This window comes from Patagioenas fasciata, chromosome 2 (genome assembly GCF_037038585.1).
Source record: "Patagioenas fasciata isolate bPatFas1 chromosome 2, bPatFas1.hap1, whole genome shotgun sequence".
Taxonomy (NCBI): Eukaryota; Metazoa; Chordata; class Aves; order Columbiformes; family Columbidae; genus Patagioenas; species Patagioenas fasciata.
Window position 1 is genome coordinate 16,339,120 of NC_092521.1, and position 72,089 is coordinate 16,411,208.

The following is a 72,089-nucleotide window of genomic DNA, read 5'->3' on the forward strand; positions in this document are numbered from 1 at the left end:
CTGGTGTGTGGTAAGGAGAGGCAGCACATCATGGCAGAGCATGGGGCAGGTAGTGAGCCCTGCTGTCAGAGAAGAGTGCAAGCCATGGGTTAAAAGGCTTCTGATGCTACCAGGAATATTTCACAATGCAAACTTTCTAACTTCATTCATTTATTTTCATCCTTTTTTTTTTTTTTTTTAAATTAAAAGTCAAGCCCCAAGATTTTAGTGAAAAGCAGACATGTTTCACATCAACATAAAACCTGGGATGGAAAATTCTGAACATGCACCGGTAACCATGCGAAAAAAACCTCTGTTGTGCTTCCATTCCAGCCACTGTTGTGGCTGGGCTGCTCCCCAAAGCTTCCTCTGCAGTGCATTCCTGCTGGACACTGACGGTCTGACACTAAGTCCAAGCAGAGAGAAGTTAAAGGAGGCAGTTAAGCAACCAGATGTCTCTAATTCCTTGCTTGCTTAAACTGTGTATACTCAGGTGGGAAAGGATTTTATTTTTCTTAGCTGAAAGAGATTATCAGCAGGCTTGAGAACATGAAAGAGTACCTTAAGCTGGAGCTAGCTCAGATAATTTTTTGGCTGTGAAAGTTCTAAATAACTTCAATACAAAGTAAATATATAGTAGTGTTTGACATGGACCAATATGTGATGTTTGGAATGGCCGTTTTTTTTTTTTGTTAAGTCCCTGTTATTATTGTAGAGTCAAATGAAAAAGATGGTTCATTATATCATGTTTTCAACAAACATGGAGCAAAAGGCAGTTTATTTCTGAGGAGCTTTTATCTAACCACCCAGGCTGAAGGAGAATGGGAAGGGCTGTAAGCAGAAAGGATATGTGATAAATATCATGCTGGCATTGAAATTTGAATAGGCAGCCAGTTGAGGCATTGCTGAAAAAAAGACAAATGGGGAAAAATAGGAGAGCAGAGACTAGAAGGGAAAAATAGTCAAAGGGGATGAAAAAGCTACAGCTGAGGGAAAGGCACTGAGGAAGCTGGCTTTTACAATAGAGGAGAAAACAGAGCCAAAATTGTTTGATACAACCTCATGACACTGTTAAAAATGATATTGTAGGCCTACACAGTCCTTGTTGCTTAGGCTACTGTTTGCTGCCATGGACAGGACTGGGACACCTTGCTTGGCCTTCCTCTGGAGATGCTGAATTACTGTCCTGATGTTTCACAGTAAGTGGGTAATATAATCCTCATTCTCATAATCACTTCCCATTTCAGACAGGAGAACATAGGATGATGTCTACAACCGTAGTTACATTGAGGGATTATTCTGTTGATGTAATGACATATTTGTGCCTTAACTGTTTCTAGTTTGGATAATTATAAATATTTCTGTCATTGTTTGACGGTCATCTCAGCATAATATTGGCACTTAGGCTCTTAGTGCTGAATGAGGAAAGTCTGACTTTGCATTTACCTTTTTAATGGTTTCTACTCCAAAGGTCTTGAGCTTCTACAAACTCCTTATCCTCAGACTCTGATCAATGTGTTAGATTTTGTGTGGAAAGTGAAAAAGAGAGAGTGCTTTTCGGGAAATGGAGAACCATATAATTTACAAGCTGCATAATGGCTACATTAAAATTTAGAGGAACATGAATATACTTATGTACATAAAATTCCAGTGTTAGCCAGTAAACCCATGTGAACTGAACTCCAGCGAAAAATGGTCAGATGTGGAAAACAGGTCAGACGTGGAAAACTGACCACTTATGTGACAAATATTTTTCTGTTTCACAGTAGTTTCGAGACTGATTTAGAGATGATAGCAATTTTTTTGTCAATGTTCTTATAGTTATTCTGCAGAAAATCAAAAAGATGTAAAGTTAATAAACACAGAGAGTTCTAGAAGTTGCCTCTGAGTTTCTCAGCTCTGGCGTCTGTATATTGCAGTAGCATTTCTGCAGAAATCCTCACCAGCCAGTCAGATAGTATTCTGAAAACAACCTCATACCAAGATAATATCCCTGAAAATCAGACTAGATGGGGATGAAAAACAAATATACATTTTACATTCATATACGTTGTGGAAGCATTAAAGATTCAGCTCCTTATAGCAATATTCGTAACTGCAGGTAAATATTTGCTCTAAATTAATCTTCAATTTGTCTTATTTAGGTAAAATTCCCCTAGGTTTTCATAAGCCATTGCAGCGTTTTTGCTAAAGTGGCCTGCTAGAGTAAATTCCATGACAGAAAGTAGAAACACCTGCATGGTCTCTAGCTTTTGCTAAAGATACATGGTTAAATTCTTTCACCTGAAATCCAAGGTCGACTGCTTCTAACAAACCCAAACTTCTCCCCTTCCTCCTCATTCCTGCTCTGACCTCTACTGCTTACATACCCAAGCTACTTTTCTGAGGGTCTCGTGGATGATTTGGATTACTGTGGATGGCAGCTGCTACCCCACTTCCTTCTTAAATCTTCTTTTCTTTACAACATTCCCTCCCTCCCTTTCATTAAGAAACATTATTTTGGATTCACTCCTTCTTTTCTCATGTCTCTATATTTCACTGTTCCTTTTTCCAAAACGGAACGAAAGACTTCCCCATCCTTTCAATTAATTTGGACAACAGCCTTATCAGTCCCGGTCATGGTTGCTGAATCTTCTTTTTTCCAGCCCCTCTTGTGTTGTTCTTTCCATCCAGCTTTTTCACACTCTGCTACTCAGCATAGATTTCTTGGTGGACCATGTCACTTTTCTGTTTAAATTTCTTCCACGATCAATACTTACTCTAAATTTCTGGTCTTCAGAACGGTCTCAGAACGGAATCTGTGTTCTATATGGATGCTTCTGTTACCCACTCATTATCTTTTAAATTGTCCTTGACAGTAAAACTGTCCCCCAAAATGCCCTATTATATCCAGGTCTATGTCCTCATTGAAAACACTTTGAAACACTGTTTTTTCATATGAGGGCCATGCTATCAATTTGTCCTCTAACTAATGAAAAGGACGCTCAGGTTACCTAACAAGTACAGCTGAATTACTTTTGGTAGAGTGCAACTGTGCTAAATTATACCATTAGAGAAACTGGCCAAAATGCAAGTTAATTTCTTCATTTAAGGTTTCTTACAGTGCTTTGATTTATTGGTGTCTTGTCTTCTGGAGTTTCTGCTGTAAAGGGCAAGAATTGTGTTTATTACTGTACTGAATACCACTGCTATGTTCTCAGTTCTTTCAAGCCAGTAAATAATGAGGTACTCATGAAATTCTTAGCGGGTGTTGTGTTTTAATACCTTATCTGATTTCAGTGGGAGGTTTACCTGACTAAGATCTTCTGGGATGCCTTCACAAGGCAGAATAATTTCTTGTTCCCTCTACCAGGTAACAAATGCCAGCTTAATACATTAATCTATCATCGCATAGTTGTGTATTATCCATAGCCAAAAGCCCCTAATATAATAATAAATTCTAATCTCCTTAGGATGATAAAGTAGAAAACTAATGTGAACCTATTGCAAATAAAACTGAATTCCCTAAAAAGCAAGTCCTCTTTATAACCCTAATAACACAATGCTCTTTCCAGCTGTCAGCCTAGAAACTCAGTACCGCTCGGTATCACATACTTTATTCTGTTCTAACAAACCTGTTAATAAAATATGCCCTACAGCTGTGGGAGTGAGGAGAGTGGAGTGGGAAAACATTACATCTAGTTCTGCATGGAAAGTGAAGCTGCACTATTATGGCCAAGGGCAGAACTGAAGCTGTTTTGTGCAGAAGCAGTCAAGCACGCATTTTGAAGTGCAACCCTTGGTTTTGTGGACAGGTGAGAGTTTAATTCTGTTGATTGGGCAAAAATAGACACACTGCAGCAAGACCTGACTCTTTGTTCCCAGTGCTGCAGTAACCATTGCCAGGTATGCAGAAGAGAAAGATTTAAATCATCCTATTAATGAATCTGGGAATTAGCTGGCTGAAGGAGAGGCATGTCCCTTCCCTGTACAGTGAATGACTGTGTGATATGTCAATGGGTTTTTTAACTATCTGATATAACTCCAGAGATGTAGCATTACTGGGTTACAGTCCACAAGCCATACTACAAAGGACACTAGATGTGATGTCCACAATGGCCCACAGTCTTTCCTTGTCCTATTTTGTGTTGTTTTTTTTTTTTTTTTTTCCTTTTCTAGGAGTATCTGATCTATTTTGTCAGGACCCAGTGTTACTTTGTGACACAGAGACCCAAAAATCCACTAGAAATATTCCATCACAACTTATCATGCAGTGTGATATGATTTATGGGTTGTCTTGATAGTGGAGAGTACTGCCCGTGTCTGGTAGAAAAGGGTTTGGCTGAGGGCTAGCTGAAAAACAGATGGGGCTAGGTAAAAACCAAAGACCTATTTGCCAGATGTGAAGGGAGCAAAACCTTTTGTGATTCACACAGCAGAATACGGTGCACATTGGATATTTCCTTTAATATGCAGGAGGAGGACTGTCTGCCAAAGGTAGGGAAAGCACAGGCCACCATCTCTTTCTTTCCCAGATCCCTTCATCCCTTGAGCTAATTTAAATTTTCTTTTATCCTGAGTAAATGTTGAGCTTTGCTAACAACTAACTTACATTTCATTACATTTTGTGATAATTGGTCTGCTGGTAATTTGAAGGTTGATTAGTTTTTTGTTACCTGTGATTACAAACAGGCACTCTCAAATGTTGCTTTAGTGCCAATCTGCTGCTCTAGTCAAGAATAATTCGATACTTTCTCTTGTAATTGAAAGTAACTGTTGATGGACAGGTAATCTAGCTAATGGATGGGCCTAATATGTGTTCTTTCCTGGTAGATGGTTCCAACAAATAAAGGTCCATGCACTGCTCGCAGGGGCAAGGCCTTTTAGTTCAGTTAATTACCATTTGTTGTTAATCAATTACATACAACCAACTTGTACAGTCTCCATTGACCTGTAAGAGGGGTGATCGTTATTTGGCACAGCAAACTGCTCCCTTTAATCCCTGGGTTCTTGGCAGAAGACACAGTCTTGTTTTTGATCCTCTCCAGATTCAATCTGAATGGTGATGGAGTGGAAGCTGTAGTGCTCAAACAGGGCTTGAGTAATGTCTCTTAAAATCTTCTGGCTGTCCGCTGTGTTAGCTATAGATAGCAAGCAGAAAATAATCAAAATGCATATGATATAATACAATATTTTATAGAATAGTAAGTGTTTACTGGCAGAAATTATTTGTAAACTTCAAACAAGACGTTTCTTTGGAGAAGTGTTTCTTGTCCTTTTTTTCTTCCTTTCAGGAACCTGCACGTCAGCGAAAGTTCGTTCATTCAAATGTGGTTGGAATATACAATTTTGGCAAGAGCTGAGCTAAGATCAGTCACCAAATAAGTGCAGTTTGGCAGAAGACTGGAGGAAAACTATAATACTTAATGGAGATTAGTTCATCCAGTCAGGTAGTAACAATGCCAAGCGTTTAGCAGGGCCGACAGACCCACTGTATTTGGGAAGCAGGAGCTCCATGAAGGACTTGGCCTCTGAATCTGTTCTTGGCCAAGTACAGGTGGATTTTTTTCCTTCAAAAAACCTAACATGTACAAAGAAAACAGATAAGAAAACTGATTCGAGTAGTGGACAATTTGTCAACAGGGATACGGACTAAATTAAAAAAAAACCCGAAGATGAGCTGTTCCCCTGGAGTTACCTCTACCCTCCACGCTATGCTTTAAAGATTGTTTTTCAGCTAGAGATGCAACAGAAATGAAGATTTTTCCTGCAAGGTTTTCTCATATGGGTCAACAGTTTTCAAGTCTGACAAATCCGCTCCCAGATTTATTTGATAGCATGAGAAAAGTCCAGACTGTGTCTAATTCTTCTAATATATTTAAAATATCTTGTAGTTGACTTCCTTGCTTCACAACATCTACAGTTTTCAAGTTTGGGGCTAAGTAGAGGTCTCTGTTTTGTTGGCAAGATTTCTGAGAGGAGGATTTGAGAGATGTTGTTGTTTATATTGTTCCAACAAAATGATGACATTTGTTTTAACAAGCAACAAATATACAGGCAGTTGTATCCCAGTCAGGAGAGACTGACCTTTACTCGGCAGCAGCTGAATACTTACTCCCTATTCACAGAAATTTACTGACCTGTGGCAACATGAGCAGATAGAATAGTTTGATTCATTGTCAGAGACCAAAGATGAAGGTTGTGAACAGACTCCACCTTCTCAACTGCTAAAATTCTTGCTTTCACTGCATCATAAGCAAATCCTTTTGATGTTCCTTAGAAGGAGAAATTGGTGGAAAAAATATTTTAAAGATATAAGAATTATGACCATTAGAGTAAAATGCATAATGAACCTTTATTTGGTTATAGGTACAATTCTTATAAAAATACTCAGTGCTTTGGAAACCCTCTCTATTTCAGAATTCACTGTGAAAATTAAACTTATCCCTTGTTTAATACTCCTCCATGGAAGAATGAGACTCATGCATGTCTTAGGATATACTCTGAAGCTTCAGTTTACACAGGCAGGTGAGCTGTTTAGCCAGATCATGTCCTAGTTTTGCACCAACATCTTTTGTGAGTGCAGATTTTGTAGCATCACCTGAGCACCTCTGAGAGATTATCCTCAAAACATTTACACAATACAGAAGCACCTGTTTAGCAGAGGGAAAGACAAACATAAAGATTAAAATTATTTGACTCAGGAATCTTAGATGAGATCAGATCCCAGATCTAGTTATTGAGTAGATCGGTGAATGTTTTCCTAGGTAAACCTTCTTACAAAAAAATGATGATGGTAATGACCCTTATTCAGATTGAGGACAATTGCAATAGGGTGAGCTGCAAAGTGAAATTCAGAGTTTAATCTAAATGCAAATTTGAGCCGGGAGTGGGATGTGGGAGTTTGGAAATGCACCTCTAAGCCCACCTGAACAGCTATCGTCATCATACTTCACTAGGATCAGTAAACCAAAAAATAATTTTAATACCACCATTTATGAAGTATAATAATGATAAGCACAGTATTGGTTAATTTCATCTTTGATATCATAACTGATAATTATTTGTAATCGTTAATGACCTCAGTGTTGTATGCTTTGTCCTATCCATTTATTACAAGAATTATATGCTATATGGAGTACTGACTTAGTAGAATGTGTTGCTGACATGCACACGCTCTTCAGAGAAAACCATGGACAGTCAGTGCCTGTGTGACACAGTCTGCCATAGGGGCAGTGGGGCTGACACCCCGGGACAGACGGGATGCATGGGGTGACAGCCACCTCCAACACCTGCTCCAACATCCAATTTCTCTTTAGAAAATCCTGGGCAGAATATGCTACCTGGGAGGCAGGAGACTCATTTCAGAGACCTCCCCAGCAGGACAGCGTGGCACGGCTTGCTGCAGAGGGGAACAGAGCATTCCAGATTTTGGCACGTCAGCACCGCCTACAGAATTTGGGAATCACCACTCTGAGAAAGAGACCCCTGAGTGTCAGAGGCTGCCAGGCCTTCCTGGTAGTCTGATGTTTTTCAGTAATCAAGAGATCTTATTTTTTTAGCAGCCGAGATACAGTCGGTTGCTGTGCTCTGTCTAGGTACACTTCTACACAAATGTGTCTCTGTCTCACAATCACTGAAAGCAAACCAACTCTAGAATGAAGCTTTACTGTAAAACAAAACCGGAAATTTTCTTTCTTGAAACAGAAGTAGGTGCAAAGAGAAAGAGAGAAGTAATTAGCCATGCAGTTTTGCTGTATAACCTGCAACTATTCTAAACCTACACTCCTAGAGCTACTTTTCATTTTAATCCTTACATCTTCATAGCTCAGAAAGAGGTTGCACTATATTATTCAGTGTAAGGAAGGCAAGAACATGCATCTGTGATTGTTCAAGTCATTTGGCCTCGCAAATCAAATGTTCAGGCCCGCAGCTGACAGGATTAAATATTCCTAAGCCCAGTTCTTCTTGCTGCTGGTGTGCTGAGAATTGTTTATTCCCTCACACCTGAACACAACTGGAAAGCTCCATTGGTTTGTTTTTCTGGATTGGCGTAACTAAAAATCTTTTAAACTTCTGCTTCTTGCACTCAGCCTATTTCACAGATACAGTTCAAAGCACAATTTTTTCCTTTTCTTTTTTCTTTTTTCTTTTACTTTTTTCTTTTTTTTTTTTTTTTGGCAAAGGCTGGTATTTCAAATGGGTAAAGGAATTACACAATGAACAGAGTCAGTAGACTTCTTATATGTGAAAGGGGTGATAAAAAGCAATGCTACACAGACAAAAAACAAAAGCAACTCAGTTTTAGTTAACACAGTACATAGATTTTTATGAAAGCTGGCATATGTATAAATCTCTTACTGCAATGGTAGAAAAGAGTATTCATTAAAAGTGTGATTAGGATTAAAGTATGATCAGAATTATGAAAATATTGGAAACTGATACAGAAGTGTGCTATTATACTTTTGTCATTGACGATAAGCATTATAGAATAAGACAGAGATAAAAAACAAAATATAGCTGTACTGATTCTGGAATCAGGTCCTACCTTCCATTAACACAATCAAAATATCCCTTAAAATGGTGATGGTGGTTGCCAAAACAAAGATGGAAAACACAAATGTGCAGATTGGGTCAGCTATTTTGTATTCTGGCTAGAAAAATATGAACACATCACTTTGTTAATTTCAGTATTGTTGGTTATTGCCATTTGTAATTAGTTAATCTCAAAGAATAACATATTCCATTCCTGTAGTACAGAATGAGCACTGACCTCCTTTGCCAGTGAGGGAGCCTCAGCACAGGGAATGAAGGGGTTACAGACAAATAAATGGAGACACACCAAAGTATCCTCCTTGCCGTTGAAACACCAAGAGGCAAGTGTTACATTCCCACCAGTCATTTCAGCTCCCAAGAATAAGTATAATTGTCTTTGACTAAATTATAATGTTTATCATTAAGACAGAGAAAATATTTACGTGGTACATAGTGTCACAATGCTATGAAAATAACTGCTATCCTTAATTGCAAGGAAGGTGAGTAAACTAATAAAACTAACCTTAAAGAAGATGATAAGTGCGCTAATTAGCACACTAATACTCTGGAACAGATCTCCGATGGCGTGCACAAAGGCTGCCCGCAGACTGGCATTGCTCAGAGCTGCCTTTTCCAAAGGCGCCATCACGTGTTCCCTGGCTTGTGCCGCATGGCTGTGCCCATGGCTGGTCTGGTGCAGAATCAGGCTTAGGCTGCAAGAGATGAAAAGCTGGAAATATCAGTGGGGTTATTGCATTCCTGAAAGCAGTGGTGTTGCATGCATCGCCAATCCTCTCACTTCTGAATGCTAAGCAGTATAATCAGAAACATTAGGTAAAAATACAGAGTGACTAAGCAGATAATTCCTAGGTGATTTAGTGTTTTTTATACAAACAAAAAGGTCTGTGAAGTGGGAAATGAATGAGGCCTCATTTTCTATAGAGTTTTTGAATGTTCGGACACGTGCTAAAAAGTGAGATGGAGATTAATCTTCCTGGAGTTTGTGCATTTATAATTTCCCTTCTCAGTGTGGCAGCTAACAGAAAGGAAGAGAGCAACGGCAGCCTTGAGTGAGAAGCAGAATCTCTCTTCTTTACCCCTTTCCGTATTCTCATGAAGCTCATAAATACTTAATATTTTTGAGGTCAATATCTCTCTATTGTATCTTATTGAAATGCAGCAACCGGTTCAAGGTTCAAAAGTTATATGGAGAGGAAAACAAAGTAACTTACAGGATGTTGGCGAGCACGGCACAAGCAGAGGTAATGAGCATCACTGTAGCATCAATATCGTAATCAGGATGTAGCAGCCTCATGCTGGCCAAATATGTCAACACACCAGTCACCATCCAGATGATTATCATAGATATCAAAGCTCCAAGAATTTCTAGAAATTACAAAATCTGATTTCAACAGGAGAATGCAGAAATGCAAGAAATATTAAGGGATTGATGCTAATGGTTCCGGCTTCATGAGCTTTACAGCCAGCAGAATTACTTCTTGCATATTGGCAACCTTGATGCTTACAAAGAATGGTCAAAAAACCTTTCTGGTCATAGGAAATCCAGTGGCTGCCCAGGGCAGCCCTATGCATGTGGTGGCCTAACCCTGTTCTACCTGCTCCTACTTTTGTGCCCATTCCAGTTTTGAGTTCATGCAGCATTTGGAGAAATTCGAGAGATGAAAAAGATCATTTGGGGAGTTTTGGGAGGAACAAAAGGAGTTGTAAAGGTAAGGGAGGATAAAAAAGCAATTGTTTTATATCTTACATAGTTGCCTGGCCCTGTCAGTGTGGTTTGAAGGGCCAGGAACCACCCTCCTCCCCCAACAAGATTATTTTGGTCACGGGAGCAGAGGTTGGAGGGAAGGAGAGAGGCACAGCTCACCCAAACCCACTGGCAGACATAATCCCTCTCCAATTGCCCCCTTCGTTTATGCACATCTCTCATCCCATCACACTTCGTAAGGGTAGTGACAGCCCTTGATGAGGTCCTGCCAGCAAAACCTCTCCTTCCTCACCCCTGGGACTCATCCTGCTAGTGCCACAAAATATTTTTTGTGCCACCAGCAGCACTGAGGAGAAAAGAAGATGTCTTTTCCTGGGGCGGCAAAATCTAATTTTGTCTCTGTTGGCTCTGAGTTGGGCTCAAATAAATCCAGTCCCCAAGGCCACCTTTTATTGCACTGCCATAGGCAAGGTCCGGGAATGTTCGTATGAATGTGCAGCATGTTTTTAATAGGATGTGGGACTAGTAATTGTTATGTGACTTGAATGGGTAAATGTGGCACTTTATGAGTATGACTGAGACAATACCAAGGAAAATGATAGGTCACAGTAATGTGAAAGGCAGTAGATAGCCTGAAAGAGCAAAGCACTTGCACAGACCTCCACTGTCACTTCGTGAAAGCAGCTGAAACTCAGCTTGTTATTTTGAATATCTTTTTATGTGTGCCACACATTTAGCTGCAGCCCAGGATCCAGATGCTTACCAAAGTAACTATTTTGCCTAAAACTGACAAATAATGAATGAAAGTGCACTGACAGGGAAATCCAGTTTGGCTTGAAAGTAGATAGAAGCTAACCATGGTGTTTACATTTTCAGATGAACCTGGTGTTTATGTTTTCTGCAAGTTACAGGTCAAAACCCTGTAAACCTGGCCCAGCTGAAGGTGTTGATGGCTGTGCTGTCATTGCTATGACGGGAGCAAACAGACTTTGGCACAGCTGCATGAATGTCTGTGTGAGTGAGTGCATATACTCCACAGCTGAAAATGTTTGACATCTTCTTTACCTACATAGGTGAAAATGCATATTGCTTTTCAATGCAGTATATTTGCAAAAGTTTAGCTAAGCTTACAGACCAGTTCAGCAGTAGTACTAAATGTTTTACTCAAGATGCTCTCAGCTTCATGTCTTCGGAACCACTAACACGAACAGCACAGCAACCAATAGTATAGGATTGATTGGGAAACTCTGAATCATATCAAAGATAAACAAATTGAGGTTGAAGAGACCTCTCCTACCTGGAAGTAGGTCTGACTCATACTATCAGTCTCCTTCAACATTATGTTTCTAGCCATGTTGCTGAAAGTAGCTGCACATCCAAAGGATTGTGTTGAACTGCTGTCCTGACTGATTCCGCTGCCTGGTTCTGGCTTAGGAGACAAGAGGCATTCAAATGGCTCCTGCTAAACCTGAACCTGTCACACACAGGCTTTGTATGAGAAACCCTATCTATCAGTCTGAGAAAAGCAGGGAAAAACAGTTTCCAGTGTCATGGAGGGCTGCAGCAGCAAGACTTCGGTAGTCAGCACACGATGACTCTGCCACCCACCTGACTGCCCTCGGCTACTTTGTTAAGGCACCCACCTGCCTATTAAACTGGAAATACAGCTGGAGAAAAAACAAAACAATACAATACAATACAAAACAAGCGCACAGCCAACCACCACCAAAACCCAAGAAACTAGATAACTGTCATGGAATGCAATTAAATAGCCACTGACCATTGATGCATGGCTCTCCTTGCTATCAGGATAAAAAAGCCTTTAAAGATTGGGTTTGAAGTTTTGCATTGCAATGGCAAAAAAATAAAAAACCGAACACAGAAAGAGGGTGAAATTACATGAGGTACCCTAACCTGCCTACTATCTTGTCAGTAAGAGTCTCTCTTTCACTCTCATTTATTCCCAGACTAAGAAAGCATAAACACAAAAAGTAATTATGCATCAACTGATGGTAAGTAGTAGTTTGCTAAGGCTGCAAAATTCAGCTGTGTGTTGACAACATAATGCCAGCCACACTTCAGTCATAATAAACCTCCCCCTCATCCAGCAGCCTGTTCCCAGCTGAGCTGGTAGAATATATTCAGGGAGCAAAATAAAGATGGGATGAGGTTGGCAAATGTCTTCTCTGGTACATTCTGCAGCTACAGGCAACCTTGGCCTGCAGACATACCAAGTCAGAAGCTGCTTCTGGACATTCGTGCTGAACATCCTTGAAGCTTTTATCATTTGAGTCCTCAATTCAGGTGGTAGGTGATTAGAGCCATCTGACATACATTGACAACTCCATGTACGACTTGACACAAGATGCATAGATGACTCATAGACTTCTAAAGTGGCAGTTGGAGACTTTGCAGAATACATTAGGACATTTGAAATAGCACCGATTCCTTACATATGAGCAAATAAATTGAGCCTGAAGATATGCAGTGTGGGATTTGTTTCCAGACAGAGGCAACTAAATTAAAATGTCTACATGTAGGCGTGAGCTAGGTGTCTAAGCTCCCCTTGTGAACAGTGGACATCAAATTAATGGTGATTCATACAGCTCCCTCCTTCATTGAGTGACTGGAAACACATCTTAGTTTCTTAAGTACGAGTGTCTGGTGGCATTTGAGATGCTCTGATCTTGTGCTGGGCATTCTGTGTGGTTTCCTGTGGGTCTTGTGCCATAGCTGCCGTTCCCATGCATAAGTGTCAGGCACCCTCGCGTTGTAGCACTAGACCTCTGTTTAGATAGCTGAACATAGCCTAGATTTCTGTTGAAAGTATCAGAAACTTGGACCCTGTGTTTACATGTGCTCACTTATGTGTAGGCATTGATATTTATATTATGTCGAAATCTTCAACAGAATCGTACCCCCAGAATGTTTTTCCCATAATCTTTTGCTGATGTCTTGTCTTTTGTAAAAGCACTTGTGTTTGATTTTAAGGCTTTTGGTATTAGGTGTCATCTGTAAATATATGGATTTTGGTTGAGGACAAAGAACTTTCAAAACCTACTAGGGCTTCCATCTGATAAAAACTAACGTTGATAAAGAAATATATAGGAAGAGGATTTAGAACAGGGTGAATCTTAAAGGATCTCATTTTTCTGCAAATATAACATGGCTGTCTTTTAAAAATAATTTAATTATTTAGTTTATCATTCTATAAATGGAGTACATCCTCATTTTCATGGGTATTGCTGCTTTTATATAAACTTATATTTCATAGTAGATTGAGGACTCAGTACTCCTCATGCTCAGGTGACTGAGGGACATTGCTGTCATCTATTTCAACCAAAGCTAGCACCAGTCCTAAACCATATTAGCTGATTAACTGTAAGACATGTTTGTAGCTCAGAGATGACTGTGATTTTTATTTCTTTGAAGCTCAATGGCTTGATCTGTTTGTCCTGTGTCCTGGGGGCTTTGACAGCATTAGTAAACTGTCTCTGAACTTCTGTGAAATATATTCGACATTGGCATGTTTTCCAGTTCCTGTCTATGATGACTCCCCTTTCCCCTTCCACGTCTTCATACTGTGACATGTTTGCTACCTGCTCGGTGCCACCCAAAAGTGAGCTGCTTGGTGGGAGGTTTGGAGGCAAGCCACAGTGAGAAGAGGCTGATCAGGAAGCTGGTCAGGTCCACCAGGATGTGTGCTGCGTCGGTGATCACCGCCAGGCTCCCAGCGATCTGCCCACCTGTGTGAAACATGTGTCCACATCATGGCTCTGTTCGGAAGTTTGAGCTGATCAAATCAAACTCAAGACTTGCTTTGCTGTGAATCAAAGGGAACATTCAGTTTTCAGTGATAATATACGATTCAAAACTCTTCAAAGTTAGTTTCATTAGTACCTCACTCATGCAGTGAAAGGTATGAATTAATAGAACGAAACAAGCTAAACTTTGTCAGACAGAGCCGTAAGGACAATAAGTCTTGTGATATATTAGTCCTGTGGTTATACTGCTTTTGGACTGTTTTATTTGAACTATTTTAATATCAGATTTCTTGATATAAAGCACTATTAGTGATCACATTTCAGGTATCCTCCCACTATTTCTTCATGGATCACTAATATTTTAATGTATGTACAAATACTCAGACTCTTAGTTTATGGGATTCATTTCCTATTTATAAAAAAATATGCATGCTCTTCCTGAGTTTTAGGTGGCTGGATGCCCAACTTTTTATTTGTCACAGGCAACACTAAAACAGGAGTAAAAGGAAAGGTCCCAGTAGAAGAGCTGTGATAAACAACCAGCCATTTTTGTGAAGGCATAGAGAAAAATGTGCTGTTTGCAGCACTAATCTATCATTTTGCATCTGTAATGCATGATTTAATTTTGTTCCTAGAGCAGGAAAAATGTGACTGAATATCATTCTACTTTGGAGGGTTTTGGCTTTATGTAAAATCTAGGAAAAAAATAAAAAGCACACCATTTTAGACCATCTGAAACCACAATATCATTATTTTGCCAAATTCTTGTAACCATGTCTCAGGGCTAAAGGCAAATCCAAAGAAACTTAAAGATTGCTCTAAACTACTCCAGCTGCTGATGGCTGCAGGAAAAGGCAAGGATCACAGGCAGGAAGATGTCCTGCCAACTTCTTATAGCAGTGGAATCCTTTCATCAGAGTGGAAATGTAGAAAAATGGAGATTTGAAATAATAGAGCCAAAACATCAAGCTTCTGTGTTTAGCAATATATTTCCCTCCTTCTTCAGTAATTAAATTATTTCAGCTCACCTGTTTCTTCTGATCACAACCCATGTGAGAATGAATGAATCCTGGAAAACATCGTAAATGTCTCATTAAAGCCTTTGGCAAAATACCACTGCCAAAGGGAAATGTAGACACATCTTTTGTTTCCCTTTAGATGGAAAGTCTTCATGCCAGCAGGATGGACTGTTTGTTTAATTTCCTCCCATATGTAGATTTTACATTGGAATACCTAATACTGCATGATTTGTCACTGCAGGAAAATGCATATTGCACATTTAGGACATATATTATTTTTTTTCTGTTGCCATCCCATTTACAGCTGCCTGAAAGTTACTTCCCAAAAGGGAGCAGGCGTGACTGCGTAATTTGGAGGCATCTCATTCCTTACAGTAGAATGAAAAATTCAACAGAATGGGGATTTTCCAGAACATGAGCGAGTGTAAATGCACATACACTTTTTGGTCATAACATAGCTTCTAGACCTTCACTGTTTGCAGGGTAGCTGTTTCCCAAGTGGGAAGCGATTTTGCACAGCAGAGGGAAGCAGGCTTGTCTGGCAATGCACAGATGTTAACAGCCAAGGTATCAGCAGTCTTTCAGCAAACAAATATGCAGAGCACAAGCTGCCTACAAAAGTCTATTGCATTTTAGATACTGTGTTTCCATGTTCTGTAGGACAGCATTACAAAAGCTTGCTTCTAGCCTGCTCACCTTGAAAACTTTGACAAATTAATACATATTGCTGGCATAACTAATGCCTTGGGTGAGTTTCTGAGACCTCAGTCTGCTTATCTTAGCAACCTGGTCAAGTTTCAGCCTGAAGAAGGCTCTGGGGAGGCCTTATTGTGGCCTTTCAGTACTTAAAAGGGGCTTGTGAGAAAGACAGGGACAGACTTTCTAGCAGGGTCTGTTACAACAGGACAAGAGATAATGGTTTTAAACTAAAGGAGGGGAGATTCAGGCTAGACATGAGGAAATTTTTTACAATGAAGGTGGTGAAACACTGGCCCAGGTTGCCCAGAGAAGTGGTAGATGCCCCATCCCCGGAGACATTCAAGGCCAGGCTGGACGGGGCTCTGAGCAACCTGATCTGGTTGAAGATGTCCCTGCTCATCGCAGGTGGATTGAACTAGAAGACCTTGGAAGGTCCCTTCCAACCCAAACTGTTCTATGATACTATGTCTTCATATTCCCTTTGACATGATGACACATGCTGGGTTTGTCTCTCTTTCTAGTGCCCAAATGAAAATGAAGTACTTTGAAATTCACATTTGGTCCTTAGCCACTAGAAATCCTTGGGAAGCACTTTATATCAGGGCTGTACATAGGGTATCATCTGTTTGACTGATATCTCCAAATCTATGGAGATTGTGATGGATCTGCATTAGAAAAGCAGAAGATCGGAGACAGTTGGTGTATCAGACTCAGCCAACAGTACCCCTTTTGGGAAAGCACTAAGGGCCAGCACAGATGGTTTGAGCAAAAATATCACAGGAAAGATGTACAGATGCAAAGAAGCACAACTTTTCAACTGCTTTGAGAGCGATGCTGCTTGGTTTCTTCTGTTTAGCATAATAATGCCCATGGAAGCTGTTTGCCCTTAAGAGGAGAAGGAAAGAGAACATGTTCTTTATTTGCAAGAATAAAGCCTCTGTAGCAGTTATAGGCTTTTATTGCTCCGTATCAATACTCTCAACAAGTGGCCTTTATGACTTACCATTACCCACAATGGATGTCTATAGCTTTGCATACCACAAAGCAGCAGAAACTGTCAGTCACTCAATGGTCAATCATCAGGCACAGTCTGTCTAGCCTGATGATTAAAAAAATTAAATGTATGGTTCATAATTACAAAAATCTCCATAGACTGCTGTCTGTAACTGCAGTTAATAACTGGTTTGTCAAAGTTTAATGGTCTGAAGCAAAATGGTCCTCAAGCCTGTTACTTAAGCTGTCACTGCAAAAAAGCTGTATGATTCATTAAGCAAAATGAAACATTTAGTTAACATATCATCTGTCCTTCCAATTATCCTCTAGCACTGCTGCATTCACCGGACTTAAGCCTACTGATTATACGGTTTTGTTAATAATGCATTACTTCTGGCTCTGGAAATCACTGCATGGAGATTAGTGATTTGCACCGATTTTCATGGGGGATGTGCACATGACCTACAAACAATGGGGCTTCACACAGATAAAGTAGTCAGGAGGAAAGAGATGGAGAAGTCCCTGCTGGGTTTGGCAGCCAGGAGAGAAGGCAGAAATGCAGCGGCTCTTTCATTGCCTCCACTTGTCACCTGTGGGGAAGACAAAGCCTTTCTATTTCATTTTCATGGGGTTCCAGAGATGCCAAAACAGGGAAAACATGGGTTTCAGAGGCCTTCTAGGCTAATTTTTGTTACGTCCCCTGGGGCATATGTGGCAAAAGCTTGTGGAGTTCATCATGCCTTACCTCACCTCACCGTAGAGAAAGGGAAATTAAAGAGCCAGGAACTATCAGGTGGGTACAAATACCATAGAAGCCATGCAGATAGCAGATTGGTAGGGCAGAACAAAAGCCAATGCTCTATGAGCGAGCCAAAAACTGATATTGGATGTTGTAGGATGGTTCCAGAAGTGAAGGCTAATTAGGCAGGGGAATAATCTTCCATTGATCCAGAGACACACCAGCAGACCAGCTTAAAAGATAAACGTGCCCTGGTATAAATACATCGACTTAACTGAAGAAAAGCAGATGGTGATGCTGGCAATGAATTTTCCTGGATTTTGTAAATGCCATTGCATTTAATATCAGATCTTGCTGCTAGCAGCCTTCACCAGGGCTGAGGTCTCACCAGCCTGGATAAACACGTAAAATCTTTTAATCTTTTCCAAAAAATGTAACATGGTTTATTAGAAACTTTTTGTGACATGATGCTAAGACATGCTAGCCACTTTTAGCCAAGCTTAAAGACCTGGTAGAACAGATTAGACTATTAAATGATCCTTGTATTCCTACTCAGATGCAATCCATAAATGAATATATGAAAATATTTTTATTATTTCACTTAAAAAAACCCCCACAATTCTTTTAAGGATTGCAGAGAGAATTATTTTATCTCAGGTGGGTTCACCTCTGTGTGTCATGGGTCACTGCACTCAGAGCAGGTGCAAAAGGACATGAATACGGCTGTGCTGGGTACCAAACTGAGATGTCTGAGCAAACATACTCCCCTGTAATCTCAGCAGTCATGAAGAAGATGCAAATTACTGAAGCTACACAGAGCTTCCTCCTGGCTTGATGCTGCTCCCTTTTTCTGTCCTCGTAGGCCTGTGAGTAGCCGTGACAGTGATACGCTGGATTAGCTTCAGTATCTTCTACTTCCTGCTGCTGCCTCACTTCATTTAAATTCTTCTGATGTCGGCTCATCCTTCGGGATTGAAAGAAACAGAAGGTCAAAAAAGAAAAACCCTGGTTATTTGGGAGTCTAGCCCTGCAGCCCCAGAAAGTATGTAATTAATGTTTTCAAAGGATAAAAGCAGCATTGGGAGCAGTGGAGCAGGTCGTAGAAGAGGTTTGCAGTCACAAGCAGGGCTCTGCAGGAGGGAGCTGCAGATGAAATGACTGCTCTGGCTGTGTTTCCCAACTCTTTGGGCTCTCCTACATTATTTAGCAGTTCATGAAGTACAGGGAGACTTTCTTGGGCTGTGTATATTATCTACACTGTATGATTTTCAAAAAGTCATAGCTCATGCAAATAGTAACAAAGTTCAGCATAGCATGGACACAATTCTATAGAAAATTTCAGTTTTTCATTCCCAGCAGCTTTATCAGAAACACTATTTAAAAAATCTTATTTTTCTTCAATATAATTAACTAAAGATTTTTCTGTCGTCTCTTTGCATGCATATGTGCAAAAACTATTAATCTTCCAACAAGGCCTGAGCATAGAAGATATTAGCCCTGAAGTTTCAAAGGCACTTAAAAAAATCAAAGAAATAGGTTTTCCATAGTATTCTGACCGATTACATTAAAAGGTGAGAAGTTCGTCAGAAGGGGCTCTTTGAGCACTGCTCCATCACAAGATTATTTCCCAGCCAAATCTGCTGTGTCACAAAACCTCAGTGCTCTCCTTCTTAGGGTTGCTGCGTAGACAACGTGGGATGGGGGTAGAGAGGTCCAGGACTGAGCACATTGCATTGTAAGTGTGGGAGCTCCTGGATGACCATGACACGTGGTGCTTTCACTAGAGAAGCCAAGAGACTCCCCGAGTGGAGACCTCAAGGTGGTTTGGTAAGAAACAACATTCCCTCCTCCTTCCCTCTCAACTGAGAAGAGACCAAATGGCAAAAATAACCCCTAAACCCTGTCACAGGAGACTCAACCTAAAACCATTATGTCTCTCCAGACACATTTGTTGCCACAACTGCTCCTGATGTGTTATCCCCGTTAGTAAAACATCCCCTGCCAGGTACCGAGACTTGTGGGAGCACATTGTGACATCAAAAGGCAAATTCTTCCCAGGTGCACGTGCGTAACATCCGTATAAACGCATTACAATTATTTGATGGCTGTATGTGCAGGGCTATAGTCTGCAAGCCTGTATGGGAAAGCAGCAAACCCCACTGCTGTTTCCAAATCTGAAGTCAGTCTGAGGGCAAGATGTGGGGTTAGTTATCCCCAATAATAACAGCCTCTTTTCCTCACTCTGGCTAAGGACTTTCGTTTTGGACCAGGAAGAGTTGTTTATTCAGTTGCATGAAGGAGAGCTGTGCCTGGGGAGGTACATGTATCTTGGAGTAGGATTTGTGCACTGTTTATGGAAGTGTCAAGATGCTTAAAACTTTGCTGGAAAGAAATCATGCCAGTGGCTGCCAGCCTGCAGCAGTTCGTGTCCAGAAAAAAAATTGCGCTGAAGACAGAAGCTTTTTCCAGCTGCCTTTTTGGGCAGCCCGAGGGGGCTGCAGCTGCCCAGCGAGTCCCAAGCCCTGCCAGGTGCCCTGTTCCCCACTGATGGGAGAGATACCTCAGCCCCTCGTTGTGCTCATCAGCACCACAGAGGCAATGGCGAAAGGAGAAGGGCTGACCCAGCTTGGCAGTCAAGCCTTGCAACTGTAGATAATCAGTGTATAAATATTATTGAGATGTTCCAGGGATGCAACGTGTTCCCCTGAGTCAGCTTGTTTCCCAGCCAGGTGAGCATGTGGTCTTTGTGTGCTCAACGGTTCCTCCTGTACGTGAGGAGCTTGCTTGAAAGAGCAACTGGTCAGATTGAATAGCTGATGCCTGGAGACAGTGAGTTTTCTAAGTCCTTTTGTCAGTGTTTTATTTTCATCACAACTACAAATAAATGGGAGCTGGACCACCTGGGGAATGGGCTGCCCATCTGCCAGCCAGGGTACCTGCTAGCCAGTCCTTCTCCAGTCCTTTAGTTTTACATTCATCAGGCTCCTCATGTGCACTGTGTCACTTAGGTACAATATTTTTCTGATGAATTAGACTCAGAAGGTACCACAAATTGATTCCTTCCAGATGGCTGAATAAAATACTGAAGTTCTCTCGCTCTGCCCTGGACATGAGGGCATGCAAGTTTTTCTTCCTTGTGTTCCCTCTCCGGAGTTAACATCTGATGCTTTTCTACAGTTTGCATGTAAAATTAATTTCCCTTTAACTCAATTTTCATCAGCTGGCATTGAATGTTAAAATCATCTTAACAACATGAGTCATGATCAGCTCAACAGCCTGTCAGGGCAGGGATACCAAAATTATCCCTGCAGATTTCTGAGCCACCAAATCCTTTCCTTGCTGTTAACAAAATAGGTTGCTTTGTGACCCCCCTCCATTTTTTAATCTCAAAGTCTCTCCATCAGCTAACAAAACCTCAGAGTACCGCTGAGGGATACGAAAGCACTGTCCACAGATCTCATAGAACAGATGCAAAAGCAAACGGAGACAATGTAAACCCACAAATGTCACATTTTTCTGTCTAAAGGGTATCTAAATAAAAGTGGCCTGGTTGTCAGAGGTGGTGAGCATTCACTACTCCCTTTGAACTCGCAAAGCAGCATCTGCCCCAATCGGTGAGGAAGACTCCTGCCAGCTCCTGTGCGTAACCATTATTTTTTTTCTTCCAAGAGCAGCCTGCCACTAATTAAAAGAATCTAAGAGACAGTTTTATAAATGTGTGAATCAAAAGCTTAAGGTGCAGAGATCAGCTCTGTCAAACCATAAACCCCTTCTGAGTGTGTTAGAGCAAGATGTAGCCTTTGAGCATCAGATGTCTGCACCAGCACACTGCAAGCAGAGTCCCAGATTAAAAAATAATCTTTTCTCCATTTCAAATTCTCTTTCCTTTCTAAAAAGATAGTCAGGGGAACGTCACAGAAAGGCTCCTACTGACTCATGCCCGGAAGGGGGGAAGGAGAAAATATTAATATATATTGCAGATTCCACACAAATCATTAGCAAAAGCTTTTGATTGCAACTTCCTTTTGTTTGTTTTCACTTGATCTGTTGGATGCCTTGATCTGCAGGCTGATGGGAATAATTGCCATCCTCCTAGACCATTATGAGATCCCCAGTCAAAAGAGCAAAATGCGGAATCACTGCACTTCCCACAGGAGATCATCTCCTTCACAAGGGAAAATAGTAATTTTTCTTGTGCCTGAAAGGATAATGGAACTGCTTTCAGAGAAAAAAATTATCAAAGCCATAGTCACATCCCTTATGTTGGCACCACTCCGATTTCAACTGATGTACCAATCTTGAATATTTCCAAGCTGTTTAAGACCCTGTTTATAGCCTGGCTGTCCAGATTCCCCTTGTCCTTATTGTCGGCACAAACCAAAGGCAAATATTTATATATTTGCCAACATTTAGAGGTTTAGTAGATTAAAATTTGTCCTATGGTTATTTTATTTAGTCTCATTTTGAGGGCCTGGCCGTGTATGCATAACTGTATAGTCAATAAATTTCCTTCTGCATAACAGTATAACAATAGCTATGTGGAGTTAGACCAAAGTTGCATGTAGTGAAGTATCCAAACTTCATCATGAGCACAAGGGAATACATTAAAACATGGTACCAAAAAGGAACATGTCCACTGAGGTATTGCTCCCCAATTGCACAAGTCTGGGGGCTTGGATGTGGCTGAACCAGAGTTTGTTTCTAATAACCATTTACAGATCCTTCTTCTGCAAACCTGGCTGATGTGAAAGTGTTGAGCTCCAAAGTTTAATTATGATTTGTGTAAAAATAATGCATCCTTTGTTACTCTTAAGCTGTCTGCCTGATAAGTTAATTAGTTCTTTTACTGTTAGAAATAATGAATGACCATTCCCTGTTTACCTTCATCACATCATTCGCGATTTTATGTATCATTGTTATATCCCTGAACCATAAATTCCCTGTGCTGATGTCCTAGTTATTCAATTTGTGTTTCAGACATCTTACTATCTTGGTTCTATTTTCTTTTGGTGATGAAGTGGGTATTACTGAAGTGGGCATCATGGAGATGAGGTATGGCCAGTGCTGGGCAGACACAGTCCTTTCTACAGGGTCCTCATGTCACCTAACATGAGAGCAAAAGCAATGGGATGGGTTTTGCTCAGTCTCTGAAGATACTGTGTGCTCCTGGGACAGCTGGCAAAATGGCAAAAAGGAGACATAACCACAGGCCCCACAGCTAAAACCCTTTGGAAGCCAGAAGAAACACCTGAAGTTTTCCTGAGTATTGACTTCTACAAAGCACAGTGAGTGGTTTTCACCTTTATTTGATCAGGACTCTGATCCCATCAGAGTTTTCATATCACCTGCAAGAGGGCAGAAAAAGAAGAAAGTATTCCCTACATGCTTGTTATAGAAAATCAATCTCCAGCTCAAGAAGTCATCTCCCAGGCTCATTTCAAACTTTTTGTCTGCTGCTATGAGCCTGTCAGACAGGAATCAATTACAAGCCTAAGGCTTCACTGATAGATAGAAGTAACTACAGGTCACATTAATGCTCCACGTTAAAAACTTTTACATGAAGACAAGCACTACGGTCTTAACACATCTTTCTTGCTTTCAGCATTGCCCCCCCCCCCCTTTTTTTCTTTCTCTTGTCTCAGAGACAAAACAAAACCAAAAACCTCAAGACTAGAAGCCATCACTTGTGTGATGGTATTCAACATCCCACTATAGTGACACACAAAGAACATGTTCAGAAATCCAGAAATCCATGCTGGATCAAGCAAAAATCTAGTTCACAGTGTAGCTGGTACAATCTGATACAAATCTACTAATTTATGAAGTGAGTTGTTGAATATTTCTAGTCAATCTTACTCTGATCTACTGTCAGCAAGAAGTCAAATCATCTGGCCTGTCTTCATTGGTGACAACTTCAGCAATCTGTTTAGGATACTCCTTAGTCTTTGATCAATGATTATCTCATTCACTAAACAGGTGACAACAAATAAAAAAATAACATAACAAATGATTGATCATCTGAAGAATTTATCCTCTCCTACCACCACTGTTGACTGTAAAAAGACCATATAAAACTATCTTAGACACTTAATTCAGACCTAAGACAAAGAGAGGTGTTATGAATCACACTTGATATGCCTTACAGACAACATTTTTGCATAAGGCAGGAGGTTCTGTGTGCTCAGCTCATACTGTTACGATTATGATTCATACCCTTCCTGGAGGCTGGTGAGAAGCGATGTCCTATCATGGGACCAGCCCTGTGTAGTATCTTTGCCCATTACCTGGAGGAGGAGGTGGTGGAGTGCACCCTGATCAAGTTGGCAGATGATGCCAAGCTGAGGGTGCAGCTGATATATTGGAGGGCAAGGCTGCAACAGGCAGGCTGAAGGAAGGGGCCAACAAGGACCTAATGAAATTCAACAAGGAATGCAAAGTCCCACACCTGAGACAGACTTCTGAGACCACATCTATAATATAGTGTCCAGTTTTAGAGCCCCCAGCAGATGAGAGATCAATAAACTGGCACAGGTTCAGCAGAGGGCCACCAGGATGGTTGAAGGCTGGAGCCCTGAGGGAGCTTCAGGGGTAGTTTCAGGGGTACTAAACAGCAACCTGCCAATATTTTTTAGGAGGTTATTGTGAAGATGGAGCATTCTTGCTGTGCATGGAGGAAGGATAAAGACAATGGTAATAAATTGAAACTAGAAAAGTTCAGCTTTAATACAAGAAGAAAAAGATCGACTGTGAGAATAATTCAGTATTGAAGCAGTTTGCCCAGATATGTAGTTCAGTCTCCATCCTGAGAGATTTTTTTCGAAACTAAACCAGACAAAGATCTGAGTAACCTTGTTTGATCTCTTGGCTGACCCCACTTTGAGCAGGAGGTTGGACCAGAGACCTCCTGAGGTCCCTTCCAACCTGAATTATCCTACAAGCCTACAGCTGACCTGATTTTCGGAGAGCTCAGCTAAAGCCGACCCCCTTGTAAGCATTTCAAGTTTGGCATGGGAGACCTCAGTGCATCTAAACCTGCCGGTGACTACAGACCAACTTGGCATGATCAAAACACTCTCCCCCACAGCCTTGTGTGCAGGGAACGGGGCCTCTATTCAGACTTGCTACTCACATGGTGAAGATAAAACCAGTTTTGTTCCCTGTGTATTGTAATAATGGCGTTTATTAAAAAGAAAGAGGCTGGGGGATGGCAAAGAAATAGGCAATCTGTGTGCATAATAAATTCTGTTGAAAGCATTAGAGCTGTTCATTAAGCCTACACACAGGGAATGGAAAAATGTGGTAATTTATACCAAAGGCTAAGATGAGCTTATTGCTACTGATCGGCTTAAGACACCTGAAGCTGTGCACGCAGCTGGTCTGTGCAAGCCCAAGCCCAGCAGGCAGCGTCCCCACTGCCACGCTGGCTCTGGTCCCCATGCTGGCTCTGGTCCCCAGGCTGGCACCCCGGGTCGCGGGGCTGGCTCTGGTCCCCGGGCTGGGGGTTGCTGGCAGCAGGGTGAGGTCTCCCCTCGAGCTGCCAGATGTTCTGAATGGAGGAGAGACCCCAGCTCTCGAACCCCATTTCTGGTCATTGCAAGGATGGAGTAAGTAGATCGAGCAGTTAATAAAACTTCAGGAAAAGCTGAGAGGAGGGGCAGCACAAATGCTACATGCCTGGAAGACAAGTCCTCCTCCTCCCGGTGAGCTGTGTTACCACTGCCATAACTCAGCCATCTCAGGACCTGGCCTTCAAGCTCTGGGGCTGCTGGGTATATCTGCAGCTATCAGCCCAACAATTGCATTTGTTGCAGTGATTCACCCCAAACAACTTTGGTCCTAATTCAGACTTTTTAGCAGGGCCGGTTGTGATAGAATAAGGGGTAATAGTTTTAAACTAAAGGAGGGGAGATTTGGGCTAGACATGAGGAAGAAATTTTTTACAATGGGGGTGGTGAAACACTGGCCCAGGTTGCCTAGAGACGTGGTAGATGCCCCGTCCCTGGAAACACTCAAGGCCAGGCTGGACGGGGCTCTGAGCAACCTGATCTGGTTGAAGATGTCCCTGCTCATTGCAGGGGGTTGGACTGGATGAGCTTTGAAGGTCCCTTCCAACCCAAACTGTTGTATGATTCTAAATTAAGAAATAATTATTGGAAAGAAATTGACTCCTCTAGGAGATGAGTCAGCTCTTAGATGGGAGGATCAACTGCTGGGGATTCTTGCCCCCAAGGTGCATCCTACCTCTCTTCTCATGGGGAATATTCCCTGTTCCCGGTGATCCAGGGAAAACGAGGGCTTCCTCACAAGGCAGCCTAACAACCATCCCTGTCTCAGGGCACCCCTTCCCGCAACGTGTAAAGGGTTTGTCCAGAAATGTTTTTGTGTCCATAGGTGGCAAGGGGCCAAAAGACCTCAGCCACAGAAGCTGTGCCCACAAAATTGCAAACTGTCAAAAAAGCTGTGAGTTCTTCAGTAACTAAAGTAATTGTAGAATCAGATGGGATCATTTTAAAATATAAATATTACCACAAAAGTCATTTTGGTCAGTGTCATGTGTATTTATGGAGCCATGTAATAATATTTAAATAATAACCCAGACACTCAGATGACTAAAATATGATGGCAATGACCCCAGTATAAGAACATGGAGAGACAGATTTCCATTTGAACTGACAGTGTTTATGCCAAGTTTCTGTCCAACATGTTTTAAGAGAGCCAAGCAATAAATAACCTGAAAACCAATGAGATAATGGAAATGTCAAGAGGTGCTAAGCTGTAACTGCGCAGCTATTTTCTTTTAAAAATGCTTGCTGGTCTGAGTCAAGAGGAAGAATGAAAATAAGTTCAACTGCAAAACTATTTTGTGATGGACTTTTATATTCATTTTTTAACCCAAGCTACAGCACATCATATGTTTTCAGAGGGTCTTTCCTCACTCAGGCAAGCATCTATTCTCAGGACCTCTGGCACACAAGAGGTAGATCAGCTTCCAGTCTGATAGGCTATCTACTTGAATAGTTTTGCAGGATCAAGTACTTAACAGCATCACATTTCTTTCACAGCAAATAGATTATTTAGACATTCAAGCATGAAGGAGCCTTGAATTAAACATGGTATCAATAGAGCTATTATAATTCAGCCTAAAATTGCAGCATAATCCATGAGGTTTTGCATCCTACAATAAATCTGCAAAGCTTATAAAATACATAGCGGGAGACACTTGCTTCAACAGTAGATTGGTTCAATCTATCACAGATGCAGACATATGAGGCTGCTGTCTAGTAAATGCATCAAACATTTAATAAGAAAGTTTGGAAAGGAAAAAAATAAAACAAAACATTGAAAGTAGTGAAATATGTCCCCAGTGAAACTCTCTGTGCTTTGACTCCAGCAGCCCGGCAGCGCATCAGGGATCTCATATTGCTCTCAAAGAAGACAAAGCAATGGAAGTGAAGGAAATAGAGTTGTTTTACCTGTTCAGAGCCAAGGAGTACTTCTTGGTGTCCCTCTCACTCACAAGGCAAGCTCTTTCAAGACCCTTTTTGGCAGCCATGAGGAAAGTTGGTGGGGTTTTGCCTGGGTTTTTGCCCTGTTAAACCTTCCTTTCTCTGTTGGAACCAGATGCATGCAAGTGTGTCCTCCCAACTTAGGCAGAAGCTTATGCCAAATATTTTTAAATGAAAAGGTTTTAATAATCTTCTCAATAAGCCCGCTGGGTGAGAAAGCTGCTTTCCTGGTGCTGGTGGCGTCACTAACATGCCGAACAGCAACTTGCTGAGCATGTCAGGTTGGGGGTTTGGGGCCTCCCTCTGTTTTTTTCTTTTCCCCCTCCATGTTTGATGCTGTGATATACTCTTTGGAAGGTGATTAAAACAGCCTGAATTGCCTGGAAACAGTCACACCCCTGTTTGCCTTTCTGCTTGCTGGGCTTGAGAAGACAGCACACCTCCCTCATTCATGCTCAGCACAAGCCTCTTTAATCTAAGCAATGGCTGTAAAGACTTATTTCTACCCCTGGCACGTTTGCTCCTGACGGTTCAAAACAGAAGAGATTGCTTACTATTGCCATTTGCAACACAGGTTATTGAAATCTTCATTCCACCAGGAAGGACTGCAGGTGACTGCAGGTTGTTATTTCTGCTTTATTCAGTTTGTTAGTTGTGTGGACAGCCGTGGTCCCTGGAGGGGAGGAGAAGACCTCCAGCCTCACCTCTTTCACAGCCTGGCCTCAGACACACTCTTGGTCACTAATGGGAAATTTTGCACCGGGACTGTATGTGTTTTACTGTATTGGCAGAAAAAGACTGTGACTGAGATCCCTATCCATGCACTGCCTTTGCAGGAGAGGTTAGAAATAGGCAGGGAAGGAATACTGGGTGCTGCATTTAAATTCTGAAGCTTTTTTAACCATGAGTAGGCTAATATGTATATGACAAGCTGCAATCTCCCGTCCCTTCCCCGAGCTTGCAGAACATGTGCCCTGTCTAAGATTCATGGGGGTGGGAGGGCATGTTTGTACACCATATAAATGCAAAAAATTGGTTTTATGCCATCAGAGATCCACATGTTGCCTCCCACATGTCAGTTGTGCAAACACTTCCCTGGAGCCTGTGAGCCGAGCAGCCGATGCTATCTCAAATGTATTTCCGAACAGCCACCAGCAAGCAGCAGAAATTCATGGTTTTTCCACAATATGTTGTTATTTTTACACCTCTAATGTCCTTTTCTCAAGAGCCTTTTCCCAGGTGCTTATACCCAGCTATGCACCTTTATAAACTCCTTGGGTGGAACAGACTGATTTTCTGACTCATTCCTGAGACTTTCTAGCTTATTCTGGACATTAAAAGTTGTTCTTCAATGTGCTTTTGAAGTTGCAACCACTTACTGGGACCTGACACTTAATGTGGATGGCTGCCTTTGAGAAGAGACTCGGGTCTGAGGGCGAGTAGTGTGGACCCAGGGCATTGGCAGAAATCTCACAAAACAGAAGTACCACATCACTTACCATCCCAGAAGTGCCATTAAGTAGCAATTTTATTCTGCAGCCAAGAAGGAGGAAGGAAAGACAAAGAAGGCAGCCTTTTCAGATGTACTCCCTGGAACCTGACGCAGGCTTATAATTCGTACTCAACAAGGGCTTCTGCTGGCTCCCCATCCCATAAATATCATCATTATTATAGTGTCCTTGTGTGTTTCTCAACCCATCTTTCCTTTAGAAATTACCCAACACCAACATCCTGTCACAGATCAGGGATACCTGAAGAAATGAACCTGCCCTGGGACCTGATTTACAGTGGGTCTTATCTTTTCTAAGACGCTAAGCCAAAGTATCAAGTCTAAGCACCCTTAATTTAAGGAAAATTTAAAATCCACCTCAGGAGACTACAGGTTAAGTCTGTTTCTGTTTCAAATCACTGGAAGCATCTAACTTTTGTTAGTGAGATAGATGAGTTTCCATCATTTTGCAAAAGGTTCTTGAGCTTCAGGTGCATACCAGCAAACAAAGCCGTAGATCATTCTCAGCAGTTAATCTAGACCTTTGTTTTGTGTTTATTGTTGTCAGTGTTGACGGTTGTGCTTCTCAGCAGACAGGCTGTGAGGCAGGTTAGAAAGAAATCTCTTCAGAGCTTACCACAAAGACTTGGATTTCCTCTTTATACAGACTCTGAAACTCATTAAGGGAGAGACAGCAGCTGTCTGTGGAATTTCTGCTTCAGAGAAATTATTCAGACCATCTTGATAAATTAATCTTCAGCTTTCAATAATAATGCAGTTTATTTCTGAGTCTACATTAAAAATGCCCTACATCCAATCATACTGGTTCTAATGTCCCTAGTCAAGGACATTTCTCAAAATTTGCATCCCATGCAGACATGTGAGACATCACACTGGCTTTCACAAATGAAAGTCCCTCGTTATTATTATCCAAAATCTCACTCAGTGAAAAAGCATATCCTTGATCCCATTTCAACCTTAATCAGCCACACTTTAAAAATGAAAAAATAAAAACTCTCATCCTGACAGCTTAAATGTACAGAGGGAAATTCAGTACATCTACTAATTGAAAATGTCAGTGAAGTCAGTCAGATTTACCAGGCATGAGACATCTTAGAGATCATCTGCAAAGTTCTTCTCCACCTTTCTCTGGCATCAGCTCTGGTAGCTCTATGCTGCACTGCCTGCAACCTGGGGATCCAGACCCCTGTGATTGCTGGGGCTTGATTATTACAGTTCTTGCATTGATAGTGAGAATATGCTTTTTCACCCAATGGAGCTGCAGTGCCTTTGACTGGAACTTCTCCAGACATCTGTCATTTGGGGATCCAAGGCTGGAAGCAAGAAAATTGAGAGAAAAAGCACTTCTCTCTTCTTGTGAAACTAGTAATGCAGTAACCTTTTACAAGTTACTGTCAAAAGGAAAATATCTGCTCTGATTTAGAGCCAGTTTAAAAATCATTAAAAGGATGTTAATGTTCAATATTTTAAAATACTGAATTTTTAAACTTCAATATTTTTACCTTGGGTTTGATGCCAATATTTCAAAAGAACAGAGACTTTTGATAGCCACTGACTATCTCTTTACTGAGGTGTAGAAGTCTTCTGCAATATCTTAGATGGGTATTTCAAATTACCCAAAGTAGTTGAGGAGAAAAAGACTTTACTTTTAGGGCCTTTGGCAAAGAAATTTGACTTTGCATTGGGAGTGAGGATGCAGCAGGAACATATCATGGTACCATTTTGTGAAGCCAATGGTGTGAGACAGCCCTTCCCAAGACAGGTGGCTCTGAAGGACCTCAGGACCTTGTGAGAGAACCCAGGGTGTCCAGGCTGGTCAGGGACCACACTGGTGAGGACATCAAGAGATGTAGGATGAATCTAGACCACAGCATGCGAGTCCTGAAGGACACCACAGACATGACCCTTGTACAGCTACAAACTTCATATGGCCTCTTGAAGGTTTTGTTTCTTCGAGGTGTGAATGAATATGGGTCTAATTTGTATGGTCACAGAAAAAGTGAAGTTTAGCACTTTTTCTCCTTTTTTATTTTATTTATTCAAACTTTTCTTTTTTCCTTTTCTTTTTTTTTTTTTTTTTAAATCTTATTTTCTTAGGGCAAACATTTTGGAAGTACTCTGAACCAGCTTCCCAGTGTCTCAGCTGTCATGGTTGAATCCACATTGTCCGAATAACCCAACTCTCATTAAGTTCCTTGGAGGCACCAGACCTTCAAGAGTAAGCAATGCCAAGAAATGTTATTTTGATACAGCTGCTTTGCTTTTCTGAGAGTCTGGCAAGCTACACTGGTGTCTGAGTGTCCCAAAAGTCCCGTTCAGGAGTAGCACAGAGTCTACCCTTAGCAGAGGTTTTTCATTATGTGCTGTAGCTTCAAAAGAAAAGACAGTACAGTTGAAAAACAAATGCTAATGACTTCTCAAATGTTATTGTCAAAGAGTGTGTCAGCTTTTGTTATAAAAATATATTATTATCTTCCGCTGAACACTTAGTGTTTTTCTGTCTCTCTTCTATTGCAATTGCAAAGGGCTTCTGCTTGTTTTTGTTTTTATGATGTCTGAAGTTGGTTTGGGAATTAAGCCTGTAATTGCATTGCTAACAAGTGTTTCTTAGATACACTTATTTTTCCTTTGGGAAAGAGACTGTTAGGAAGAGAGTACACATATTTTGGCAGCAAAAGAGACAGCTATGACATTTGGTTCCTAAATTACTACCTGGATATCATTTTAATTGTTCTCTTCTACTAATAAAATATAGTAACTTTACTGCATTAGTTCCTTTATTATACTTCCAACATACATTTCATTGTCATACTCTTCCTAAGTATATTTGGGTCATGAAGATAAATTACAATATATATTGAGAGCCAGTTTGTTAAAGACACAAGGAGTTCTGCATTATTTCTCACCATTGCAAAACTAATTGTTTTTTTCCCAGCTACTGCGTATATATTTCTTTTCCATTTTATCATCCCTAGAATTGCAGTTTGAATTAGGAAAAGGACAGAGCAACCTGGTAAAAGCATTTGCAGGGGCACCCTGCGTAAAGGCTTCCCAGCAACCAGGATTTCTCAAGCCTGTCAAATTACAGTCGGTGTTTAAACAGCGCTCACGTCCTTCTTGCCTGTGCCATGCAAGCACTGGCCACTGCTCAAGTACTTTTTCTTTCCTCCAGGACTTCTAAACTTTTCTTTGCACTAGTAAGTAGTATTATGGGAGGTAGGAAACCAGGGCTCACCAACCAAATGTTCAAGAACTGTGAGACTTAGAAAAGGTGAGCAGGTTTTGTTTACTCCCTTTTCAGTTTCTGAGTACATACAACGTGCTAAGGCATCAACCAGGTGCAACCCAGTCGCAGCACAGGGGTTCCCCAGCCACACCAGCACCCTTGTGTCATTGCACAGGGAAGGCATGCCCAAAAGTTATGGGTGAAACACAGCCCACACTGCTCTGTCTCCTGAAAACTATTACCTGGGTAAGATTTTCTCTGCAGCCATATATTTTCCCTCTGTTTTTCTGCTAAAGAAAAGCTGGAAAGTTCAGTATAAGCCCAGGGCCGGGACTTCAAAGATTGCCACTCTTGCACTGTACTCTGGCACGCAGCAATTCACCCCTGTAAGGAATCCAAACGGGTCTCACCAGCTGTGTTTTGAGGCAAGCAACACCACGGGATCCTGGATATGGCATCTCAGAGGTGCTGCACATGTGTGATCCCCAGGCAGTGCCCACCTGGGCTCCCAGCCACCTAATCAGGATGAAGGGACATCAACCTTGCAGCCCAAAGTTCTCAACCTGCAGAAATGTTTGAAAGGCTGCTGGTTTAGAGAAGTAAAACACACTAGATAAGCTATCATTTTAATGGCATTTTCCACACATGATCTGAGCTGCCTACCATAAGCTTGTTTCCTGCCTGAGTTCTCTGGATACCTTTTATATGGTGCATATACAGCATCTGGAAATTAAATGAAGAGTTAAATAATGTCTCTCTCGTGTACAGGGCACAGTAAAAATTGCATAGTGAGTTTTTATAACTTTTTTAATATAATAAAGTTAAAGAGACTGAATGCTGGTTTTATGACATGAGAATTCCAGATTGCTCCCAAGTCAGCAACAAGGTATTAATAATCTTTTATTATAGCATTGTCATGGTGACTGTAATCAAATCCCTGAGCTACCTGATGATACCAGGGGTAATGTGAAGCTAGTAAATACTGATAAGTTTGCATTTAATATGACATTTAAGGAGTCTGGCTCTTGCTTTTTCTAATATTAAAAGCCTACTGATAAATTTGGATCTACTTTCCACTTTAAAAAGTATCTGGGTTTTGGAGGTGTATTTAGGTATCTTTCAGGTATTTTTTTAGACATCTTTTTTTAGGTATCTTTTTTTTAGATATTTGTAGGTGTCTTTAGGATACCAACATGGTTTTAAACTAAAGGATAGGAGATTCAGGCTAGACACAGGAAGAAATTTTTTACCATGAGGGTGGTTGTCCAGAGAGCTGGTAGGTGCCCCATCCCTGTGAGACATTCCAGACCAGGCTGGACGGGGCTCTGAGCAACCTGATCTAACTGAAGATGTCCCTGTTCATGTCAGGAGGCTGGACTAGGTGTCCTTGGAAGGTTCCTTCCAACCAAAACTATTCTATGATTCTATATGAGCTGATTTGGAAAAACATGAGTTAGGGTTCCTACTATAAAAACTTTGCCAGCCTCTCACTTCACTCCACAATTGTCTAGAGTTTTCAAACACTAACTAAAAATTTGATCTAAGCAAAATCTGGCAGGAAGACATCCAAGTAAGATCATGCTGGTTATTACAAAGGTTGGTTGCACTCTCCTGCTAGGCTTTTTCCTGAATATAAATACCAGTACATCTCAATGTCATCTGGATTCCAATTCCTACAGAGCATCTAGGCTAACTTCATACCAAGGGGTGAATCAGAGGGTTTGCTTTGATGCCCTTTTACATGTGTTCCTAATATTTAGAGATACTATCTGTATAAATAGGCCTTCTATTGGGGTTTGCACACATCAATAAATGAAGTACTTACTCCAAGTCACCTGTGTGCTAGTGCTACACAGACAACACCATGCCACAGCCATGAGGTTTGCATTTAGAAAGTGTAAATCTTCTCCACTTGCTAGCACCAAAATCAGAACAGGTCTTACCCCTTTTCAGCTTCATGGCTGGACTGCCCATTCCTGTACAGTTCACACACACTTTTCTAGCCTCTACTTATAAGCCTTCAATGATGGATATTCCTCATGCAGTCTATTTCTGTGCTTAATTACCTTTGCTATTAGAAAGCTTTTCCTAATGCCTAACTTAAACCTCTCTGTAATTTAAAACATTATTTCATAATGGAGAATTAATTCCTTCCCTCTCTACAGCTGACTTTTATGTGTTAGAAGCCGCAGCCGTGCCTCTCTGTTCTTTTCCTGTTAGCAAATGGCTCCAGTTTCTTCGGGCTGTGGTTTTGGACCGTTCTCCCCTGGACACTCACCAGCAGTGGTGGCCGGGTGCATGCTCCAGTTGGGACCATGCCAATGCTGAAAGGAGAAAGATTTCCACTACGTGTCACACAGACAAAATCCAGTTTATATATCTCATGGCGATAGATACTTCTCTGGAAACAGTATAATATTACTGACTTTGGTTCACCTTGGGATTTACTAAGTGCCCTCCCAGCCAGATCTTCTCCTGTAATTCTGGTACTTCCCTGACTTTGGCTATTGCCTATTGAGTAGATGATTATCACTACCTGTGTATATAAACCTTTCATTAGGTCTGATTGAATTGCATCTCCTTTTTTTTTCTGTTTTCATCCTTTATTCAATTTGTCAAAAGTATTCAGAATTCTAATCCTATTTTTCAGTCCTCCAGGTAACCCTTTCCAGATTGGGGTAATGTGAAAAATTAATAAACATTCTATATGCTTCTGTCCATAGCAATAATGAAAATACAGAATAATGCTGGTGAAGGACAGACCACAGTGAAATCCTGACTTGATGAATTAAAGTGCATTAAAGTACACAATTTGCAATTGATTTAGCAGAGATGTGGGTGTCTACCTGCATTTTCTGTGATCACTATAGCGATGTTGTAATATGGTAACATAGAGCCGCAGCTCTGGCAGAAGCAATGATAGTACAGTGAAAAACTTTGGAAGTTATCCTTATTTTCTATCAGGAGTATAAATTATTTCTGGAACCTCTCTTTAACCACAATATTAGATGGTGTAATGGAAAAAGTATTCAGGATTTTCTTTAACTCCTGTGTCCAAGAACATGGGAAAATGTTAGTCTGTATCTGATATTTTTCTGAAACTTTGCCCTTCACATTTGCCACATGGAAATGACCTGGGTCAAGGCCTCAAGAGTGGATTAACTGTGGGGATTTGGTGGCTGCAGGTCCCCACCGAAAGCCTCCTCAGTAGTGAACACACATTCCTGCTCTCATGCCCCTGCAGAGTCCCCACTTATATCAGGCTTCCCTCTGCCCTGAAACTCACAGGATCCTTCACCTTTTCTACAGGCTCTGCAGGGAGGTTCATTTGTTTCAAAAGAATTACACTTTAAAACAACACTAAAATGCATTTTTTATTTTTATATATCATGAATTATGTTAAATGACGAAAAAATTATCACTGAAGAAGAACTTTTTCTGTTGAAATGAATGAAAGAGGAGAAAAAAAAATTGTTATGAAAACCACTTCTATTTTTGTTGCAAGGCTTTTTTTTTTTAACAGAAGTTTCAGAAAAAATTTCAAGCGGTTCTATGCAATGTCATGTCATCCACCTCTGAAATCCCTGTAATGACCTTTGCTGTGGCAGGTCTTGATTAGTCGACAGCATCTAATGGCTTAACTCGAACTGAAACAGTATTGAAATCAAGGTGCAATCATCTTTGGAAGGCAAAATGTCACAAGGAAGGCATCAACCAGTGGGAACGAGTTCAGCTGAGGATCAGTCTGATGCCCAGGGTGGGAGCACTTGCCCTGTGAGCAAGGGCTGAGGGGCTGGTTCACCCTGGAGAAGGGATGGCGTGGGGGGATCTAATCGCAGCCCCGCGGCCTACGAGTTGGTCATCAAGGAGATGGAGCCAGGGTCTTCACAGCTGTGCCTGGTGGGACGATGAGAGATGATGGGCCTACAATGAACACGAGAAATTTAGGCTGGATAGAAGGATAGGCTTTTTCCCCATGAGGACAGCTGGGCACTGGAGCAGGTTGCCCAGTGAGGCTGGACCATCTCCACTGGGGAAGTGTTTCAAACCCTGACTAGATATAGCTCTGAGCAACGTGGTCTGAGCTCAGAGCTGACCCTGCTTTGTACAGCAGATTGGGCTACAGACCTCCTGAGGTCCCTTCCAGAGTGAATTTTCCATGCCCCTATGACTTGTACACTGAGCAGGACAAGCCACAGCAGTAATTTTAACTTCAGCTTTGAATCTACTCGTGCCTTTACCTCTGGATCACACACATAGTCACGTATGTTATTTAGTGCTTCTCATGCTGTAAATAAACTGAGCAGCACCTTTGTCACCCAGTGAGGAGACACTGGTTATAATGTAGAAGTAAACAGCCCACTTTAAGAAAGAGAAATATATCATGCTGTCTGAGGAAACATCTGCAATTAAAATAATTGCTGTGCTGGAATATGGCTTTTATTCAGGAAGAGCCATATGTAGGTAGAAATGGTCATAATGTATCATTCTCCTAGCACCAAATCTACTGTAGTTTTACACTGCAGATTTGCAGTTTAAAACTTTCAAGTGCAATGTAAGAAGATTTATCTGATCTATATGGCACAGTTCAAATGTTCTGTGATAAAAATGAGCTATTGATCTCAGGAGATTCTAATTTAGATCAGTTCACTTGAAAAGAGTAATAAACTGAAACAGTTCAGGAAGCTTATGTTTCGAATGACGTATCAAGGAGTTAAAAAATTTAGTAACCTGAGCCAGCAATAACTTTAACAGTAGCCAGAGCCCCAGATTTTACTGAGCCAAACTTTTTTGAACTATTCACACAAGTATATAGTGAACAGCTATTTATATTATGCTGATACCCAGAGAGATGCTGATTTGTAGCATCTTATAAAAATAGATAAAAAGTAGGAGACATTCTGGAAAGCTCAAAGCATAACCTTAGCGGTGATACTGATTAATGGCTTTTTGGGCATAACATCTTTTAAGTAAAGTACGAGGAGATCAGTCCTATTTTCCCATAGATTTTCTATTGATTTTCCATCACTGAAACTTGAACTTTTGCCAAAGATTTGGGGAGATTTCTAGAAAAAGCTTGGTTAATGTTTTATTGCTGAAAATCTGACTAAATGGATACTTTGGCAGTCCAGTTCCTCACAATCACAATTTGGTTTTAACGGCCTAGCCTGTGCAGCCCTATTGTGGTTTTTTTGCTTTGTTTTGATTTGTTAATGAACTTTACAAAATAAGCATGAATTGGGTGGATTAAAACACTATAAAGATGAATGCACAAATTGCTGTAAGATTACACTCAGTTAACAATAACTCAGAATAGGCTGTGTCCCACACAATTAGGTACACTGTTCAATAGCCCCATTAATGAACTGTATAACAGGAAAGCACGAGCATCCTCAAATGTGAAAATGACCAGCAAAGGAGGACTGAAAGTACTTGAGAGAACTAGAATTTAAAACAGTACGTTGGAGAAGTGACCTGAAGTCAGGAAGACGAAGCGCAGCACAAATAAGTGCAAAATGTGCTACACTTGGAAAGAGGAATAAATTGAAAAAAAGCAAAAGAACTGCATAGCAGCACAGGAGAAAAGATGGTTTTAGGGAATCATAATCTAAATGTGATGTAACTGATGTCATGGTGTAGCCAGAAAGGCAGCTTCTATCCTGCAAAATCGGCAGTAGTTGTCCTCTCATCATTTCTGAAGCCTGGTGATGGGTGTCATGTCCTGGTTTAGTTGTTACTTATCCACAGAGATGAAGAGCCTCTGCTTGGTTAATAAAAGTGGCACTTAGACCACCAGAAGTAGGTAAGGGGAGTCCCAGGCAAGATGACAGAGGAGATGATTGCAAAATCTTGATAGATTGCAAAATCATGATAGCATCCTGGGAAATGAAGGAACAATGTTTAATTATCCATGAAAATATTTGATTCAATTTTCCCTGTCAGGAACCTGTCTAATCACCACATAACACCTACAAGATGGCAGATCTTTGTTAAAGGCATATCGTTTTCAGTAAAATAATAAAACATGCATTAGCACAAGAGCTGAAGTGCAAACCAGGACATTCAGAAGTAAGATAGAGGCTACATTTGCTTTCTACACCAAAGGAGGGCTGCTCCAATGGAGGTGAAATCATGTTACTCTATTCTGTGTGTTGTGTGGTTGGGAACTGCTGCAATGCACATTTTCTGAGTACCCCAGGAGCATTGCACCACTAGTACACTTCTTGCATGCACACTCACAGACAGCACATTTGATAAAAATAAATAGAACTGGGGGTTTGTTTCCACAGGGTGATGCTCCGGTCCTTCAAACAGGGTGGCTGGTTACTGCCCAGATGGTGATGGGAGTCTCTGTTTTGAGAGTGTTTGCGTCAGCATCTTCAGCTGGACATGGTGAAACTCCTCAGGCTACTGCTCGCTTGTTGTAATCCAGATGGGCCAAGGGCCTGCATGACCACTGCAGCATATGCATGATCTGTTTCTCTTTCTAGTCTTAAATTATGAACAAAACGTCTAACTATCTTGACTGTGTACAAAAGGTTGTGCCATGTACTCATTTCTGCATCTACAAGAAAAATTTCCACTATTTACAAGCATCTCATCTATATGCAATATATACAGGAACTTCCTGGGTGAGTGCATTGGATGGCCAAGTTAATCAGCACATCTAATACACAAATAGTGTCCGTTTGTCAGTCCATCCAGGCACAGCAGGAGCTTCCCTGGGGGATCTCCAGGCCAATTTGAAACTCCACCTGGGAGGTCCTGCAGCAGTGGCCCAACAGCATTGCTGTCCAGGAACTGGGAGCTCAGGCAATGACCTTGTCATGAGGTAGCCTCTTGTCTCTGGTGAATCCCTATGCAGAGACTAACTGAGAGCTCTGGGACCAGGAACTGAGGGCAAAGTGTGCCGGGTGCACACCCAGACACAGCTCTGATCCCCAGCTACACCGCAGTTACAGCTGTAGGAGAACTTGTATTTCAGCCTTAGTTCTCATTTGGAATTGAAATTCTGTGGCTTTTGCCGCACACACATTCACCAGAGCAAAGGGTACATGCTAAGCTCCAGAGTGGAGTCCCACATCTGTTGAGCATCCTCTGTACCAGTTGTCACCTTACTAGTTTCTGTGGCAGTGTTTTTACTTTTTCCCAAAAGAACGCATCCTCTTTGCTTTCCCTACTTGTCATTGTAGAACTGAAGCTCTTTGTTAAAACCTCCAATTGCTGCACAAATTTAGAAGCACATAAGCCTGATGAGATAGCAAATTAATAACGGCCTGCCTGCATCAGGCAGTAATAGAGACGCTGCAGTTTAGATTACTGTTTCAGGGTTGGTGGATAAGACTTTTCATCTCCTGTATTCAGACTAAAGTTCCTCACCTGATAATAATGGCTGTCTGCAATAAACACAAAGACCTGCTTATATTTCATCTTGATACTCATTTCCCAGACTGAGGAACTGCACGTTTTACTACATCCTTGAAGATTATTTCCCCATGACTTTTCCTACATATTTAGTGTAGAGAACACAATAATGGTTCAAAATCCAGTTCAAAATGGTGCAGCTCCAGATTTACAACTCTACCAGTCTGATGTGACCTTTAATACTTCTCTTAGCATTACCTATGAAATTAATTTATTCACATACACGTCATGGTTACACATTGTGACTGGTAGTTTCAAAATGAACAACCACACTGTATTTTGGAGGTTTTGATGGGAAAAAAATAAGATGAAAGTTATTTCAGAGTGGGGAAGGGAAGAAATGTGCATGTTACATAAGCAAATATAGAAATAATGTGTATTCCAATGAGATAATGATAGATTTTTGGGTCTGTAGTTACCCTCCTCTTCCAGTTCTTAGTTAGACACAGAGTGAAAGCTCTGAATGAAGGAAAGAAATCCACAATTAGGAAAATTCAGGAATAAAAGACCAAGTAATGCTCTGCTTTGGAAATAAAATAAGCCATAGCTGATTTCTTCATTATTTCTTCCTAGTTAAACATCAAGTTGAATAGTGGCTATGACTTTCCTGGAATTAATTTTTCACTTACAAACAAGGATACAACTCCCCCACTGCTACAGTGTGAACCTACTAAGAGTCTGAGGCCAGATATCACATCACCTAGGACATGAGCAACAGCTCTTCTGAAGAGATAAAATATCTGAAGGAATTAATTTCGTATGCATCAACTGGGAAATGTGGTGAGACAAGGGTGTACCACTAAGAGCTTTTCAAAATGAAATAGGCTGAGGCCAGGGATAGCCCGTGGGCATGAAGTTCTGAGGATTTCAGCTTCTCCATCTATAAAAGCAGAATAATGACACTGGTCTTCTCTGGAAAAAAAAAAATAGATAAAAGAAAGCTGATAGCATTGTAGGAGAAAAACCAATTGGGAATCATGAAGTTGCAATACTCAAGTGGATAATTAATCAATATAAATATCCATTGACTGCTGAGAAGCTGTTTTTAAATAGATGGAAATAATATATTTTTGCAGTATTTTACAGAAAAAAAAAATCTCCTTTTTACTGAACAGCCTTATTCTTTATATGAGCCTAGGGGATTTCTATGGCTTTCAGCATCACAGCATCTGAATGAAGGATTATATTTATAGTCATAAACACAAAGAGCCCCACAAATACCACTCTGCTGCACACTCAGGGCTTCACAGACGCAACCAGAAGGGAGGTCTAAATCACCTAGAAATGACTGTACTCCTTCCAGTTGTGTCAATGGCCTTCAAATCAGACCAGAGGGGCACAGGCTGCTTAAGCTGAAGCAGACCTCTCTTTTGCTACACCATTGTTTGCCCCTCACATTGAATCTGCAGTGATTTAGCCGTCACATTATGCTATTAATAAAAGTTCTGTATGTAAGACTTGTGTAACACTATAGCCACAATGCACAGCTCAGAGATGCTTATAGTTCCAATAAGGATGGGCAGAGAAATGGGTTAACAACCTGCATAAAAGCACTTGAAGGTATTAACGTGCCTCTGGCCACACAGGCATCTGCAACAGGGCTGTCACAGCAGAAGTGCTCCGTACTAAATAGACACAAAGACTAAAATGCTAGACTTTTTGAGTTATATTCATCAGCAATCACTATTGTGGATTTTCAGAGTATTTTGGAAGCCGGATTTAGAAATCCAGCATATTTTCTGCACATATAAAACTTCTAGATTTTTATAAGTGCACAAACATCAGTACTGAATTTTACAAAGCAGAAAAAAAAAAAATAAAAAGCCATGTTGTTTTCCCTGACTAACAGATTTTTAAGGGAGTGGAGCATCTCCCTTATGAGGAAAGGCTGAAGGAGCTGGGTCTCTTTAGCTTGGAGGAGACTGAGGGGTGACCTCATTAATGTTTATAAATATGTAAAGGGTGAGTGTCACGAGGATGGAGCCAGGCTCTTCTCGGTGACAGCCAATGATAGGACAAGGAGCAATTGGTATAAACTGGAACACAGGAGGTTCCATTTAAATTTGAAAAGAAACTTCTTCTCAGTGAGGGTGCCAGAACACTGGAACAGGCTGCCCAGGGGGGTTGTGGAGTCTCCTTCACTGCAGACATTCAAAACCCACCTGAACACCTTCCTGTGTAACCTCATCTGGGTGTTCCTGCTTCGGCAGGGGGATTGGACTAGATAGCATTTCAAGGTCCCTTCCAATCCCTAACATTCTGTGATTCTGTGAAATAACTCCTTCATGGATAGCAACCAGATTTCCAGATTTAAGGAGGATTTTGGCTACCTCATACATGAAGGATATGTGCAGCAGATATATGCACTCATGGCTGGGTATCTAAATCAGTCTGAATTATTGCAAATGATTCCTAGTAGGAAGGGACCCAAATTCAGTATAGAGATGATGTGAAGTCAGTACACAGTTTATTTGAACTACATTATGCTGAAGTAGATCGAAAGCCCGTCCCATGTCCTGCAGTTCCCACCTGTTTGCATTTGTGAACTGAATCAACACCACTCTCTGTCACTTGCTTTGCCATATTTTGTCAAATGGCCTTACTTTCTTGCTGTAGACCAAATTTTACTCTTACTAAGAAAATGCTACTGGCTTGACACCCATGCAGGGATGCCAGTATAAGAGGAAGCTGGCTGTGTTTATACCTACTCTTCTGCTGACTATTTAGACCTAGTAAAGGAACTTGGGAAAAGAGTAGGCAGTCCATCAGCTATTAACTTATAGGCTATTTCACACTTCATATGACTTTTCTATACACTTAGAACTGTGTCGCTTGAAAAGGCTTGTCAGATTTTAGTGACTTTTATAGCTTGTGCTCATGCTGCCTGCATTAGTTCACTAAGTATGGATTTCCAATATCTATTTTACATTCTTATAGTTTTTACAATTAAAAACTAATTGTATCACCATCTGAAACAGCAAGATATAAGTTTTATTTTGGCCTAATTGCTGCTAGCGACTTATCGATGCAAGCAGTTTCTTTCTGTCCCCTATTGCCTTTGAAGCTGTTTATGTGTGGGTCTTTAATGCAATATCAGGAGAAATATTTCTTGGTAAGAGCTAGGCTGTGGTATAATTTTCTTGTTTCTACCTCAGTACAAGATACACTGAATACCTCATGAGATGCTGGAAATAAGAGTACTTAGAATTACTAAGGACCAGATTGTAAAGCTGTGGAACCACCTGAAAATGTACATAGCTGACTGATGACAGTAAAAAATGTCCAGGCATCTAAGCTAAATGGAAATCAGTGACAATGATCTCTGAAGCAGATAGCAAAAGAAAGTAGAAAGTGTCAGAGCACAAACAAGATACATGCTCCTTGTAGGGTTTTACTTAAATGTATGAATAATGAAAAATGGGAATTACTGTCCTAAGAGGTAACAAAATAAGTTCAGTTTTTTAAAACAAGATTTCAGAAAGATAGTAATTGGATTTGTGCAGGCAACATTTTTACTATTCTGCAAAAACTGATATTTCTGACATTTTTCATGTTCTGTAAAGATACAATAGAAAGTCTCTGAAACAGTTTTTCCTGAATGACCAGACAGGTCTGTTCCCTTAGCGTGTTTGTGTTCATAGAGAGTAAGCATATCAATATCAGATGTGCTGAAAACACGCTACACAAATAACATGTGCTACTCTACACTTATGTTCATTGTTGGAATTCAATGTTAATAATGGCATTATAAATGAGACAAGCATAAAAGAGAACTCAATTTAATGATCACATACGGCTCCTATACAGTTCCACTGACTACAGAATTGTCCATCAGATAAGGCAAGAGTTGGGTCTGTCATATCCAAAGCCTTTCCTATTTGGGTCACTGACCCAGTGATTTCAGGAAGGCAGTTATCTTCCAGAGAAGTGAGTTCTTCAGTAGCAGCTCTACAGAAATTTCCACAGCTCCTCACTACTTGTCCACAATCTCACTGCTGGTGCAATGAACTGTGCAGAAGGTCCAGATTGCAGAATGATGTATTGGAAATCTATGATCAGCCTTCTGGAGGACCCAGCACATCACCACAGAAAATATCACTTATGCTATGAAAGGAGGAACGAATGCAAAAAGTAAAGCAAGAATCTGAGGCGCTCAGAATAACGCTTGGGTGGTCATGTGTACAAGGGAACATTTTGGATTCTTGTTCTAGACCACAGGATAATCTGTGATAATTATGTTGATGAATGCAAAGATGACAGATCAGACAGGGCACAATTTTCTGCTCTTAAAAGGAAGAATGTGTCTTCTGTTTGCAGAACAGTAGTCCTTAGGAAGGAACTGTTCAGTGATATTCCATGTTATTGGTACAGCACTGGTTTGAAAAAGTGTTTCTAAATAGCTATCTATGCTTCTAAACAACAGTGTTAAAAGTAGATATGAAACAAGTTAAACTCAATGAGTGGTAAAGAAAAAAAGTGGGAGTTTGACATGCACAGTTAGCATTTCTTTTGTCAGTTTTCTAAACTATTTAATTTCACATTTATTTGGGCTAGTCTCTGGAATTCAACATCCAACATGACACACCTTAAATGCACAATTTGTATTTCAGTCAATTCCAGTTTCATTTATAGTTTCTGGATGATTTTTTTTTTTTACTTTTGTATTTCATTGAATACAAATTCTGATAACAGCTGTTTTTGTCAAGTTATGTTTATTTTTTTAATACTGGTTTAAACAAGGACAGTAGTAGCATCTGTCAGAGAGATGCTGCCAATAAAATTCTATGTGTTTTGTGCAGCAGAGACTATAAAGGACATCTCTTACTATGGTGTCATTCAGAAACATGGTTGTAATAGAGGCTCATATCTTCCTGTTTGCTCCCACCTTGAGATTTATCAAGATGAAAGTTAGTGTCATAAGACAATTCAAGGTTGCTTTCTTCTAAGCACCTCGTGCAAATTGCATTGAGCAGAAGAAGACAATTGTTTTTAATGTGTAAGAAACTGGAAGGTGAATTTTGGAAGTGTTTCAAATATTCTGCCATTCAATATTGTCCCTTTCTGTCAACCATATGGAAGACATTCCTGATTGAAACAGAAGGGCACAATCAAGTTCATATTATTTTTAATGCAGTGATTGGTACTTAAGCCAATTCTGCTAATAAAAGAACAGGACAGCTCTGAAATATATATATATATGTGTGTGTGTGTGTGTGTGTGTGTGTGTGTGTGTGTGTGTGTGTGTGTATAATAATTTCTGGACTGCAGCTGGTCACTGATGTAAGTCTGGGAATTTCCATAGGAGATGCACTGTTTAATCTCAGACAGCAGAAGGTAAAAAGAAAAGGTTGCCCTTCTGTAGTCACTTTTGTTACAGACACAGCATCCACTGAAGCATTCAGGGGAGACTAGTACTGACTAGTAATTGTATTGGTTGTTGAGTCCCTGACCAAGACATACACACAGAGGTTTCTACCTTTTCAAATGTTCTGCCCTCCATTTCTGAATTCTGTGTTTGTTATAGAAAAGGTTTCATGAGTCAGCCTCAGTTTGGGACAAAGACACCTAAAATTATATGCATGCAAGTAAATGTCCATGTGTGAGTTTGGTGCCTAAACCACTGCTGTGGTCAGTGCCCTCAGTGGAGGTTGGGGCAACCCAGTTGTCCACCTGGTGAGTGTTGAATCTCTCTACTGACTCTGTGTCCCTCAATCTAACAGCAATTAGGTTTCTATTCAACTAGTAAACATTACTGTCCAGTTCCATTTGAGATGACCCAAGATACCTACACAAAGCTGACAGATACAGCACAGGACCTAGAGGAGACCCATGACCTTCTGGACTTGCAGTTGAAGGTCAAATGTGCATCTCAACAAATTCACAAGGGCATCTCCAAAAGCACTAGGCACCTGAATCAATCCCTTACATTTTGACAGCTTGATTTAGGTGTCTCGGTCTTGAGCTGAATGCCTGTGCTGCATACAAAGGATTTTTGGATCTGAGTTACCTTTAATCACTGAAGAAGTCTGAAGAATCACATGTTCCTCAGAGGGAGGTAGGGACTCCCTCTGTAGTACCAGATTACAGGGACGATCTTTATGGATACTAAATCTTTCCATGTGGAAAGTGCTGCTGTTAAGCTTGAGTGGCTATGGAAATCCAGTTACAGAACTGGGGAATTAGCATAGCAATATACAGTTCCATCTGCTCATGCAAAGAGAGGATATTGACTGTTTCTGTTAAACCAGAGATTAGACAAAATATCACTGTCACAGCTATTTTAAACAGCCCTAATAATTTCTTTAAAAATCAGATAAGTCAATAAGTGGGAAAACAGGTTTCCAGACCACCTTTAGCAGAATATTGTTAGCATAATAATTAACAGCTAACAACCCACATAGTGAATAAGGTTTACTGGAGCAAGACGAATAAAAATAGGAGATGTCTATTTAAATTCCAAAGAACCATGGGCTCCCTTTTCCCATAGGAACTGAGATAATTAGCATCTCTGAAAATTATTTCATTGATTTTGATGACTACATACAAGTTTAGATACTTCAGACTAAATTGAATATCTTACTATCTTTACTGGTTTCTAGAAAATACCACCATGGAAATAGAAAAAGACCATGTCTGACATTCTTGGAAGCGGCAAGATGGACAATTACTCTAATAAACATCTTGGCATTACAATTCAGTACTTAACCTGTATTGGGTCATGGCTCAGATCGACAAAGAAATGCACTGGATTTGTTGAATTATTATACCATTCTTACTGCTTTAACAGTGTCTTCTTCTCATCTTTAGATTGATTTTTTTCTTCTGAGCTCTGATATAAATCCTGGTAAGGCCCCAAGGACAGTGGAGTATCCAGCTTCAGCCTTGTTTTGATTATAGTCTTCACCCAAGCTCTTTTCTCCACCAAAGCTGAGAAGTTGCAGTCAATCATCTCTCCACTGGCATGGGTTGTTGAGGTTATCTTGCCGTCAGAAATCATACTAGTGGCTTCAGGTTACTCTATCAGCAAAAGAAAGGAGAAGACAGCAACTGCTGCCTTTACTTATCTTGCTGCTTCATTTCTTTCCTAAGAGCAACCACAGCCTAAAGGAAGAGGTCATGGTGACCAATTCTCCCACACATAATGCAGAAGAACGGCTGAAGGAAAGGTCTCCCCACCCTTGCTTCCCAGGAGGGTTTTGTAGTAGGAGTATTGAAGCAAGTATCTTAGTAGCTGTCTCATTGTATTAACGCATTTCCAGAGGTGGTTTCTCTTCTCTGAGCCCCTCATACAAGCATCTTTCTCCCTAATGTAGTGGTGAGCCAATGCGTGCACTATGCAATGTGTGCTTAGAGCACCCTGGGTTTGCTAAGTAGCACATCTCCAGTGGAGCTATGGCTGCTCCATGAGTCAGGAAAAGCAAGATCATGCAAAGATCACTGCTTTCTCTTCCATCTCCAGAAGATGAAGAGTAGCCAGAAAGATGAAAGACACATTGTGTAGGAGTGTGCAGTGCATTTTCAAGTGATGTTCACAGGTCTCTTGGCCATGGCATGATTGACGTGAGCTTCACGCACCCACGTTGTGGTGGTCTTTTGTTGTCTGAGGAACACTGTCTGCCCTCTGTCATACATATTGAGAGGGACCTGGTGGACCTGCTTCATGCTCCCGCTTAGCTCTGATCCTTTCAATTGCGAGGATTTGAAACCACAGTCATTTTCAGAGGTCCAAGGGACAGACAGGCTCAGTGCAGTTTTGACATCAGACCTGAGGAGGAGAGCTGCGTGAGGGGGTGGTGAGCCATTTTAAGTAAGCAGTCAGATGAATTCCTGTCTTCTTGAACCTGCACAATGACATTAGAAGAAAGAATGTGTTAGAAGTATGCTTGAAAGGGAAAGACAAGTTTTTAAAAACTCTCATAGAAAACAGTCCATGAGGAATTCTGAAAGTTAAAAAGAATTCAAAGGGAAACTATAGGAAGGATTTGTGACCTGGAGAGGAAAAACCAAAGGAGGTGAACTTACTTAGCCTTTGAAAGCTAAAGAATATTGCAGAATGGCAAAAGTATCTAAAAGATAAAGATATCAGATAATAGCAAGATTTCTAAAGAAATAGTAGGTCATTCCTTAACAATAATATTGAATGGCTGGAGGCTGAAGTTTGAAAATAAATTGGAGAATTAATTAAACTCCCAGTTAAAATAATTGAAAATAGAGCAATTCCATTTGTTTCCTAAATAAATGACTTTGTAAACAAAAAGTTTTCTCTGTTGAATTGTTAATGTTTTCTATCAAAAATAATGTAATACTCCAAATACTCTATTTTCAGCCAAAGATTAATTTTCAGTACAAAGATGCTGTTCAATGCCTTTGTGGTTCAATTTACTACCATGCTGACCTGTTGTTACAAAGGTTATGTCTCTCATTATGCTCCTTTGCGAAAAGGTCTCACAATGTGTAGAGCCTCTCAACAAAAAGGGAGAGACTAATCTAACAAGAAAGATGTAAATTAAGCAGATTTGATTATGGTGAGTTTGAGCAAATCACACCTCCTGTGTTGGGAGACGCTTTCAGAAACATTCTGAGAAGAAATTACACTGATTTCAGGATTCAAAATAATTAAAGGGGAGGGAAACATTTACTAAACAGTTCTAGTTAGCTCATGCTATGATTAAATGCTTGCTGCTCAGACCCTTCTTAATCAAGATCTGTTATCTTCTTAGAATACATACTTCAGTTAAGAAACAAACTTATGTTTCTTTCATAAACATGAAATTCTGATTGAAACTACAACCATGCTCTTGAAAACTAGGTGAGTAGTCCATCTGGGCTTCCATTAATTAAATTATAAAAATATTGGAAAATTGTAGAGCCTACAAAGGAGAAAACCATTGCAGAACTGACTGGATTTTTTTTTAATTTCCTTATCCATGCCAACTTTTCTGTCAAATATACTTCAGTAAATATAATAAAACAAGTTTGTATAGTTCATGATATTTCAGAAAGGCAGAAACAAAGAGTGTGAAGACAGGTCAATTGAACTTAGTGGATTGTAGGTCAATTTGCAAAACAAAAAAGAAAAAAAAAGAGAAAGAAAAAGAATAAAGAAAAGAAAAAGAAAACTGCCAAAACAAGGTGATACCAGGTATATGGGAACCTGGTTAGATCTTACTTTGTACTCTGTAAATTCCTTCCTTTGCACAATTTAGGTGCCTTTTTTGACTTCGTTCTTAGTAATGCTCTGGGGAAAAGTTACACAGATGGCAGAAATTTGCTACAAGAAGAATTTACTGTCATTCCTCCCATTAATAGATGGGAATGTAATATTCATTAAAAAGACTCCAAACTTCAGTCATCCCCTAATGATCATGCAAATTTTCTCATCAATGCATAATAGAACAAAAGAGATCTGTGCATTAAGAATTACTTCTACCACTTCCTATGGCATTTCATTAAAATATCTTCTTATTTCAAACAACCTTTTGCAGAAGCTACTAATCAGTTTTGCTTACAGGACGCATCAGAATAAGCGGGAAATGGCAGATTCTTCCCTGCTGTGCTAGTTTGTTTTGCTTGGACAGACTTTGATGTGACACAGGTAGAATGCAACATAAAAGTGTTACAATTGGTGTTGATTTTTATGCTTGGTGTTGATTTTTATTTCTGTAGTACAAATGAAATATCGGGACCCTTGATCCCTCCATGATGTGGGAGGATTTTGTGAAAATCTTTGCAGACTCAATAACAAGAAACAAGCAATAAAACACTGTACTACTTATGCCCTCCCTCTAGCTTGAGTAATCTTTGAGTGGGGTGCTGGCTAGTAGTAATTTCCCTGTCTTCAGGCTGCTTTGTACAATGTTTTCACTCACAATAGTGTAGATCTCCCAAATCAAATCAGAAATTATTTGTATCCCAAGCTTTGTCATCTGCCCAGAGTTATGGACAGTAGTGAGAAAAAAAAAACCCTGCACTGAGTTACACTCAAGAAGTAAATATTGGCAGGGAGATTTGCAAGTCAAAGTTAGGCTGGGAAACTGGGCTTCCAGTAGGAGGGAAGGATGAGTCAAATTTAGCTTCCCGCTCTGAATTGCTCTCAGGTTGCTCTTTCGCTTGGTTACCTGGCAAGTCTGCAAACTAGCCTCGTGACTTAGGTAAGGTATCTTAAAACTCCTTGCACTGACCGAAACATCTTCTTTCAAGCACATTTCAGCTACTACATGCCTGGAATAGCTGTGGGAAGATCATATATGATTGCAGCTTTCCTTCTGTTAGAAAAAACCTAAAATTTATTTCACCATGAAATAAGACCATGTGCTTAAATGATGGCTAAAATGGCTGTGAAGCTGTTCAATCTTTGTGAGTTCCAGAAAACCATGAAACTCCTGAGGAGATCAGCAAAACACTGTGCCCCTGATGGTGTCTTTCCAGTCAGCATATGATGCTCAGAGGTTAGGAGAGCATCACCTGGGTCACATCACACTGGGAACGACACAACGCTTAGACAGGGCTGATGTGATCACTGTAAGAAGGTGTCTGGAGCAGTTCAGTGAACAATAATAACATTTGTTAGGTGAGAAATGCAAGGTAAACCCCTTGACCTTAGGGTGCTTATTTGCCTTTGAGGATACAAATTTCATTTTCTCTTTGTCCGTAACAACATGCTGGAAAATAACAAGGCAAAGCTCTGCATTCATCCCAGGTGAGGTTCATCTATCAGGTACCAAATTGCTCTAAAAACAATTCAACTTCCACATAACAGTCAGTAAGCATTAGATTTTTTGCTAACTTTTTGCCAAAGTCTGTGAGTACAAGAACATTTCAATATCAGGGTTTTTCTTTATCTGATGATGACACTACTCAAAAGGGAGCAGGGTTGAAGGGAGGAATACAAAGTCATGCTTGAGTAACTTTAATCATTAATAACTTGCTCATTTATAATTGGCTAAAAAGCCTCCCAGGTTTCAGTTGTTAGTTCAGTGGATTAACAACACAAGGACACTGACCTGCCGTGTCCTTGCAGCAGGAACTTGCTGAGTAGAGATACAGGAGCAACGAGCTCATTATGCGTCCTGGGCAGGGGAGGATCAATCCTACTTCAGAGAGGGAAGACAGAGAGCAGAGAATGTGGTAGAATTAATCGAGAAGCTTAGAAGCTTTTTTTTTTTTTTTTTTCCTATGCTTTCTCTAAAATGTAGGGAAAAAAAGAGGGCTCTGTATTAGGTTTGAAAGCAGGACTAGGTGTAAAACCAGCTTGTACCATTTTAAGGGAAAAAACATCACTCTGAGGATTATTCTGGCTTGTCAAAAATGTCAGGCAGAGAAGAGGACACAACTGAATAAGCAGTGGATTTACATCATATCAGATTTGGAGAAAGAAAGGATCACTGCAAGAGTTCTGCACGAAAGGAGATGCTTTGCTAAGTAAATTCTTTACTTCCATTCCTGGTTTCCACAAGCAAAAAAGAGAAACTTGATTTTCACCATCTTCTTACTGCAGTTTAGATAAGTGACAAATTGTGGTAAAGTGTTTGCTACGGGGCAACAACACAGCTCTTGTGGATCAGAACCCTTGCTCTCTGAATCATGAGCAAAAGTTGAGCAAATAGACTGCACTAATCCTGGCTTTACTACTGAAGGGCTCAAAGAAGTCAAGCTGGTTACTGAATTCCATCAACCAGAGCTCTGGCCCAGAGATTAATGACCCTACAAAAAATTAAACTATAGTTTGACCAAAGCTCTGCAACTCTAACCCAGTTAGATTGCTGTCAGTTTTTACCATTCCTGTTGGCAGGATCAGACTTCTTAAGCTTGAGCCAGCTGATGGATCAGTTCTTCAATTGGGAAATGCAGTTGTATTAAATTTTGAGAGTACAATTTGATTGCATTTTTCAAAGGGGAAAAGTCCAGCTGGCTTGTTCTGACAGTGTCAAAATGCTTTTTGTATTTATGCTCCAATTTTATTCTATAAATGAGATATTGTGCATTGTAGGAAACTTTTTTCCTAATACATGACATTATCTCGATAAAAAGATTTTGTTGTTTTGACTCGAACTATCTGAACTTCTGCTGAATGGCAAATTTCACCATGCTGGCTCCAAGTTGTTGTTTAGAATCAAGAATAATGCCAGGAAAGTTGCTACTTCCTAGACAATAACAACAGAAACATTGTTTTCAGTCCAGATCCACCACTGACAATGATTGGAGAGAAACTGGGGAGTAAATGGAAAATATTTGGAGAAAGTAGGCAACATTAGCAAAGCAAAAATATGTATATGTTTTTATTAGTATGATAGCTCATTCTGCTCTGTCAGATGCTAGGTAGATAATTTGCCGGAAAGTTGCTGCCTAGTAATGAATAAATTTTCTTATCTGCCGTATACAGATGTTTTCATCCCTGTTGCCTATTTTAGGCTTTATACCTTGACCTACTCTCTTACCTGAGCAATGCTCACAGAAATCAAACCTCAAAGTGAACTCCCTACTGGAATTCAATTTTGGTCCCTGATATGAAGAGTGTGATGGTATTCTGCCTTGACTTTGACACTCAAAAGTTACAAGGCCAAGTCTAAGCTCATCAGAGTAAGCATCATTGTCACTGGAGATAAATGGGCTCAAAGGTAGACATTTACCACTGACTTCGATTTCATCAGGAAGATAAGGTGAGTAAATACCGCTCTGTGATAAAAACAGCCTCTGAAGTGGTATCGTTTTCTTGAGAAAAGTGTGAACAGCTTTTCTTTTAAGCAAATCCGAAACTGTTTTCAGGGTGATGTTTGGCTGAAGGCTCCCAAATGCTGTCATTGAATGTCAATCTGAAGATGGGTTTTACCTGGGTGCACGGCAAAGTTCCTGGTCTAAGGAAGGAAACTATTTTGACTTACAGAATACTGGCATTTTGTGCAACAGAACTAATATAATGCCATGACTTACAGACCGTTACCATGAAGGACTGTGGGTTTATTATTTGATACCCAAAAGTGCTGTCGATGCAACCCAGTTTCCCTAAGTCTGTAGACAGTTTCAAAGCCATAGGTTCCACACTTGCACCTACAACACAATTTGTCTGGCCTTCTACCGAGTCAGAGACTTTCCTGGTAAAGGCTTACACAAGGACAGATTGCTTGCGCATATCCACCACGTATGGATTAATTCTGCTTTCTATATTACTTATACTGATAATGTAGCTCAAACAACACTTGCTTTAGCTACTTTGATGCAAAGACAGTTTTGCATTTTTTTCATGCATAACCTATAGTTTAACCTCAGCTTACAATTTACCTGAATCCTGATTTTCCCCTGTTAATGTCACTATACCTCAAAACACTTAGCTAAGGAAATAATAGCTTTTGAGGAAACAGAAGCATATAAAACTCACAGTGACACGGTCACTGTCACCCAGGTGGGGAATAGCAGAGTCTGGTTTGTCCCAGGCCTGCATACAGTTGTCCAAGCAATGCTGCCTTCAGTGTTTATCTGACTGCTACTCAGGGCTTTTCAGAAAAACAAAGTTAAAAATAAATACCAGAGGGTGAAACATGAGCTGAAGGCTGTGAGGCTGCTGGAGACAGAACTGACAGTAATTTTCTGCAGAACAAGAGAGGCCTATACTGCTTTTGTGGGACGGCAGCTAAAGCAGGCTGAATGGCAGCCAATGAACTTTCTCTCAAACGTATTTTCCATGGGAGCATATTATATGTCCTTTCTCCTGGTGGATATCTTGCAGCTGTATTTCTAGCCGTGATTTGCAGCCAGCCCACTTTTTGCTTGTGTAAGATCAGCAGAATGATGAATATTTCCAAGTGTTTGTCACATCAAGAAGAAGAAAATGTATATTTGTGTTTATCTGGCTTTATGTTTATGGATTAAGGTCCTAGGGATTGTCCTCTGTAACAGACAGCTGCAGGTGTACACAGGAACTTAGCAGAGAAGAAGATGTTTTCCTAACTTCAAAGATGTGCTGTGATAACATCTGTTTCATTGCAGAGCAGTGATGGGCAGTGAGTGCAGGGCAATGAGTGTATCCTCCCAGGATGCAGTAATATAGATACCCAGGAAAATTAGGAACATCTTATGAACAGAATTTAGGGACTTTCAGGAGTGTTTGGACTGGTTGGGCAGGAGATACCTGTGAGAATACAGAAATCCATAGCCAACAGGTCGTATTTCACATAAGGAATTATTTTCAGCCTTCCTTCATCCCTGTCAAAGCAAGAAGGAATAGAGAGGATGGAATTACCCTCGACCTTAATAAAATTTTATTTTAGCTGGGGAAAACCATGGTGGAGCAGTCATAGGGGCTGATATTGGGAAGCCCCTGTAAGCTTCAGGGATGGGGTTTTCCAGGGCAGAACCGCAGGTCACTGCATTGCAGAGGCTCCCAGCAGCTTCCACCTGCTCACTTCAAGGGCTCTCCAGCTCTGTTCAGATGATTTCCCTGTGCTATTTAATTACTAGATCTTTCTGGCTCTTTACACACTCCTACACAGGGGGGTTCATTGTCTGAGCCCTCTATTGCCCCAAATTCTCTGCTCCGAGTGATCCCATACAAAACACACTCCAAAGATTCACAATTGCACCAGAGCTCTTTTTATACTCGAGCCAACAAGCACCTTGTAAAAAAAGTCACACTTAAATACAGCACACACAAAATCTAGCTATAACTGGGAAGTTGTGAAATAGGTGTAGTATGAAGGGAAAGTAACTGATTTTATGAGTACATTAGCGAGGAGAAACACCGAACAAGGAACCCTCCACAGCAGTGACATTTGGAGCCTGAATCAAGATGACATCCACAAAGAGATAACAGAGAGATCTTGCTGTTCCTGTGATTGCTGTGACTGCTATTAGGACTCCTGCCATTCAGCAAAGCAACTGCTGTTGTCTTTGGGAGCACCAATTCAGTATCCGCTTCAGTGGCTTTAATTTAACAGCAAAGGCATCAGAGGTTGAAACTGGGAACTTGGCAGGCACGCCTGGGAGAAGAGGGCTTTTTGTGAGCGAATCACTAAACCTTCAAATTCCTGCTGCAGTTCTGCTTCCCTCAGTCATTTTTTTTCCAGAAAATGTATAGCCTCAGCATGTCAAAAATGAGAAGCATGGGTAACCAACCAGTGTTAAAATCGTAGAGGTTTATAATCAGCTGCAAAGCCAATTTGAGAAAATTAGGGAGCCAAAGGAAGCAGAGCCGTCCCTTCTGCTCTTTTCATGGATGCTGCTGTGGAGCTGGACCCCGGACTGCAGGCTGTGCACTCACACACTTGATTACAGATTCAGGCAGCAAGCTTCAGGCTTGGGCAGTTTGCTGAAACTCATGGTCTCTTACCCAGGGCTCATGGAGATGCTCTGTCTCCACTGAATCACAGCCTGTTTGCATTCCCTGAGCCCACAACGAGCACGACCCAGTACGGGTCAACTCCATCAACAAAGCGTGAGGCTGTGAAGAGCCAGAGAAAAACCTTTAGCCCTTGTGAGTGACTTAACCAGACCGTGCATTACCCCTGCCAACAGGAGCTGAGAGAGCCACGCAGGCTCCAAACAAGCCAGCGCTGCTCTGGATTCTCTATAGGTCACAACTAAATGCCACACAGACAGCAGCAGCAGTCTCTTCTTTATCATCCCCTAATTTTCAGCTGAATTTGGCACATTTTTATTGGGCATATTTTCATTTTATCCAGACTATCACTCTAACCACCTTTTTGTCTTTGATGACCCATCTTTGGATGCAATTTTTGTCCGCCTGTGGCTCCTGTGTCATCCATAGGCACATAGCAGCTTGGTGGACCATCAAGCCCACAGCAAGGCCCACTGCAGCAAGCTCTGCCTGCTCCAAGGGAACATCGCCCTCTTGCCCTAATGCTCTTCCAGTTGTCTTTTAAACATAAGCTCCGGCAAGCTGAGAAAGCACTAGTGCTGCAGAACCCTCCCAGGGCTCCTTTGTCAGGCCGACAGTCCTGATGCAAGTAATACATTTCCGAAACACAGTGTATCCTGTTGGTGTTTAGCTGGTATTTAATATGTTTGGATGAAGTGTTTTGCTAGGAGGAGCAGTGAGATCAAGCCTTGGCACTTAGATCAGGTGCCTACGGTAGTTTTAAGTGCCAAGTTGAATGCAGGATGTGGCACAATAGCTGAGACAGGTCACAGTGCTGAGTTTCACCCTGCAGCATAGGAGATATAATTCTCCATTCTTGTTTACAACCGCATGAATAAATAAATAGAGCTGCTGATGGTGAATTTTGCTTTCATGGAGTTAAATCCTTATTGATAAAGATGGAGAAAAGGAGATGTTTAAGTATGCATGTCCATGCAAACATAAAGTCTGTCCCACAGTACCTGCTGAGGGGCAGGGGCCAGGCCAGGCTCATCTCCAGCAGTGCTGGTCGGGGCCTTGAGCAGGGACCAAGTTGATGAAGGATCAGGGATAACCTCTGTAGCCAGGACTGGTTTATTCCCTGTAAACAACTTGTGGAACCTAGAGGAGAGTCAAACCTGGGAACTCACACCTGCATCTTCCACATACCCATCACTGCGCGGTGGCTATTCCTGAGCTTTGACTGTTTCCTATATCCTCTTCACTGCCTTCATCATTCAAATCTGACATGTCTGGCAGAAAAATCTCCTTGAAAAACTCACATTTTCAAAAACCCCAATATTCTCTGAAAACAAAACAAAACAAAATTACCTCTCTGACTGATTCTACAAGATATACAAACAATACTAATGCATTCCCCCTTTCTCCCAGTTCTCTTCCTGTGCAATCCACAGAGAGGAAGCAGAGTTCTGCAGGCAGAACCTGCTATTCAGTTTATGCAACCTTTAAAATAAAAGCAAAGTACCTTCTGGAAGGGCTCTGTGACATAAGGGTGCCTGCAGCTGATGCTGTATCATACTCTGCTGAGCTTTAGGGAAAAGAAAACAAAACACATATGACGTTGAGCTGCACTGCAACATAACTGATATTCTGTTTGAATTAAACATTTCATTTACTCTGTCACAGTGACAGTGACCTTTTCAACTGCAGTTTGGCTCTAAATGACTGATGTTCTTCATGTTACACACACGGGGTGCAACAGACTTGTTCTGTCAAAAAATGAAAATAGCTCTGTGGGTATTTTGTCTCCCTGTTTTGCAGGGATATAACAGTGAATGCAATAAAAAGTAATGGTGTGGAAGAGATCATGTTGCTGTTTTCCAAGGGTCGGGTCTATATGGCTAGTGAGAAGCCCTGGCATTTCCATCATTTACTAAAATTAAAAAGCAGTGATGGGCAGCAACCACCATGGAATCTGAAAATGTGCGGCACAGGTCCTGTGTCTTCAGAGTTAGCATGACCTCTGCAGAAAACTCAGGTTGTACTCCCAGGGGTCAGCTTCCAGAATCAGGGTGCTCTCAGTTGAGTGAGGTTTTCTTCATTGTTCACAGACTGTTACTTGCAGGTGGATTTAAATGATTTTGTGGGGAGGATGGCTCACTCATCCCCCCACTCCCAGCTGTGCATAGCCTCCCATCAGAAGGGTCCATTGCCAGAGCTTGGAGGGAGCTTCAAGGTGCTTGCCCACCCTCTGCTTAGGTGGTGCCAGTGATTTTATTTCTCCCTTCCCAGAGAACTGAGGGACCTTTCTCCAGAAAAGAGAAAGAGCAGATTATTTTTAAGTGTCTCTGCATTAATGAGCTCCAGCTGTTACTAGATTGGTAATAAAACTCATTTTCATATTGCACTTGTTTTTCAGAGTATCTCATTTCCAAAGCACTTTAAGGAGAGAAGCAAGGCCCCTCTCTTATGCTGTATATCCCTGCATGACAGGGAGAGGTGACACCAGGTGCCTCAGGAAGACTCAGCCTGAAGCACCTGGAAAAGAGACCTGGCATCTGGAGGAAAGGGCACAAAAGCTGTCACTGGTTGGTTTCTTCAGGATGCCACAGGATCACCTGTGGTCACCTCTAGCATGTCCTTGAGCACAGCCAGCAAAAAGCAGAGCTGAATGTAGCTGTATGGCTTGGGGCTGAGATTCAGCACAGGGGACGAGATAATGTGGAGACAGAAATGGATGTGTAGGGATGAGAAGGGACAATACAATGTCTTTTAGTAGGTCTGTTGGCTTTAAGTGCTTGTTGAACTAATTTTTACACACAGAAATACACCAGAGATCAATCTGCTGTTCAGGAATGAACAGCCTGAGACTGTGCACAGACCAGTGTCAGGAGTCATGTAATCAGCAATAGAAAAACACTTTGTGGCACTTTGCGCCCTTGTGAAATCCCAGCTTGACCCAGGAGAAAAGATCACTTCAGGTACGAGATTGCTCACTTTTCCCATCAAGGGCTGCTGCAATTTCTGCAAAATGAACCAACTGGAGAACACTACCTGAAGAGCAAGGGTCATAAAACAGAAATCATTGGGGATGATACATCTGATATGATATGCACAGCCAATCCAGTCTCAGTGCAGATGAGATGTTCACTGAGCATTAGAAGTCTTGGCTGTAATACTCATGAGACTCTGTACTTGCATGGAGAAGCTGAAGGGATGAGAAACCAATGGGGAGTAGTTCACTGAGACCCCACAGAGGAACACAAACTGGACACCGAAGCAGCCCAGAGAATGGGGAGGCCGAAGGCAGCCTCTGTGTACAGTGCTGATGGTGAAAGTCGGAGATCTCTCAACAAAGGCCAAAGTCCAGCTATTAGATAGCCACAGAAATAATGACCAGAGGAAGGAGACTAAGCTGAATTATTATGTAGGCCATAATACATAGCTTCATACTCTAGAAATCAGGGGAAAGAAAACTGAGGAAACTCAGGACTAGAAAACTCACAGGGTCACAGAGCAGCTTAGCACTAAAGGGTACAAACAGGATCCAGTCAATCCAACATGGGCTCCAGCCTGTACTTAGAGAGACTAGTCCTTTTAAATGGACTAGTCCTCTGAACCAGCAATCCAAATTCTTCATCACACATGGGTGGTCTTTCACAGGTTTCCAAAGGGAGACCAAATCTGCCCAATATTTGTACCTAAAGTCATGACCCACTTGGCTAATTGCTCATAACTGACACAAACTCACGGCTACCGTGGCTGCACCATGAAGGTGATGACTGATGGCCAAGGCAAACCCCATCAACAGGTCGAAGGCTTTTAATGGTCAGCTCTCTTTTCTCACATTTATTTGTGTTAGCACCGTGCACAAAGGATACCCACACACAGTTAATTCACCTCTATGCTCTGACTGGAAAAACTGCAGGTGAGTAATGTTTTATATTAAAGTACAGAGTGTGAGGCGAGAGCCAGGCTCACCTCCCACACACGTATCTTATGATATCAATATATGTGACTCACTCTTCAGCTGCTCCTGTAAGAAACCAAGCAATATTTCATACAAAACCTATCCAGAGACTTGTCTTCAGAAAAAAAATATATTATCCCATGCCTCCTTCTCATTGTGTTTTTTTTTAATCAAGCTTTATCTCAAAGAAATGCATTCTGCCCAAAGCTTTTTACACATACCTAAATACCATACAGGTATGTGGATTCAGCAGCACTTTGTGCTTTCCTATCCATTTCCTTCCTTTATTTGTGGAAGATGTTTTCTGTTGGGAAAGAGAGGGATAGTTAAACAGTTATCTATAACGCTTCTTCTGTGCTTTGCAAAACTTTCCATCCTTATTCTGGTCTCTCCACAACTTATTCCCCTGCACCAAGAAACACAGGCAAGAACATTTTGTACCGTTTGTAGCTCTCATTGGTATCCTGCTGCTTTCCAATATTGTGCGTCTTGTTTTGCTTCACAGGAAAAAAAAAAATGTTTCTCTTTATCACTATTATTGTAAAAAGTGCCAAGAACTCCTTTGCGGACTGTAGAATCTACAGCTTGTAGATGTGCAGTCAGAACTTGCAATGGAGATGATTATCCACAACAATTGTGAGCTTGTTTCAGAGTCCAGTTATTAGGCCAGCAGATAGTTTATTTTGTGCATATTTGCAGTATTTTGTTCGGTTTTGCCAGTAGATAATTGCTGCTGATTAGTACTCTTGTTATCTTGTCTAAAGAAAGACCATGTGTGGGCCACTTGCCACAGATACAGCGATTGCCATAAAAAACCTCAGCATGGGTTTCAGTTATTTATCACTGTTTTCCCATACTTAGAAGAGATGAGATAGCTTTTGACAAATGAGGGCTCTCTTACAGCTAAAAGATAATTCAGCATGTCTCCAGCTATATTTAAGTTAGTTAGCCTTATTGCACATGTCAATTATGCTCTCAAATTTCAGACTTTGTCATCAGGGTTAGCATTTTGCCTGACACTTTGCAGAACTGCAGGGGATCAAGATCCCGTCTCCAAAGAAACTTCCAATCCAACAGCTAAAATGGAAGCAATCAAACAGCATGAAACTGGTAACCGAGGCAGAGTTATCAGATCACCCTCATATTGCAAGGTGAGATTGCAGGAGATGAAGAGTCCTTGGGCATGTGGAAGGAAACTCATGGGGTTGGGCTGATGAGGGCACAGGAGGATGTTGTTTGTGAAAGGTTGTATGATGCTCTGCGCAGAGAGTGAGCAAGGCAAGTGCTTCCAGTTTGCCTGCCTGATCATGCCGCTGGCCTGACTGGGATTTGTCCTGGCCTAGGGGGTGCATGGGATGAGGAGGTCCCTGGAACTGCTGCGGAGCCAGTCCCTGCTGTAGCAGCACGCATCTCATGGGAACACAGGCCAGCTGTATGGAATGCACAGTCTCCTTCCTTAAACCGAAAGAAGCTTAACAGCATAAATCACAGGGTGAAAATTTTTAAACCAGTGAGATTTGTCACCTGAGACATTACTCAGTTTACTAAAAAAGCACAGAGAAATAAACAACCCTCACGGGACTGCCAAGGCACCATGCAGCTCAGATTGGGCTGAAGAGCACTCGTTTCCCTTCCACCACCCTTTAGTTATCAGCTTGCACTTCCACCATCTCCTCCTTGTTTTAGCAGCTAAACCACGCTTGGGAATCTCAGCCTGTCACACAAATAAGCTGGAAATGAACAGAGGAGGAATCAACAGCCATAATAACCACAAAGAACCTTATATTATTTTCTCACTGATTTTTTCGCTGTACCGGAGGGGATTCGCTGCAGGAGCCCCCGCAAGGGGCCGTGAGGGGCGATTGGGGGTGGGGGAACCGGCCGTCCCCCCCCTCGCCCGGCACCGCCAGGTGGCAGCAGCCGCCCGCGTTTGGGAAGCGCCGGCTCATGCAGCGACGGACACACCAGCCGCGTTCGGCTTTTAAAGGTGTTCTGCACCTCGTTTTCCAGCCATTTTGTGAAAATCGGTGTTCAGATACTTCGGGAAGAAAAGGGCCTTTTTCACTCAGTCTCTGTATTTAACTGTTTTGTTCACTGGGAACAGAGCTGGGGTCATACTCCAAGCTCAGTCAGTAGTGTCACTTAAACGTGACAGATACCAAATTAAAATCCCATTCAGGAAAGCTGCTCAGCTTCAAAACCCAGATATCAGGGGGATTTGCAGCTTGTCAAATACCACATGGAAGGTAAGTGTGACAAAAACTCAAGGATGTGTTTCTGATGTGAGAGCACAGAAAGCATCGCGGCTCCTGGGGAAGGCAGCAAGGAGAGCTGCGCTGCAGGAGCTGATCCTACCCCTGTGCCCGCTGGGGAGGTGCTCCTGGTTTAATCTTCTGATTTAAATTGTACTTCTCTAATACTTCTGATTTAATTGCAGTGCCAGAGAAGAGCAGAAGCCACTGATTTCAGTGGAATTCGGTTCATGTTTTCACACCACTGTCCAGCTGCAATATTGCATTTCATTGAGAAACAATTTTCTAATTAGAAGGGCATGTGAAAATATATTGTATTATGCCGCTATTTCCAGCACAAAAACCCTCAACTGTCTTGTAGAGTTTGAATAAATCTTTAGATCAAGTTCACCTCCTGAATGACCCATAGATCAGTGCCGAGCTCTACTGTGGTATTCAATTATTTATTCATGATGTTTTCCCCACTCTCATGACAAAAGAAAGATTTAAAGAGCCATTACGGTGTTTATGGAAGTGTTAACCAATTAAAAGCTCAAGGTTGCATGTTATTTCTTCTGAACAACAAAATAAAAAAAAAAAAAGCACTCAGGAGAATGATTGATACAGTTAATATATTTATTGGCATTAGTACATTCTCTTTTATTGCTGGGATCAGGGTGACATCATTCATCATAAAGACAGCATAATTGTCTTTGAATGTTATAAAAGGTGAAATTCATTCTCTTGGAAATTAAAGAGAACATTGCAAAGCTTCAGTTAAAAAAGGGGACTGAACGATACAGATGATAAAATGTACTGGCTTTAAATTTCTGTCCATAAACCTGGAATAAAGCTACTGAGAATTAGTCCGAGATGAAGATTGTAATGCAATAACCTGAAATTAGTTTAGGCGTTCCTCTAATCTCGTTTTTCATGCTGTAGGACTATTCATCATAAAATCTGTTTTCCTTCATTGGCAGTATTTCAACTGTCTACTCACTAAATGAAAACAGTAAAGAAGGAGTGAAGACACCAAATGAAATATATGTTATTTGTTCTGGCAGAATTAACTCACTGTCAGCAAAGCAAAGCAGACAGAGCAGTAGCTTCTACCTGGTCTCTGCTCCCCGCACTCAGAACCGCTTTGATTTCTTACTCCCCTTTTTCATATGCAAGTTCGGGCTTAGGAAAAGTCCATGACACCCTGATAAACTGTGACTCTCATGAGATTTTAAGTTTGCTTAGATTTTGCTTTTATCTTCTTGGGTAATTTCTTATCTACAAAGAGACTCCAAAGACCTCTATGCTTTTCCTTTGAAGATCAGCTCTGCCACTCTTGCCTGCATCAAGTAAATCTCACCCTGTGAGTCCAGATGGGGTCCTCTGCCAACCTGACGCTGCCTAAGAAATGAGATGCATAAAGAAAGAGACTAGGAAGACAACAGGCTGAAGCTTCTGTCTCAGGGCTCTACAGGCTGCACTGAAGCGATGTGTTCATCCTTGCCTGAGCAAACCTTTCCAGACCCATCTCCTGCTTTCACCTTGTTTACTGTGGGGATGTCATTCAAAGCAGTTACCTGTAGGGAGAAAAGGTCCCATTGCAAGAAGGCCAGCATAATTTTTCATCTTATAAATCAAGGTGGACATTCCTAGCGACTTAGAGAGACTAGTCTTCTGAATTATGCAATAGCTGTACATGCCTGGCTTAATCCAAGCGTGTTTAAATTTAGCCTTTAATCCTATGCAAGTCCTGATGTTCCCAAAAATGAAATTGTCAGTGCAAACCAGACAACAGTAAGCAGTATTAATTAACAGCAGAAGAAAAACACAAAGGATTCTCTTTGATCATTGCTTGAAGACATTTTGTGCTTACCTTTAATTTCCTCTCCTGATTTGAAATAGCAAGTTCAGGTTATAGCTCTTTGTTAGAATAATAATTAAAACAATCTAGCCTGTGCATATACATTGTTTAGCTAAAGGACACTAATTATGTGCATACATTAAGGGACAAATTAAGGTTAAACTTGGAAGGGAGCAGCCCTTAGATTCTATCAAACATGGCAGTGTCAACCTAAATCTGTATTTGTCATTGTTTTCTCTTTTTTCAAAGGTATTAAGAGAATCTTTATCTCTGCTTCAGAGTTCTCCTGTTGAATGATACAGCTTATTAAACATTTCTGTGAGGATTTCTCTGCCCTGTATATGTTCAGAGAGTCACCAAAAAAAATCAGGCGAAAGGAGTTTCTCAGCTGATGCTCGCTGCAGGGTGCCCTGCTGGGACCGATGCTGGAGGGGACAGGGACGCTGCCCCACTACATGTCCAACCCCTGAGGTACATATGGCAAGTGGAATGGGATGCCACTGGCATTTCCCTCACCAAATTCCCTTCACTGATGTTGTGCTTCCACTCTCTGGATCTGAAAAGTGGCCAGGATAGTTGTACCACACAGTCCCTTGCCACAGAGCAGATAGGGTGTCACAGCCACGCTCTGAGCTTCCTCCTAGGGTTATCTTTACACCTAAGTGAGAAGTGTAAGTGGAGTATCGCCATGGATGCTCTGGAGAAAGTCACAACATTTTACCCCTCTATGTAAAAAGTGAACAAAGGATACACTCTATAGTCAAAGCTAAAGGCAACTAATCTGGAGTGAGCAAAAAGGAAATTGCACTGCTCCTACCTTATATTAAAGTCAAAATTTGGAGACATGGTGAGAAATCACATGCAGTCTCCAAAAAATTAGCTAATCTCAATTAGCTAGTCTCAAGTCTTTCACCTTCTATGAAAATCTGCAGTGGTTGCATTACCCAGTGCAGATATTCCAGGTTTTAGCACATCCAGTCCCTGACTAAACAGGGACCCTGCAGCTGTCCTAGGCAGGATAATGATTACAAGAGATAATCTTCATGTTTCAAGAAGCATTGCTGACAGAAGTCAGGGAGAAATGCCTTCTCTCTCTCCCACAGTAGCCAGAGTATTTCATAGCTATCCAGATGCATTATGAGAACTTTATGTCTTTCTCTAAAACAAATGGTGGAAAGCATTGTCAGAGAAAGCACAGATGGATTGCATTTCTCCCTGCCATATATCACTATGGTTAGCTGGAGATTATATTCCTTTTTTGTATTTAGGGAATCTTGCCTTTATTTTCTTACTAATAGCAGCTGGAGGGAAAATGCTATAAATCTGTTTATTATGTATGCACCACATGACTACTCGGTACTTCTTATAAGAAGCACTAGTTCTTCTGTTGTGTAAATCAAGGATTGAACTCAGTGTTGGTTAACAAAGTCGGGATCTGTTTGATGGTCCTCCCCACACTCCGCTGGTGATCACATCGCAGAAGCTCAGGGCAGGAGGAGACGAGGTTACAAATACTGGCACTGCTCCGTATTGACTGTTCCACTGCCTCAGTGTTTGCTCTCTGTTCTTTGCGAATTCCTAAAGATCCACATCCCAATCCACCCAAATCACCATACAAGGCTACATTAATCTTGACAAAGCTGTATCCTCCCATGATGAACCTAAAGTTAGAAAAATGAAGTTTCTTCTTACACAGCTTAGAGATTTCTCTTCCAAACGTATCACATCTAACAGCCAGTGCACAGCAGAGTTCCCTCCTGTAGACATCACAAAGGGGAAGATGGACAAAGTAAATCAAACTCAGCCATTGAAAGCACTTTGGCTTCACCCAGAAAAGAACTGATAAGGATGTTTGAGCCACGATCGAATGGAGAAGCTCTGGTTTAGGTACATTGCCTCTAACACTGAATTGATCATGTTCTTTTTGTTACAAGTCAAAAACAAAGTAGTGAGTTAGTTTTCTTTGTTCACTACCAGGCAGAAAATATGTACCCCCAGTTGCTTTCATTATAAAGAATCAATTATCTACCAGTTCAAGCCACATACTGGCTGCTGATTATTTCAGTTCTGTAACTCTGTTCCTTAGCACTTACCAGCCATTAATCTCAAATAACAATAACCATTTAATAACCGTTTATTACCAAAGAAATAGATTAATAGCAATTTCAGGAAACTGTCTCTTCATAAAGGTCCTAAAAAGTGCCACCTCATGGAATATAAGTATTTAAAAATGTAGATGCTTGTGACAACGGCTAGTAAGTTATATTTCTGTGTTTGCAGACAATGCTTAGAGCTATAATATGGTGACATATCTATCAAAAGCCTCTAGGTGCTGCCACAGTACAAATAAACAGGACCTAATGCTGCATTTGTTCCATTGTTCAGAAAACACTAATCTTTATTTTCAAGTAAACTGTTATTGTAGCAGCGTTTTAAGTAGATACTGAAGAGTAGTATTTTTCCTTTGCAATTCTTTGGACAACAGTTTAATTGGAATCATTTCTCAATTAAAAACCAACCAAACAAAATATCTCCATGCATTGACATCCTTTCCGAAATGAAAAACCACTTAAATATGAGTATGTGGAAACGCCAGTGTATTTTTTTACATTATAGAAGTGTAAAAAAAAAACCAAACCAAAGGTTAACATGCAAACCCAATTTGAAGCTATTTTGCTGTATTTCATCACCTACCCAATCCTGTACCCACACAGATTTGGTCTGCTCTGATTCTTGCCGGGAAGTCTCCCTCTCTCCCCCTCAATTTCAAACAATGATCAGCTACAGGGACTGGAAGCTGATAGAAATCCTTTCAGTCTAGACATGGAGGCAGGTTTCAAGAACATTTTCCAGTGATATTTTTCATTTGCAGACCAAAGACTTCACAAAGAAAAGAAATCTTGCCCACCAGTAGCTCCCAAGGGTTTTGCTTCAGTGCCCCCACCCCTCAGATGGGATAAAGCAGCACAAAGCAAGCATCCTGATTTACACCCAGGACCTGGTCTGAAAGCACTGCTCAGGGAGCACAGTGTGTTCGGATGGAGCTGTGCACGAGACCCAGGGGCTCAGTACCCGTCCCTGTGAGCTTTAGTAAGTCTTGTCCCCGTGCTCTCGTAGACAAGCACACAGAAAATCTGTAGGAATTATTTTTGTATTAAAAGAAAACAAAACAAAACAAAACAAACACAACCTCATTTACATATACACCAGTCTTAGCTGTAACTGCAGCAGCAAAGCTGCAGAGGTGCTGAGTCCAGGTGGCCGACACCACGCCAGCCCAAGGCAGTGTCACCGTGCCCTGCTCCGTGCCCAGTGCCCTCTGTCCAGCCCAGGAGGAGCTGCCAGGTTCATGTGGGAAAGATCGATTGCAGCCACAGCTCTTCACCAGCACTGATGTTATTTATGGTTCAGCGAGGGGGACAGGGGGGCGCCTTGGTTCTAATTTGAATTCTTCTGCCTCCTGGTAAAGCCCCTCTCTGTGAGATTTAAGAGCCTTTGGGAGCATGCTGAGAGGATGGGTGTAAATTTGGTCTTGCACAGGAATGAACTTCAGCAGCTACTGATGTGCCTCCCTGGAAGGCAACTTAATTTTTTTCCTCTCCATGTCAGAGGTCCTGCGTCTGAAGAGACAAGGGGTTTGGTCAGCAACTAAGATTGTCAGGACAGAAAGCTTATTTCCTGATATTAACTTATAAGAAAGATACTTGGTTTTCTTATGTCTACTGCTACAAGGAATATCATTATTGGATTAAATTATAATTATTAAAAAAAATTTATTCTCCGGTGGCCATTCACTCCCAGACTCAGAAAAACCTATTGTAACTCCCCACTTATCTTTACTGGCCTAACTACAACATGTCCATGATGTTGTTATTTAGAATTCCTAGCACCAGTTCCCCAAAATGCTGACGAGTCACTAATCCCAAGAAAATGTCTCGTAGTTAATTATAAGTGAAGTATGCAGAAGTCATCCAGTGGATTGCAATCAACAAGAATCACTGAATGAACACTTTGTTCTTCACTGCTAAGGAGACAGGTTGTTCTCCAACTCTTCCTCCTCTCAGCGGGATGTTGGGATAACGATGAACACAAAACAAATGAACAAATGAAGCTTCAGCCCCAGAAACAAAGAAATCATCTTTCAGAGCTGAGCATTTGGAGATATAAATTTCCACCTTTTCCAGAGATGTCCTGTTGGCCAGGGAAGGGTTTAGCTCTTTTCACCTAACCTGTCGGCACAAGGGGTAACCACCTCTTGCAGACATGGAGAGACATTCTCTTCTCCTTACTGGTGTTGGCTGGTGCCGCAGGGAGCGGGTCAAGCCCTTCAAAGCAGCTCACAGCAGAGGGAGTGGGGGAAGAGGGAAAAGGACCAGAAATGAAGCTACCACCTCTGCCTCATCTCTCCAGAAACCCTCTCAGGAAAGTGCAAAGCTCCAGTGGCTAAAGTAAGCCCAGAGAACAGCTAAGGTCCTCACCAAGTTTATCGATGGCCAACAAGGTAGATTTTTGTGAGCTCTGATAACACACCCCATTTCTTAAGAGGGATGTCTGGTGGCAACAGATGGATGTCTCCAGGTATCTCCATATGCAGGGTTGGCAGGCAGCCAGGGCTTGCCCATGGTGAGAGAGGACATCACCAACACGATCTCAGAGAAAGAGGATGGAGCAGAGTCAACGGTTCCTATGGGACCTTGGGAAGGAAACGAATCAAGGTTTTTGTCATGCCAGCTGAGTGGCCTTTACCATTTTGAGCTATTTGCTGCCTCAGAAGCAAATCTTAGTGGGAATGCACAGCCACAGTTAGGACACCTGTAGATGCAGCAAGGAAAAAAATTGAGCAATGAATGGCCAAACATTGCATCCATAAAACCTTTAATTTCCTTTACAGGGGTCCCATCTCCTCTGGCAGCCACATCTGGCATGTTATTTGGTTTGGAGTTTTACAGGGATGGGGGGTTTTAAGGTCCATTAGCCAATATTGTAAAGGTGTATTTCATCAAAGCAGCAGCTTGTCAGGGTTTTATGTTGGTTCCAACCCAGAAAGACAAGTGCACCACTGAATTGTGCAGATCATCCCTGAACCTTGGCTGACTCCTTTTAGTGCTGAGATCTTTTTCACACAACAAAGGCCTAGCATGGAAAACATATATTTTCCAAGAACCATCTTATTTCTTTAAACAAGGTCATTAGAAACAGCAGATGCTGTTGATCACACCTGATGTGCTTTGGGGAAGTAAATTTGAACACACTGTGTGAAGTGAGGACAGCATTTATTAACTCAGCTGAACCACTTCACCCAGTATAAGCTGGATTGCCCAAGATGCCATAAATTTCACAGAATGGGGAGCTAAAGCACCGAAGTGATTGTGTTCCTATTGGATACTGCAAATGAAACTGCACTTCATAATCCTCCCAGCCATAACGAACAACTTCCCCATCAAAGTGGTCTTGTATTTCTAATTACAAAGGGAAGAAGGCAGGGTTTCCATCGTATTTATGTCTAACACTCTCTCTTTTAGAAAATTGATATGATTTCCAGGTGCATTCACAATTTAGATTTAAATAATTTTCATTAGAATATTTAACATATGTTGTTATAGAATGATATAATTGTAAAGTATTGAATTCCCAATTAGTTTATGGGTGCTCTGTAAGGAAAAATATTCTGGTTTCATTATTCAATTTAAAAATTGTTTTTCTGCTCTTATCCAAAACAAACAACTACTATGGATAATGGTTTTAAACCAAAAGAGGGGAGATTCAGGCTAGACGTGAGGGAGAAATTTTTTACAATGAGGTTGGTGAAACACTGGCCCAGGTTGCCCAGAGAGGTGGATGAGCTTTGAAGGTCCTTTCCAACCCAAGCTATTCTATGATTCTGTGTGTGGGATGAAAAGCATCTTTGGGTGGAGCAAAGGCTTTTTTAGGTACCACAATTTCATCCCTGTACTTTCCTATTATTATTATATTACTTACGATTTCTCTCCCATCAGTAACACTCTCTGGTCTGTACCATAATAGCAGTTTCTTTCCCAAGTGGTTTATGTTCAAATGAAGATAAAATGCACTGGAAAATTCAGAAATGAAGCTTTATTTGTGTGGAGTTTTGGGAGGAGAAAGATGGTTCTATTTAGATACAGACATATCTCTGAGCATAGACATAAAAACATCTCCCCTGACATTTATAATGTTTTTTTATTTTGGTGTTATAGAAGAGTAACTAAGGCACAAACAACAACTTTGTGACCTGGAGTTCTGAGGTCTTTCTCCATCAAAATGGACAAAAAGGAGTGATGGCAGCTAGGGAATTGAAGAGCAGGACCAGCATATCATTACTGACAAAGAATATCTGCAGAATAGGAAGCATCAACAAAGAAAAACTATACTGCACTGGGGAAAGGAAAATAGTTGAATATAACAGAGTGTGAAGAGGAAGTTAATATCCATGGAGATGAGTGATATGTTTAGACTGACAGCTGAGAAAGACAGTTTTGACAGACATGTATTAGCTAAATTAGAGTAGGATGATGCAAGTATATATGAGATTTTTTTTTAACCTTCCTTTTTTACTGCCACTATTTTTCAGCTAAGCATAATTTTCCCTTAAATAACATTTACAATCGCAACTCAGTTGAACAACGTTTTCAGCAGGCTATGGAGACTGGGGCAGGTGGGGAGTTAAAAGATATTTACTAAGATGGGCAGTAAACAGATTCGCATTGCTACGTCCAAAGACAGGATGGATTTGTATTCAATATCCTGAAATCTGAGACTTGTGGCAAACATCTTAGTAATTCTTGGAGGATTTTTGTGTAAGCTTGATGACATGCAGGATTTCTAGATTCTCTTGGGCCTAGCAAAGTGTGTTAACTGTGCTTTTACAAATTATTTAGAGACATTTTCCAATAGGAGGCTGTCTGCTGAGTCCTTGGAGGCTGCAATGGCTGTATTGAGCAAGCTGAGAGCCATGAGACCACGTATGAGACCATATGAACATCTTTAAGTTTGGCTTGAAAACTTCAGAACCAGATGGATTTCTCAAAATTTCTTAGAACCTGATACTCATAATGTAGCACTTTTTCATGCCAAGAGTCACACTAACATCACCAGAAAAGCTTAGTAAAGCTTGGTGTGGTATGGATTGATGATTTGAGCTCTATCACCCAAGGAAATTTTCACAGATAGTTTTTTGAAGACAGAAGGACTTCACTTCAGATATGGCAAAGTCAGAAATCGTGTCCTTCCTCTTCGGCTGAGCATTGGACTTTTGTCTAACATGGGATAATACATATTTATTACAGGGAAATGACAAAATTTGCCTTGCCTCAGTGAGAAGGCAAGATTTCACTCTTACCCTAGGGGCAAATCTAGACTGAACTTCCCAAAATGTCTTCATTTCTAAGTAGGACCTCTGAGATTTAGGAGGCAGAGCTGTGTTCACCATGGCAGGTGCTTGTTGCATGTCTCACCTTCCTCATGTCCTCAAACATTCACTAGTCTCCTGGGCTAGAGCTGGTGTTGGATTCCTGTGTGTGCTCTTCTTAAACCTAGTGGCACAGAAAGCCTTCCTGAAGTGAGGAATTCTGTATAGCTCTGGAGAAAGGCAAGGCTGCCATAGCTGGAAATCATTACCATGATGCCTTTGAGAGGTTCTTAAGGTCAAAACCTTCCCTGAAATGTAATAACGTGTTTTACTTGGACTGAGAGCAGAACAGAAACAGAAATCGAGCCATATGCCAATTTGTATAACATTACTCCCATTTAATTGAATTAATTTAGAGATAGAAATATGACAGGATGCTACACATCCAGCTGTAGAGGACAGAGCTGCTGTGTGCAGAGCAGCTCAGCTTTCCTCCTGCCCACGGTCACCACCCAGCTCTGCTGGCTGCTCCATGCTCTCTGAGCCCACCACCATTGTGCCTTGTTCTGGGCTGAAATCACCTCCCACTGAAGTTATGGACACATCCTTCCATCCACACCAGTGCCAGCAGGATTTCAGCCTGCAGTTTTCCTGCGCTGCCTTCTGCATCTCGACCGGGCTCTTGCCACTCTCTCTGATCCCCAGTTCCCAAGGCTTACATTAGAGATGTCTGAAATTAAGTTTCTGACTTTGTGTTTTCCTAAAGGCATTTATCTAAATTACTCCACACTCTTACAACCCAATAGGGTTGGGAAGATGGTCGCACCCTTCGTGAGACTGCTCATGGCTTAGCGCTGGGAAGGACAGAGCAGCCACCAACCAGTACCTTCCCAGGTAGAAGCTATTCCAGCTTCCTTCCCCTGCTGAGCTGTTAAAACTCCGCTCAAAGCTCACCATTGATTTCATGTCCCTGGGCACAGCCAACTCACAAATATGCAGCACTATGAAAATTAAATTGAATTTAATAGCTAACTAAATATCACGATGAGCATTTTATGATTGCATTGTACTGGGAGGGGGGCAACTGCTGCCATGTGCCATGTAATCTCCTGTGTCAAATACAGCAACGGTTCTTTGAACAGACATCAATGACAGATCTAAAGCTTGGTTTTACAAAACCTAGATGTCATAGGTCTTTTTGTGTTTAGATTAATGTAAGAGTAGATAGGCTCCTCGACCTTCATCTTGCTGATCCTGAACACCTCTCTTTGGATGTGGTAAAGGAGTGGATAGATATTTTTAAAAGTACTACAAGTTTTTAGAAGTCTTGAAAGTCTAAGTGATTTCTGCTTTTAAATGGCAGCAATATCTTTAAATTTTTCCCTCCTGTTATGCAGAATTTTTTTTTTTTAATATGTTACTTATTCTTCTTGCAGTTATAATGTCCATAAAGTCTCTTGTTTTTCTCTGTCTGTAGTGGATGTAGATAGAGTCTGCAAATAAACAATTATCTGCAAGAGTTTTCTATTTTTTTGGCAGAGGAGTTACAGGAGGAAGCAGAAACAGCATTTAAAATAATAAGCAAGTTGTAAAAATTAATGCTTTTCACTTGATCTTTTGAGCACAATAAAGCACGATAAAATATCAGATTATCTGGAAAATTCCCACTCCCATCTAACAGAGGGACATAAACCTAAAGAGCAACTGGCCTGTTGCCCATTGGTTGCTCAGGACAATAAAGTTTTGAATGTTCAAAATCAGACAAAGATCCCAGTCCAACATATTTCCTATACTTCTACATACCAGCAAAAAAAATATATATACATACATATATATATGTGTGTATGTGTATATATATGTGTGTGTATATATATATATATATATATATATAAAAGTCCTTAAAAGTTATATGTTACAGTCCTGTCTGATCTCTTATTTATGGACATAGAGAACACATGGGGATTTCGAGGTTCTCCTTCCCATGTGAAGCCTGACTGTCTGCCACTTTCTGCAGGAGGTAGGAGAGCTTAGGGCATCTGCCTCTTGGTCTCATGGCCATTGTCTTAAAATACCACATTGCTTCAGCTCCATTACTCAAAGGCCTCCTCTCTGCATCCCTTCATTTTTAATCTAACACTTCAGGAAGGTGCATTAGCTGAAGAAAGTCACAAGGTTCAGAGCACTTCTGAGCCTCTGCAACAGATAGAATGTGTGAGGTCAAGAAAGGAGCAATTAAGATGGCACTGGGTTG

At 41.1% G+C, this 72,089-nt stretch overlaps 1 protein-coding gene across 1 annotated transcript; it reads right to left on the reverse strand.

Moving 5' to 3' along the window:
• Nucleotides 1-4,406: 4,406 nt before the first annotated feature.
• SLC30A8 (solute carrier family 30 member 8) lies at nucleotides 4,407-27,245 on the reverse strand. The gene is made up of 8 exons (XM_065832233.2): nucleotides 26,907-27,245; nucleotides 18,193-18,397; nucleotides 13,819-13,957; nucleotides 9,726-9,879; nucleotides 9,017-9,206; nucleotides 8,507-8,612; nucleotides 6,099-6,233; nucleotides 4,407-5,099 (listed from the first exon to the last, which is right to left on the reverse strand). The coding sequence occupies exons 1-8, from the start codon at nucleotides 26,984-26,986 to the stop codon at nucleotides 4,954-4,956; spliced, it is 1,155 nt and encodes a 384-aa protein (XP_065688305.1). The 5' UTR covers nucleotides 26,987-27,245; the 3' UTR covers nucleotides 4,407-4,953.
• Between the last annotated feature and the right edge of the window lie 44,844 nt (nucleotides 27,246-72,089).

Bases quoted from the DNA above. Each gene is read 5' to 3' on its own strand.
- SLC30A8 (XM_065832233.2), bottom strand. From the start codon at position 26,986: ATGGCTGCCAAAAAGGGTCTTGAAAGAGCTTGCCTTGTGAGTGAGAGG. The intron at 13,958-18,192 runs GTTTGCTCAGAC...ACAGGTGGGCAG, and splicing joins CTGAGATTACAGGGGAGTAT to ATCGCTGGGAGCCTGGCGGT. The intron at 5,100-6,098 runs GTCAGTAAATTT...TGCTATCTATAG, and splicing joins ATCTGCTCATGTTGCCACAG to CTAACACAGCGGACAGCCAG.